This window comes from Ostrea edulis, chromosome 2 (genome assembly GCF_947568905.1).
Source record: "Ostrea edulis chromosome 2, xbOstEdul1.1, whole genome shotgun sequence".
Classification (NCBI taxonomy): Eukaryota; Metazoa; Mollusca; class Bivalvia; order Ostreida; family Ostreidae; genus Ostrea; species Ostrea edulis.
In genome coordinates this window covers 22,163,900-22,235,988 of record NC_079165.1, presented here as the reverse complement: position 1 = coordinate 22,235,988, position 72,089 = coordinate 22,163,900, and the positions used below count along the sequence as shown (strand labels likewise).

At 37.9% G+C, this 72,089-nt stretch overlaps 3 protein-coding genes across 6 annotated transcripts; 1 reads left to right on the top strand and 2 right to left on the bottom strand.

Annotated features, from left to right (window-relative positions):
• The first annotated feature begins 306 nt into the window (after window positions 1–306).
• LOC130051419 (uncharacterized) lies at window positions 307–837 on the top strand. The gene has a single exon (XM_056153335.1). The coding sequence runs from the start codon at window positions 307–309 to the stop codon at window positions 835–837; it is 531 nt and encodes a 176-aa protein (XP_056009310.1).
• A 2,760-nt stretch (window positions 838–3,597) lies between these two features.
• On the bottom strand, window positions 3,598–4,986 carry LOC125679786 (uncharacterized protein F54H12.2-like). The gene has a single exon (XM_048919251.2). It carries the CDS (start codon window positions 4,984–4,986, stop codon window positions 3,598–3,600), a length of 1,389 nt encoding a protein of 462 aa, XP_048775208.2.
• Window positions 4,987–22,312: 17,326 nt separating this feature from the next.
• Window positions 22,313–51,927, bottom strand: LOC125681167 (CD109 antigen-like). Of its 4 annotated transcripts, none has more exons than XM_048921121.2 (37): window positions 51,719–51,927; window positions 46,270–46,336; window positions 45,968–46,125; window positions 45,673–45,710; window positions 43,734–43,890; window positions 43,552–43,622; window positions 42,620–42,745; window positions 42,210–42,249; window positions 41,885–41,969; window positions 41,589–41,721; window positions 41,127–41,351; window positions 40,638–40,961; window positions 40,390–40,494; window positions 40,231–40,293; window positions 39,857–40,048; window positions 39,457–39,606; window positions 39,035–39,154; window positions 37,949–38,003; window positions 34,273–34,468; window positions 29,515–29,632; window positions 29,270–29,383; window positions 28,964–29,074; window positions 27,910–28,038; window positions 27,442–27,580; window positions 26,866–27,042; window positions 26,681–26,762; window positions 26,272–26,428; window positions 25,838–25,915; window positions 25,510–25,684; window positions 25,183–25,391; window positions 24,662–24,823; window positions 24,475–24,537; window positions 24,266–24,375; window positions 23,874–24,027; window positions 23,417–23,519; window positions 22,766–22,857; window positions 22,313–22,581 (listed from the first exon to the last, which is right to left on the bottom strand). In XM_048921121.2, exons 2-37 carry the CDS (start codon window positions 46,332–46,334, stop codon window positions 22,576–22,578), a joined length of 4,482 nt encoding a protein of 1,493 aa, XP_048777078.1. In that variant the 5' UTR covers window positions 46,335–46,336; window positions 51,719–51,927; the 3' UTR covers window positions 22,313–22,575. The 4 variants fall into 4 exon arrangements, with proteins under 4 accessions (XP_048777078.1, XP_048777079.1, XP_056012387.1 ...); XM_048921122.2 differs by lacking the exon at window positions 34,273–34,468 and adding an exon at window positions 36,841–37,027 and having other exon boundaries at window positions 51,719–51,889; XM_056156412.1 differs by lacking the exon at window positions 34,273–34,468 and adding an exon at window positions 31,684–31,819 and having other exon boundaries at window positions 51,719–51,889.
• Window positions 51,928–72,089: the final 20,162 nt, after the last annotated feature.

Here is a 72,089-nt window from a genome sequence, read left to right as displayed (position 1 = left end):
GTCCGCGCTTTCCTGATATATACCGGCGCTCTCGCCAGTTCGCTTCACTGGTGATCCAGCAAAGCTGTAGAAGATTTTTAAGAAAATGGGTGAAAGAAGAAGACAGCCATTTTTCAATTTCCAGACACTGCCTGGATTCCGCTACCGGCTGGTGGTGGTGGCAGAAGAACGGGTGGGGGAGAATTGGTCGTTCGTTCTCAGAACGACCTGAGCAGCCTCTCCCCTTTTGACCGCGATGGGGCCCATGAGATCGTCAACCGGGTGCGGCAGGAGTATGAAGGGATGTGACGCCACCACACAGCCCGGATGTCGACAGCGACGAGACCTCTCCGACAGGCCCCACAGCAACCATCACAACCGCCACCCTACTCCCCGGTGACGCCTGCATTACCACCAGCAGCGATGCCATCGGCATCACCGGAAGAATACAGCCCGGTGCCGATGAGCGAGTCGCCAGCGTCGCCGGTGGAGTATTCGCCAAAGTCACCGTTCCCGAAGTCACCTCCTAGCCCGACGCAGAGTCCATCGCTGTTGGTCTCGGACACGCTTCCACCATCACCACCACCATCATCGCCAAGACCAACAGCCCCTGCAAGACCCCCACCACCGACCATCCGGTCGGCAGGGAGGACTCCGCCACCGAGGCCAGCTCACGCACCTGTGGCAAGCCATCCCCCCAGGAACCACCCAATGACTGTCCCTGGCTGGGCAGTTAGGGCGGTTCATATCTGGTTTAAGTGCCCTGTCTGCTGGCAAGACAGGGTACACTCCGGAATCATGTGCGGGTGTGTGTGTGTTGGCAGTGCCCAGCTTGCTGCATGTGTGTGGAGAGGATAGAGGAGAGGACACAGACCCGGGGACGGTGCCCGTTATGCCGGTTTAGCGGATCTAGGCATTACACAGAAAAAAAGTCGGTCCTTTGGACCAAACGGCCCTTTTTAGGGCCACCCCAAATGTTACAAAAAGATACTTTTATGGCAATGATTGAGAAACGTACAAAATACACGAGAAGCACTTTATTACCAAATACAACAATATACACTTGTTTATCATACATATTACGAAAAGAAACTTTTATGCCAATGATTGAGAAACATACAAAATACATGTGAAGCACTTTATTACCAAATACATGTTTTAATGACAATATACATGTACACCTGTTTATCATACATAGAAGCAAACTCATGAATACATTGTTTATAATGAGTGGAATTTCCCAGTAACCCACAACTAATCTTAGAAGGAAACGCTAAAGTCTTGTACGACAATCTGCCCAAATTTCGTAAGCACTGTTGAAACCACAGTCCTCGTTGTTCATGAGAGTCTCGATACCGTGGAATACGTTTTCCGTAATCCCATTGTCCTAAAAAACAAATAACATCGGGGTGTGTAGAACGAGGTAAAATGTATAAACTTCCAGGAACTCCACGATCGAGAGTTGTTTTAGGAATTGGCAGTCTTTGCGTCAGGGCCAAATTATTCCGGCGAGCAATATTTCCATTTGCCAATAAATTATATTGTTGTACAATACCACCGACTTTCATAGTGAGTAAATCTCCCTGCACATAAGTCACACTCATGATGTGTTTGATGCGTGTCGATGCTACAGCTTTCGTTTTTATAAGTCACACTCAGAGGTGTGTTTGTTGAGTGTCAATCAAGGGGATTTCTTTGATAAGGGTTCACTACCCTATTCAAAGTGGCATCAAAATATGATGAAATATGTTTTTCTCTATCGATCTAACTATCATTGAGGTTTCTAACAGTTCATAGACGTGAGAAATTAATTTTTAAAGAGGTCGGGAAAGTGCGTGTGCCCTCGACTCGACCTCTTTGACCTTCGATTATTTATATACTATGCAACCTAGCAAAATAAAATTAAGTTTAATGAATTTGGTGTCCCAGAATCTATCAGATAAAATCCACAATGCACAGAAATTGAATATGTAGAAAAAGAAAATGAGAAAAAACACTCTTCTCCAAAGCACAAATCCGCCATTTTGACGGCCGCCATCTTGGCTTCGTCTCCGAAGCGAGTGATGTTTTCGAGGAGGTCCGTGCTCTTTCGTTATATACCAACGCTCTCTCCAGTTCGCTTCCCTGGTAATCCAGCATCAACTTTGTGAAGATTGTTTAAGAAGCAGATTTTAAGAAGCAGATTTTAAGCAGATTTTGAGATGAGCTACTCACTCCTAGCGAGGATACTGGCAAGGGTTAATCCGGTGGAGAGGACCGCCATGCCGCCCCCATCACCAACCACAACGTTGTTCCCCCACACCTTCGGGAAGATTGGGAGGCAGAACTGCGTCTGGTGGAGCGGCCCCCGGGGCGCATTGTATTCCGGGAGGACGGGGAGTGCGAGTGGCACTTCTTCTACGAAGGGGTGCCAGATGCCCCCAAGCAGCCATTAAAGAAGAGCCGCCGCCGAAACAAGAAGGCCGCCAGACAGTAAGGGGTAAACAATCCCTAGACAGTGTGGGGACTTTTAGTAGCCCCCCCCCGGCCCTTTTCAGGGCCACCCACATCTTTTGAAAAGATGCTGTTTATCACAATGATTGAGAGAAAAGTACAAAAACTAACACCAGATGCACTTTTATTTTTTATTAAGAAACTTATGATCGATAAAGTTACACAGTTTTTATGATTAATAACTTTCCGTGTTCTTCATATTCTCCCGTCATGTAACGTAGTCTTTCGGATGCGAGACTATTCTCACATACTTTCCAACAACGCAGAGGATGAACGAAATACATCATGCTACGCTTCGTTCTCCAGTGTTTCATTTGAATCAATCCTCTTAACGTTTGTTGATCTCGGGTCATGATCAAATACTGGTATTCACTCTGAAGGATTTTAGCGATATCCTCTGGTCCTGCGTTGTCTAAGATAAAAGTCCATGTTTCAGTTCTAGGAGTTTCTCTCACTCCTTTGACTCTACTATAAACTGACACGTATTCCATGTTTAAGTAGACTGATTTTTTTATTGTGGCAAACCTGTTTTATATAGGTACACACAACACATATTTTTTTCCCAATTTTATTTTGTAAACAGTCAATTAAACATTTGAACAATTAAACATTTTAACAATTACATCAGTGACAAGTTAATACCATGATGTTGACAAGTTTGTCCTTTATGGGTTCTAGGTTTACGAAATGTCTCTTTAAACCACTGGGCTACATAACGATCTCGTTGTAACGCCGTGTCTTTCCAGGGAAGTAACCAATCTTGAACCGTTTTTCTTTTACGATGGCGTTGATGTAGATAATACACACAATATTGTCCACAGACATCCGTGTTCAAAGCTTGATAACAATTCGTGTTATGAATCCAAGTGTCACCATGACGTCACATAAACTCTTTGATTTCTTGATACGCCGGGGGTAATCCGTAAGAATCAAAATATTCTATGATAGGACTGTTCAAATACAAACAGACCCAATGGGCTCCGGGGCGATGATGAGGGTCTGTATTAACCACGATCGCTTTTTGGTGGGGTAAGACCTCCGGTAATACATCTCTAAGATACACACCTCCAAACGCAGGGCCTAAATCTCGAGATAAGACGTCTCTCAAGTGATACGTGTCCATCTTCAGTAATCGATGCTGACTTCTCGTTGTTTGTTGATTTCTAGCAAATTATCAAAGACGGCATACACCACACAGTTTAAGGTCGTCGCTATGTTGACGGCAAATTGTACTTCTACTCTCAGGTTACCTGTTTGTATGAGATGAAATTTATCCGTCTGAGCTTCTTGATCTTTGGTGAAATCCATACACCATAGGGTGTAACCGTTTTTATATTCTTCCAGAGTAACGTCGGGAGCCCAATCTTGCCCTAATTTTCCCAATCCTTTGTACAGACTTAAATACGATCGCAGATACTGATCCTCCGTGAAATTAGGTTCCAGGGGACGAGTTTCCATCATGTCTCCATTGGTACTGACTTCTAATTTTTTTACTTTCTGATTTTGGAAATTAAACGGATTTTTATCTCCGTTAAAGGCGGCGTTCTCCACAAACCCCAAGAGGATGAGTTTGGGCATCTGGCCTTGGAATAGGTGATCGGTGATTTTCGATTGGGTCCCGGTGGGAATCGTGAACGTTTTCACTTCCACTCTTCTCAATGGATATTTAGCTGTTTGAGTACTCAGTTGTTGATTGATCAGATTGATGATCGTTGGAGTCGGTTTGACTTTTCTCACCCACAAGATCATACTTTGAATGACTACTTTCCCACTACTACCGACGTCGGTCATAATGTAGAATTGGGGTCTGGCACGATTGAATCGGTGACGTACGTCTAATCCGCTCGGCAGACATTTTTCTTGCTGAAACAAATCCAGATGTAAACGGTCCATCAAGACAATTTCCTTTATTTTGTGGTGACGTTTTCTCAACCCCACATTCTTAGAATCCTCGGGATATATTGGTGTCGGTAGCATTGCATTGATGGTGACTTTATTATCAGCTACGGCGAATTCCTTTGGAGGTTGAACCAGAGCAGAATACTCATGATCGTCCATTTGACCCGCGGTATCTTTTTCCCACAAGGTACAGGCTCTCATCTGAGTTTTCAGAGTTTTGAGGGCATAAGACAGTAATTTTTCCAAGTAGGCTTTGTACGGATAAGTATCCGTTCCTGGGGTAATGACTTTGCCATTGAGACTCACATCGATTTCATTGAATAAGGAATGTAAGATGTTATTGACCGGGGTGGAAGTAGAATTGGCTCCCGTGAGAGCCGTCCCGTCTGCTTTGGTGAATTTACAGACCATCTGGAGATACGATTGAGATAAATCCAGATATTCATCTTCTTGACCTTTGATTTCGAATTCAATCGGAGCCGTATCCGAATTTAACGTACTGGAAATCGGATGATATTCCATCCATTTAGAGTCTTCTAAAGTGACGTTTGTCGGGGGAACTTTAAACAGTTCCAAACTGTCTGTGTCACACGCGCAGGATTCTCTGTGCATCATTTTTGAACGATGTGTTACTAATCGTTGTTGGGAATCAAATGGGTTCACTCCTCCCTCATATCTCCTTTTTATAGGTTCAGTCGAAAATGTCGAGAGATCGTTTCTTCTCACCCCGGACCGGTGTATGGGACTTTCTTTTACGAGGTCCTCCTAAGAGACGTTGTTGAGAGGGGGTCTTGGACTGTCTCTTACGGTGTCCTCGTGCACTGGCCTGTCTTTTACGGGGTCCCCCTCTTGCTAAGAGACGATGTTTGGCTATACCTGCTGTATGCGGGTCTTAAGAGCGTCTTTGAGAGATCTCTTATTTTCTAAAACATCTAACCCCGTCTTTGCGGCGGACGTCAAAGCTTGTTTAGCTCCTGTTGTGAGTAAATCGGTAAAAAACCCTTTTCTTATCTGTTTTCTTCTTCTTCTTTTTTTCCTCCTCATAGTGGTTGCTAACGCCTGGCTTCCGTGAGTTCTGAGTGCTTGTTTGAGAGATCGTTTATTTTCTAAGACATCTAAACCCGTCCGGTACCCGTCTTTCATAGATTGTCGTGCTCCTCGTTTCACCATCCTGCTAAAACACTGTCACCCTGACGGGATCTTAATTTTTGTTGAATTCTCGGCATGGCCATACGGCCCGTATTTTTTATGGCTTGTACTCTGTGTGTCTTGATGGCATCTTTGAGAGACCGTTTATTTTCTAAGACATCTAACCCCGTTTTAGCGACTGCTGTTAAAGCACTTTTAGCCACCGATTTGAGCAAATCGGTGAATAAACCTCTTCCCCATTGCACCGGGTTAACTTTTTTCATGAAATCGATGAAACCTTTTCCCGCTTGTCATGGAGGTAATACATAGGGCACCGTGAGAAATCCTCCGATGAGTTTACCAACCGTGTTAACAAAGCCACGAGTAAAATTCCTTATGCTATCTCTTAATCCTTCTCCTGTTTGTGGTGCGGGGCTCTGTCCCAGTAACCCCCTACGACCTGATCGATCACGGGAGACGCTAGTTTACCGACTGTTTTTAAGAGAGCACCCCACCCGTGACCCCGTTGGTGTAATAAACCTAGATGATACTGCATCTTTGTCGAGACTGACCCCTTTCAGGGTCTTTCCCGCTTTTTATACTTTTCCCGACCCCTCTTTTTTCTTTTCATGCCTTTGCCTACTTGGACGGCTCCGACTATGGCACTAGCAATCAAAGGGAGGAGAATGGTGAATAATCCGTGTCCTTTCTGTCGTCTGACTCCGCGATGATACTTCATCGTCACACGACTTTTCTCTTCAATACACTTTTCGGAAATGAAGTTTCACGATCGTTCTTCCATTTAAAAAGGGCATGTCACTACCCAAAGAGGTCATGATGTGAATGTCGATGGTATCGAAATGTTTTTTACTCAGTTTCAAATATTCTGCTCTGATAGGTTCCCATTTGGCTTGTTGTCTATCATCTAGATGAAAGGTACAAGGAACTACTCTTAATAATTTCAAAGCATTGGAACCTACTACCTGAGGACCCACGACATCGCAATACACGTACATGGATTTAAGATGTTCGTACAAATCCATGGTATGGTTAGCTAAGTAAGTAACGTTCAACCAAGTAGTAATGTTTCATTGGGAATGATGAGTTTTTCACTCCCCATTCCGAGTTTGTAAGCTAAGGAAGTGGGAAAACTAACGGCTAAGGTTTTTTTTTTTTTTTTTTTTAAAGTAAACTACCATGAAACTGATACATGGCTGGATTATATTTCTCGAAATACACTAATTTCATAGAATTCTCTTCTCACAGATCACCGAGTGTTTCCCATATCTTTTTGAATGTTCTGTGCACGGCTTCATTGATTTCATCGATTAAAACCGTGGAATGAATGTAAGCCCCGGTTATAAAGTGAATTCGGTAAATATTCATCATACCATTGAGTGGAATGACATCACCCAATGCGTATGGGTCCAAGCAACCACTACAGCACAGCGGTTTAAATGGATCGAGTTGTTTTTGTTCAGTGTAAATCGCCCCCATTTAAACGTATCTGGTTTTTTAACATGTTTGGCGTAAGCTTTAGGGACAAGGATGTCAAAATAAGCCTCTTCCTCTGTAATGTTTTTCAAGGCATTGGTATACATCATTTCGGTTAACCCTACTTCCCATTCTCCGTCCGTTAAATCCAGGGTTTGTGGTAATAAGGTTTTGAATTGAGCACCCGTGTTATTTGGAAAAGCTTCCATAGAGCCGTCACTGAGGAGAGTCACGTAAAACCCTTCTCGTTGAGCCATGATGATTCAAATGATGGCAATGTCTCCGTTCCTTCTCTATTTATACTCACAACATGATGAACATTTTCATATTGTATTGAACATACAACATAATGTTAATACACAATTTTACATGTTATTCTTCTTGATCTAAACCCCCTCCTTTCGCCAAGGATTCTAACTGGAAACAATACAGGCTTCCTCTCTCTCTCCAATGGGTCGTCGCATTACCAGATAGTGTCGGGTTCCCCAACAATCAGCCACATCATACCCCTCCTGTAATCTGTCTTTGAAATGTCGCAAACCAAGGACTATCAATCAATGTCCATTCCGGTTCGTGTTGTCGTCCGAAACATCCCCAATGGGCTTTCACTTTCCAACGAAAATCTTGATACTTGGTCTTCATGATAAAGGCTGACCATCCATTAGGTATCAGTATACGTTTGTAAAAGTGCACAGGTTGATCTAACGATTTGTGATTTTTGGATGCTTACATTAAGTTCTCTCGTAGGATACGTTATGCCTAGTCCACAAATGACTTTAGCGAGCCCGAGTATAAAACAGGAACAATCTTCTTCAGATCCACCAGTTCACCATGGCTAGCACACAGTACGCATAGAAACAGGAGGGAAAGAAAACGGAATGGTTTTCGGATAAGAAGATGTGTTTGAGACATTGTAAAGAACACGATTGGAATCGCCTAAGGCTAACATCACGACCGAAGTAATAATGATTGTTAAACACATGAATAATTGTGCAAAATACACAATTTCTGCTCGAGGGACTTTTTCACCTAAGAATTTCCATTGGACTGTCATGGTAGAATGAGATCCGCTTGCGGAATCCATGAGTCAAAACTAGGGGGATATCCTTTCCAGCGCACTTTGACTTTTGAAATGACTTTTCTCCCCACACGACGCTTTTTATATCCTAAGATCTCCTCCACTTGGTAGACATCGTCTTTTTTAATTACTGCTTGTAATTCTTTATCGTAAAACGTTCCTTCTAATTCTTCTCCATGGTCGTCTTCAATTCGATATACGTTGCGTCCTGGAACTTTTCTGGAGATGGTAAACAATTCTGTAGTCCAATTAGGTAAATAGCCTTTTTCAAATGTACGTTTCACTTTACTGATCCGTACACGATCTCCCGCTTGTAATGAAGAGGTCAATGAAAGACTCTGTTTTCCGTACAAGGGTTTCCATACTTTCAAGACATTCTTGGCTTTGACTTGAGCAAGAGCTCTCTGAATACTGCGATGATACGTGTGATTGTAACCGTGTACCAGATCGGGTAAGACATCCACATACCGTCGTGTTTTATGACGTGTAAAATAACTTTAAGCGTGCGTTGAAAACGCTCCACGATACTGGCTTTGGTTTCGGCATTACGCGTAGTAAAGAAATGAATGGATTTGAAGGCTTGAAGAAATTCTTTATTTGTGAATTCTCTCCCTTGATCCGATTGAATGCGAACGGGGCGACGTCCGTCTCGAAATATCCATTTGAGGCCTCGTATCATTTCTTTCCCCGTTTTCTGTTTTAAAGGCACCACCCAAGCATATTTCGTCAATCGCACAAAATAAAAACGTATACCCTTCATTGTATTTTTTCAAGTTTGAGACGTCTTCTAAATCTAACTGCCATTGTTCGTCTATATCCGTCACTTGCGTCTGTTGTCATTTAAATTTCCGGCGTATGGGTTTATGTAGGGTATATGTATCCTGTTCTTTGAACCATTCTCGAATTTGAGCAAGAGTAATCTTATGACCTAATTTACGCACTTGACGGTATAAAGCTTGTACTCCTCCATACCCCGTCTTAGGATCGTAATAAAGCTGGTGCAAGATCTGATTCGTAGATTTTTTTCATGGTAGGGTTAACCATTTCCCAATTTCACGTGATGTCTTTTTACCGGCGTCCCTGATATTTTTAGGGGTCATCATTCGTTTGGGAGTTTCATAGAAAGATTGGTCAAAACCCGAGATTTCTTGAAATCCGCTCTCATTTTCATCTATAGGTTTAGGAGTACTGATTTTTCCGGGCCTGTCTATCGCTTTTATAACATCACGATTGGTCACATATCCTTTAGGGGCATTCGTTTCTTTTAAAGCTTGTGCAAATTGATGTAACCCTGCAGGTGGTTCACGATGTTTCAAAGGTTTTTGTCTCTGGGATTCGGTGATTAAATCCACGATATTGGAATCGGGAACCTTATGTCCTCTATAGCTGATTTCTTCTTCTTTACTCCAAGTTAAGACTTTGGATTTCTTGAGATGATCGAGTAATAAACCCGCTTTCTTTTGACCCGGTTTACTGACACTTCTGATAATCTGATCTTCTAATGCATTGATATCTGCGGCTGTGGCACCCCCGGAAGTTGGTATTCCCACAGGCGGTGTCGGTGGTAAAGGTTTAAACGGAGTCTGTTGTCGTACTTGTTGTAAATATTGTCGATACCGATGAAGTTGATGGCCATACAAAGCTACTTTTTCTTCTGCGGTTAAATCATCTCGATGTTCAATGTCATCTAATTCACTTCGTAAGCCTATGGTCGATTGAAATTCGGGTGGTTTGAGTAATTTTCCCTTCATCTCATTAATCATGGCTTCGGGTACTAATACCATTTTACGACTCATCTTCTATTGGGATATTTGCAAATTTTGTTAATTCCACAAACAAATGAAGCCAAGCCCCCTTTCTGATTGAGTAACGCTCGTCGTTTTTTCACGGGTTGCGGCTGCACCATGCGTCTTAAGATGTGTTTCTTAGGACCAAGTTGTCGTTGAGCGGGGGTGAGAGGAATCACCCCTTTTAATATATTGTACACGATCTCACAAATCTTTAGAATGCAGTCATTGGAACAATATTTGATCACCTCTTTCTTTAATTTGGATGAATAATGAGGAGCAGCTAAGGCTTGCAAGAGGGGTAAATGAGGTCTTAATCGAATTCACACTTCTTCGTATCAGCCATAGTGTAATAATGAGGGTATGTGCACATTCCTCCTGCTTTTTATAGTGTTACGCGCTCGGGTGCTGGGGATTGAAACGCCCGTGATGAACGGTCTCCTCGTGACGATCGCGACAACTTTTCAAATTGTATTGCAGAGGACAATATCGACATTTGTATTTCTGTTTAGGGGTCGATGTGCTTAAGGGAGTAAAATGTGCCATTCCCCCAAAGGCTTGACCAAAACTGGGTAAGGCTGTATCGGTGGTTCTGGAACTTCCTATGGGTCCTCGCATGACTCGTTCCATTTTCTTTTCAGCTAATCCTTGTTTCAGTTCTGCTAAAGTCTTAGTTTTCCTGGGCGGGGTGTTTTGAAGTGTCATATATTTCGAAAAAGGGATTTTCACGATGAGTTTAAGGGTCTTCTTCTTCGTAGGAAATTTAGCCAAGCGCAAGAGATAAGGAACCAGGACACTGGCTTTATGACCGGGGGTCTTCCGGTGAATGATGAGTTTCGGAACTTTCTTAGGAACGTTAGGAACTTTCTTTTTTCTTTTCTTAGCTAATGCTATGAGGGAAGGGGGTAACAGTCGTGTTTTCATTTGCTTCACGACTCTCACCACACTACGGGGACGTCTTTTACGTTTTTGTCCCGTTTCCCATTTGAACAAATGACGAATGATGGTCCCTCCTAAGAATCCAGCCCCACCCCGTTTCAAAATGGCTTTTTTACGATCTTCCTCATTCGCATTCTTATCGGCAATGACATTCAAGTCATGACGATGTGCTTGAATGAAACGCCCCGTGAGTTTATTCATGGGTAAGACACCTCGTAATAAATTTTTAGCTCCCATGGCAAACCAATTGAGTAATGCTTTACGCCCTAATTCAATGAGATGGGCTCGTTGAACGGGATCCCGTTCCCGCTGTAAACGTCGTAACGTTTTCACTAATTTATTCTTGGCTGTAGGTCTACCCATGATGAAAGTTGTTTGTGAAATGAAATGAATAGTCATTTATAATGATATTTATACTCTCGGTGGTATGTGCAACGCTAAGGCAGAAAAGAGTTGACTTCTTAATCTTAAATCCTCAGGTGTCCGAGGACTTAAATCTACCAGTAAATACCCGTGAGGAATACTGATGGCTTCATCATACGCGGGTAATAAATGAGGCTTCTGTAATTGGCGACTTAATACCCCGATCTGAGATTTATCTCTAGGATTTTTAAACAACACGAGGTAGTGAGCATTCAGACTAATAGTACGATGTTGCACGGCCCGATCAAACAGATTTTGCGTGATATATATAACACTGGTATTTCGATGATGCGCTTTGCGCGTAAACCAATCTACAATAGATTCTATGGCTTTACCGCCCGTCATATCATCAAAAATGAGTAAATGCCGGGTACTGAGATCAGCTACTAATTTCTCATCGTCTTGAGGAATGTTGTGAATGAATGTTACAGATTTTTGTAATGATTCGTAAGCCGGTTGCCATTCTCGATAACACCATACTATTTTTTCTGGCGGTGGTGATATCCACTGCGTATTTTGTACCAGTTGCTTCACAAATTCCGTTTTACCCGATTTAGAGGGACCCGTCACCACCATAGTAAATTTATGTTTCAATTGAAACTGAGCCAGTGTCTCGTAGGCATACATCTTGATAAATGACACAAGTTCAAGGGATCATACATATTTATTAACAATTAAAAATACGAACCGTTTCTACAAAAGAATATCTACAAATAGGACATTTTCTAAGTCCTGTAGCACACATAGCACAAGTACATAAATGACCACAAGGTAAAAAAGCAATTATCAAGTCTCGTTCTAAACAATTGTGACATTTCTGGGTACACATCGGATTCCCTGCCGCGTCTAAGGGTAAGTCTCCCAATCGCGATCACTGTTTTTAGCTCGGGCATAGGCATTGAAGGCTTGTCGTACCCATTTTACACTTTTATTGTACAACACGTAAGCACAATGAGGGTTCCAATAGGCATGTTCTATCCAAGGATCGTCCCCGGGTTCCCAATGTTTGAGAGACAATGTGCAATGAAAACAACGCACATTATCATCCATTCCTTTGTAAAAGAATCCGGCTTCCGCAATGCTGGGTAATAAGTTCAACAGAATATCGGGGGCATGGTGAAAAAATGTTAGACGAGTCGATAATTCACCATAGGAAGGCACTGAAGGATTCTGTAGTGATCCGCATTTACTCATTTTGCAGACTTATGCTTTTCTCAAGATGCGTTTCCTTTTTATACCTAATACCCACAAGGAAGCGTGTTATAATGATGAACCCGCTGACGTTTACCATACACCACGCAATATTTTTTCACTAAGAGGATGGTGCGAACATCGTGCTGGCGCGTTCTCTGAATGAAGTGAGGATAACGCACATTGACTTCTTCTTCTCCTTTTAAATTTTTTTAAGGTAGCGAGCGAGACGATCCTAGAGGCCCGATAATTCAGAGTCAAACCTTTGACTTTGCACACAGATTTGCCTCCTTCGGTCTCGTATGCATACTTTTTAGGCTCTCCCGACATGTACTTGATGATACGATCTCCACTCAATTCATCGGTCCAGCCGCCTAAACCGTTGACAATGGTGGGGCTAAAGTGGGTCTCGTCATGTTGATAGATAATACTATCCGTATCAAAATATAAGACGCGTTCCCCCAAAGGTTCTAACGTCTCGTACAAATGTAAACGAGCATGCGCTGTTGTAAAACAAGCTAGCACTGCGTTTCCAAAAGGACAGTCTTCCAGGAATTCTTCTTTCTCTTGATGACTGATTAGCATCATGTCAGTTTCCGGATGATCTCGATTTTCTAGGAGCTCGATTCCTTTGATTTCTAAAGTGGCGTCTTCTAATTTTTGCTGTAATTCTTCTTCTTCGGCCAGATACTGGGTTTTCGGTAATTGTAATCTTTGAGCAAATTTTCCCCACAGACAATTTAAAAAGAGCTTAGCTATGGTTTTTCGGACAGGGTTTTTCTCGATGTCTAAAAGATTCATAAAGATACCTTCTCGTCGTCGGATCTCATTGATGTAGTCTTGTTTCTGTTCGCTAGTTTGACAATGATCGGGGAATCCGGAAGCTTCTTGTTTAATTTTTTAAAAAGTATCGATGTAAGATCGAAACAAGTCCTTACTGGAGTTTTCAAAATGCCAGACTTCATAGATACGATCGAGATGATATCCTAGATCTAAGGCTTTGTGAAGTTCTGTAGTCACCCAGGTGCCAGTCAGACTGCGCTGTGAATCGATGTGTTGGCATCGCTCGTCAGGGTTTAAGTTGCGATGTTCGGCACAGGTTCGGCATAAGGGAAAGAGTAATTTTCCTCCCGTCTTATAGGGTAACACGGGATGATACAGGCCACGAGGTGGTAAGACGCGACAATGAATGAGGCCAAAGTACGCTCTCACATTCTTGAAATCGCTGGTGATGACTTGAGGATGTCCGGTGGGAAACGGTTTGTATTTCAGAACGTAAGGATACAAGGAACAAACATCTACGTATCGCATGTCTCCCTCATCGCAATACAGACGAGTAGCATTGGTACGACCTCCATATAAGGCTTCCCGAGGATTTAAAGGATCCTGAATATTGACCTCTTGTACAAACGTTTGTAATTCGGAGTTGTTTTGAACTTGCTGGTCAAACTTGTGTTCCCATATGCTCACGACTGTATACCTTTGTTCCTCTAAGGCTGTGGCTCGTTTCAATGTCTGCACCTGTAGGTCTTGATACGTATGCTGGACTCGATGAGGATGCATTTCCGTCAACAGATTCGGATAACAGATAGGACACCCATGCCAGTAACAGCCGTAGAATTCATAGACGATGCGCGATTCCTCATCGTACCCGTCCACTCTATAGGGGCCTAAAGTGACTTCACCCCCATTTTTAGCATGACGTATGGAATGGTGTTGACTTAAATTGTGCACAACACCGGCGCAAAATATCAACGTCCGAGATACAGTAAGCTAGAAATTCCTTCTGGAAATCAAACTCTTTTCCCTGCTGCTGATTGTACCAGGTATAGAAGGCCTCGCGAATAGATATCGACATGTCGTCAGGATTGTAGTAGTGCGCAGGTTCTGTTCCGTGTTGAAAAAGTGGGGGAAATAGCCTTTTTTCAGTTCCGTTAAACCAAAAGCAGAGGGCATCTTGGCAAGGGCAAAGGGTAGGAAATTGTAAGAATCGATGAATCTCAAGCTGAATACTCCCATGGATAAGATTTTACTCCCGTTGAGGATGACCACTGGTTTGATACAAGCTGTGTGAACCAGATAATTCAAGATAAACTGTCCATCTTATCCTTTGAAATTGTGCGCAATGATGGTAGTCTCATCGCGTTTGAGTGCAAAAGTACCCTTCTCGTCCGTCTCGGCCTGCAATAACCAATCCATTAACTGTTTTAAGGTGTCGGGTCCTTGAAATATGAAGCGGCGTTGCGCTCCAAATCCTTGACAGTGGTGACAGGGGGTGTCGATATCTAAACTGTCACAATGTTGACACACGCGTTCTGCTACACATAAAGTAGGGATGTGAATTCCGTTTTCCTGTGTATATTCGAAATCGTAATAAATGTACATTTTCAAATCCTTGTTGCGTTTCGGTTTAGGTTTCCTTTGAACAAAGCAGCGATGTTGCATGGTGACGAGTTTCTTGCAGATGTGGCATCGTGTTTGAACTCCGCAGGCGTGATGTTTTAATAATTGCTTGGACATCCATTTCTGACACTGGTCACAACGTCCCATTAAACTGCAGACGGTTGTCGTGGTATTGTTATTGTAGGGTTTCAAGTGGGCCTGGTAACACGTAGCATTTCTGAAAAAAACCCTTACAATGAGGGCAAATCGTATGGGTACCGTCCGGGGAACAGGGATTATCGGCTAAACAAAACGAACATCGGTGAGAACAAACGGTACGATGCTCTTCGATGTGGCTATATCCAACATCATAGTAATCACAATAATATGGATTTTCCGTCACACCCGGCATAGATGTAATAGCATCGTAATGTTCGTTATCCAGCAGAATGTCAAACAACCACCATGACCCTGTCCTTTGTATATGGGTTATAACTTTAAACGCTGTGTGTTCGTCTTAAATTGAAATATTTTCAATCGATAAATTGGGGCAAGTACCTGTTGTAAATTCTCCCACTCTTGAGGGCCACAAGGTTCGTTGATTGGACACCCGGCTTGTTCCATGAGAGCTAAAGCTTGTCGTTTCTGGTCGAGAGCTCGTACATCCCCAAACCTCATATGTTTCCATTTTTTCTCCCATTCAGGGTCCGGAACCTCAGGCTTTTGACTGTGTAACTGTGTCACAGCGATAGCTCGGGGTAGACACAGGGTATCCTCGGGGTTTTGAATTTGAACAATAGCTCTCTTGGAGGTCTTAAATTTATTTTTATCCACTTGTAGATGTTTTGTAGAATTTCCCCCGCTACCTTGCGGATATTTCACATGAAAAAAAAGCCAACTGTGTGGCTCCGTCTGTCATCAGGAACTCTTTCTTAGATTGCTGTACGGCTTCTATCTTATTCAAAATTTTATCCTCGTTGAGATTCTTGGACTGTGTGAATTCCACCCAAATCTCGGAATCCAAAGACGGGTGTCGAATATTTAGCCGTACATACTCATTGGGGTTGCACTGCATTTCCCGTTTCACATTTTTGAGCATATCTTTGAATAATCGCTGAATAAAGGAAGAATCTGGAAGCTCTTTGAAAGTAACGTTGTACACATTTTGTTTCACTTTAAATTTCCTGGAATGCCGGCCTCTGTCGAGCTTGATTTGATAATATTCCGACACTAACTGTCGTTTTTCTCTGTCTATCCCCCCTCCCCGCTGTAAAAATCTCACTCGTCGCCAGTTTTCTCTGCGGAGTTCTAATTCACGCTCTCGCTGTATGAGGAGTTGTCGCTCTAAAAATCTCAATCGCTGTTCAACATAATTGCATGGGAGTCCATTTCTGTTATTCCGTAAGTCGTTGTGTATTCGCTCAGACATGCTGATGAAAGTGACAACGCGAATTGTGTATTGCATTTATATACTTATTGTGACGTCATAGAAAAGCAGGTTTTTCCATAACGTCATATAGAATGTTCCACAACGTCAATAACCTGAACTCTCAATTAATTAGATTATAACATTTGCTTTAATAAACAGTCATTTAATCATGCGTTTTTTTAAAAATATTAATAACACTCTGGATTTTAAAGGATTCAAACACTGAGAATTAAAACACGGTTTAAATCATGCGGTTTTTTTTATATTAATAACACTGTGGATTTAAAAGGATCGACCGATAAAACACGGCTCAGGCCTCGTCGTCATAGCGATCTCGACTTTAGTTAGTGTTATCGATTTTTTCTTCCCATTGTTGCGTCATAGCTCCGCACGCGCTCCTATCTCATAGCGCTCTCCCAAGTTCATACCGTCCTACCTCGGCACAACCCGGCACGCACCAATCTCTCACCAGAGGGCGTTACGCTACGCTCCACAACACCTCTGCTATCGTCTGATTTACAAGAATTTTGTAAAACAGAGCGTCATTGAAAATAAAATAAATCTGCATCATTTTCATAAATAAAACAAATTTATGAGTTAAAAACACATTGGTAGGTATCGAAACGCTATATTACGTTAGTGCAACCTCCATATTTATGGAACTATTTGTCTTGTCATATGTATTAATTTCACTTTCACTTCGTAACTATGGACTCTACATTTGAAAAACTAGCGAGATTATATGATGAAAATCTGACAATATACAAAGAACAGAAACGTGTCTTTCTGTTGGAGTCAAAAACGCCATTTTGTCCGTGCGAGATCATGTGGTTAGTCTACCACTATTTATCAGACGATAACAGAGGTGAAAGTGAAGCTTGCGTAGCGCGCCCTCTGGTGAGAGAATGGGCACGCACAGGCCTAGCACGCCCACCCCTACCTCGGCACGCGCAGCCCTAGATCGGCGCACTCCTACCCCGCTCTCGAATGCACTCTAAAACGTACTTGACCTTTTGACCTCAAAAGTGCACTCAGTTGAACCGGCTATCGAGACGGGTTATACTACTAGTGAATTTGATGCATTGTCAACTATGACGTCACAACCTACTGCACTACGTTACATACGTCATAGCTAGCAATGCATCAAATTCACTCATGGATGCCATCGTGTTACATCCGAGATCTACAGCCAACTGCCAAAAGTTTATAGACAAATGGCGGACGTCAACGTCTAAACGTCAACGTAATACGGATTTTCAGTGGCTATGAAATTACAAAGAGAATAAATCTTACCTCAGTATTTTGTTATATATCCCTTTGATCTGATCATTTTCAACATTCTGGAAGGTAGGGATCGATAGAGGTTCCGTATGTAAGTAACGGGTATGTTAATCCAGATGTCATTTATATTTCTCTCCAAGTCAGTGACATTGTTTATATTAGAAAGTCTGCTTTTAAGTTTATTTTTCAACAGAAACCAAATGTTTTCAATTATATTTGCATCAGGTGACTGTGCTGGCCAAAACATACCTGGAATTCTGTTTATTTGTTTATATTCTTGTACAATTCGGGCACGGTGAACCGGGGCATTGTCATCTTGAAATATGTAATCGTTAGTAGGAAATTTTTTCACTACAACCGGCCACAATTGTTCTTCAAGGATATCAATATATTTATTTGCATTAATGTTGCCATTAACCACCGTTAGTGTGCCAACTCCATTCCAGGTAATGCATCCCCACAACATTAAACTCATAGCAGGTTTCGGTGGTGCGCCGGGGCTGATGCACGCTGGTAACCATTCTTCTCCTGCCTTTCTCCAAATATAAACTCGATTGTTTTGTCCCAAAACAACTTTACATTCATCAGAGAAGATCACTTTTGACCAGTTATAGTCAACAGTCCACCGTCGTTTATCTCTCGCCCATGCCACACGGTTTTTCCTATTTTGTTCCCGAATCCTAATTTTCTTCCTGCATACACGTCGATGGTACTTATTTTTTGACAAATAACGATGAATTGATCTTTCAGACACGGGAACTTGCCTACCTTGATTAAATTGTCCTGTTATGTCTTTTAATGGAGTGGTACGGTTAAATTTTACAAGCCGCAATAGTTGGCGCTCGTCTCTAACGTCCATTTTTCTGGGGCGTCCCGATTTTTTAGCATTTCCCGAACTTCCTCGAATTTCACACCGTTTTACAACAGCATACACGGTTTTCCGGTCCATTTTCAATACCCTAGCAGTTTCAGAATAATTTCGCGTTTGTCTGTAACTGTCAACGACAATTTGTTTCACAGCTGGCGATAAATTCTTAGACTTTCCCATAGCTACATTCAGAAGCTTGTATCAGACGATCATCAAATAAATACCAACATATGACGTCACATATGACGACACAAAACCCTGTACTTATATGTGGTATGCATACAGAATCCCCGTTATCTATATATAGAATTTACAAAAGAAAAAACAAGCCACTTCCGTGAAGTTGGAATTTAGATCCTCCATTTTGTCTATAAACTTTTGGCAGGTGGCTGTATGTCGAGTGCGCGAGACATTCGAGGAATTCCGATTGACACCCAACCACAAAGTAGCACGTATGTATTAAAGTCAAGCTCGCCAACGTTGGAACTTAGCCTCTTGGAGGAAAGTTCATTCGAGCAAAATTCTCCTTTTGCCACCTATCACAAATGGACGAATGCGAGTACAGCGGCAGCCTAGAACTACAGACTGTGGACAAAAGTATTCGCACGGGCGATGGCGGCCATTTTGTTTATCGAAAACGCTTGACGGTAAACAAACATATTTTTGGAGTGTCTGAACAGAACAAATAACTTGTAAATGCAAAAATGATGTAAATAAACAATTTGTTTCTATCAATAATCAATAAAAATAAATAAAAGAATGTCAAGTACCTTAATACTTTCGTGATATACCTTCGGGCCCTTTGAACTTGGCGCACTCGTTGTGGAAGGGTGCATGGAGATTTTGTATAATTTACTCTAAATGAAGTCCAGATTTCCAGAATTTTGTGATACAGTTCATCACCAGAATTTGATGTACAAATTTCTTTTAATTACCAGCCATATGTTTTCTACGGGGCAAAAATCAGGTAATTGTGTGGGCCACTTCAGTGCTGGAATTTGTTTGTCAGTTTTGTAATTGGTTGAAAGACAAGATCAATGAACAGGTGTATGATCATCCATAAACAGATAATTGTCATCTTGAAAGAGTTTTGCTGTACATGCCACAAGTTATCTACGTTTTTTCAGAGTTATTCATGTTGCTATATGTATTGACTCTGCAAAGAATAATAACGCCATGACACGTAATGCATCCCCAAATATTTTACCAGTTTCGGGGGGTGGGGGGGGGGGGATACAGTCCGACAGTCAAGATTTAAATAACTTCTTCTCCATATATATACTCGACAGTATTTTACAAAGACAATCTGGCACTTGTCACAAGAAATTACCATTTTCCTTTCATTTTCCACGGTCCAGTTCATTTTACCCGCACACCATTGCACACGTTTTACACGATTGACAACTCGGACCGTATTTTCTTGTTATAAACACATATTTAGTATCCATTTCTGTCTTAAACATCGCCAAATAGTTTTCTTTGAAATATTTGCATTGTTATTTTCATTACATTTTTGTAACGTCCGACAGTGGTCTTTTTCTATCCAACTGTGTCTATCTAACAAGTCTCCGTTGTGCACGTGCACTCATTAATTTCTTTCGTCCACTTCTTTGTTAATTTTCTGTTGTACCTCGCACTCGAAACTTATTCCAAGCACTATACACAGTTGATATAGGAATTCTTAATAATTTTCCAACTTCCCCGGAATTTTTACAGCCCTGAACTAATGCTACGATGTTTTCTTAGCAGCCTATACCGAGTTCCGATGTTTACAACCCATGTTTTCTAATCACTACCTTGCATGTATAAACAGAGTTGCAGACGAACACAAACATCATTACGTCACATAATTGACCTTCAACTATTGGTGAAAGGATAACTCATGTCTGTTCAAAGAGAGATAACCCGCAATGTATGACACTCGATAAACACGTTTGAAAAATGACGCGATCGTGCGAATACTTTTGTCCACAGTCTGTGCTGAACGAAATATTGTGGAGACGATTTCGTATGATGGTGGATCAGTCATGATGTTGGGGCTGTGTTTCCTACGTCTGTAAGCTAGATCTAAATACAGTTAGGGATAAACTTAATGCACAAAATAAACAAAGGGACATGCGTGCTGCAAGTGACAATTACCCTCCTCAACTAAGGTCAGCGTTCATGGATGACAATGTCAGACCACATTACCATGGCCTGCTCGAAGTCCAGATTTGAACTCTATTGAGCACATTTGGGACATCATTGGTCACCGAGTTTGTCAAAGAAGACTGTCAATTCAAACATAATATGAACCGACACAAACACTGAGTCAGGAGTGGCAAGTTCTACAGCACCAAAGTCAACGTCTGATGAAAGGCTTAAAAATACGCCTAGAGTCCGTCATTCGTGTGAACGGAAGTTACCCTAGATACTGAAAATATCCGTTTTTATTGAAGTTTGCAACATGTTAACCTCATCTAATTTTATTTCATTCAAAACAAGACATTTTAATTGATAAATAGTGGTAAAGACTATAGAACTATAGTGTTATTTTGCAAAGAAAGCAAGGTGTGTTATCAAAATAACGCCAAACTGGAAAACTATTATTCATCTGGTCGACTGAAATTAATCATCATACTTATGTTAAGAGAAACAAGAGACCCACAGGCCTTATTGGTCACCTGAGTATTAGTTAAAAGTATCACTAGACCAAAGGCCTATAAAATCTATAAAAAATCCTGTTCTTCATATCTAAGCTAAATTTTAATATTCAGCAACAGTATAAAATGTGTTCTTAAAGCTTAAATGCCCCCGAAAGTGCCTATACTGATGAAAGACTTTTCATAATAGTATGATATATGTAACATTAACACGATAAGTTATGACTAATTTGGACCCGTCCTAGAGTTCCGAAATTCACGATTTTAGTACATCCTTATCTGCTTTTCTTAGATATGCATTTGGTTTTTATACCATATCTGATCAGCAAACTTAGTCTTTCAAATGATAAAGACAATAATCACTAATACTTTTGGTCCCACCCTTATCCCTAGGATCATGACATTTACAGTTTTGGTAAAGGACTGCCTACTCCTTCTATATTTAGTTTCAATCTATAACATCAATAGAATTAAAGAAGATATTATCTAAATGTTTTATACAAATACATTATTTATGCCAAGTTTTGCACCGTCCTGGAGTCAGAACCTCTACTTTGGGGATCATGAAATTTACAATTTGAGTAACGGCCTCCCTGCTCTACACGAAAGTGCATTTAATTTTTCTTACATATGTGCACTTGCAGAGAAGATTTTTAAATATTGGTCAATGTTTGGCAGTATTTTACCCCTTCCCCTAAGGCCACGGGGGTGTAGAATCCCTGAAATTTACAACTTATGTCACCCTTGTCCCAAAGATGCTTCATACCAAATAGAAAAAAAAAAGGAATGGTTATTATCAAGAAAAAGTAAATGTTCAACAAATTTAATCACTGACCACTTTAGTCCTACCCTGATACCTAAACCCCTAATCCGGCGATCATGAAATTAATCAATTTTTGGAAGATTTTGCCCCACCCCTGAGGCGCCAGGAGTCCTAAAATTTACAACTGATATTCCCTTTGTCACAAAGATGCTTCACACCAAATATCAAGAAGTTTAATCATCAACACATTTAATCACTTGATCAACCTGTTACCAAAACCCTGCACCTGGAATCATGAAATTTACAATTTCCCGTGCCTGAGGCCCCAGGAGTCCTGAAATTTACAATGTATGTCTCCCTTGTCTAAAAGATGTTTCATATTATTTTAAAAATATATTGGAATGTTAGTTATAAACGCACGACGATGGGCTACCTAAAACTTGGTGTTGCGATATTTTTTCCAGCGAAAACGCTTCGAAATTACCTCTTTAATCCTTTTTTAATAACCGATTCTAACAAGAAGAAAAACACAACGCTACAAAAATATTTATTTTATTCATAGTTTGAATTCATAAAGATATGTTACATGTGAAGGACAACACAGTGCAGTATTTCAAAAGAACTATATGATAGTTTGTAGAGTGATGATTTTCATCTCTTTGTGATGGCTAAATTTAATCCTTCCACCACTGAGAGAGAAAAACTAAGAAAGAAAAACACATAATATAATAAAGATGCCGAATCTAACGTGGTAGCACCAATATTTCAACAGGAATGTACCAAGAACTCCTCTACACTGTTAAGGCTGAAATAAAAAAAAATGTATAAACTTTATCAAAACTTCAAAACTGAAATGCAAAAGTCAGGAAAATGATTAAATGGTCTGAAAGTTAGTTGACTTGTATTACGATGCTAGCGTTTGCTTCTTAACAATTTTCATTGATGGGTTTCCCAAACAGAACACCCGAGTCTTTTAGTGAATTATATACCTTAGCTGCGCAGAAGCACTCTGTGCCACACACATCACAGACTCCTGAATCCGCCAAAACTTTGGAAGTGTAAAATGTGGTAGCTTGGTTTTCTGCACAAAAGAAATACAGAGTTAATTTCAAAAGAAATAAAATGTTTACCTATAACCTGTAGGTTACTAGATTTCACAGTTTTCGACATTTTTTAAAGTTTGAAATTAACATGCATACAATTTTCCTTGTACATATCACATGGTGAAGGAGCTTAAAGGTAAATGTCGTGTCTCTCATGATCATACACACCTACACATTATTTCAGACCGAGATGTTTTCAGTTATAAGTCGCACACAGACTAGCACAAAGAGCCTTTGTCATATCTCGCGGACCATTTTCAGCTCTACATGGCATCAAAGTATTAGACATTTTTAGGTGATGCTTACTCCTCCTAGGCACCTGATCCCACCTCTGGTGTGTCCAGGGGTCCGTGTTTGCCCAACTATCTATTTTGTATTGCTTGTAGGAGTTATGAGATTGATCACTGTTCGTTATCTTCACCTTACATTTTTAGTTTCAGAAGTTTTCAACCACGTATCTGAGTCTCAGACAGATCTCGCAGACATTTTCAACTATTGATGTCGTACTTTCAATGACACAGCCCCGCGGGTACTTACTGGGTTCATAGTAGTCGTAGAGCCGGATGACTGAAGGTTGTTTCTCTGCTACCTTGTCTGTGTTGGCCATGTATATTGAGGCACACTGAGCCTGGCCGTCAAACTAGAAAAAAAGACCATTCTCATCAAGAGTTTTGGAATTATTAGATTTCATGGGGGTTCAATCGTGGAGTGAATGTTGACTGCGTCCCTCCAATGGTGGATTTAGAGGGGAAGGGGGGGGGGGGGGGGGGGTTAAACCCCAGCAATTTACCTAAAGCTGGTTATGTCTCCATATAGGTGAACAAGTTTGGAAGGGACGTAAAACAAATAACAAGCGAATTTACATTCCAAAGAAACTGTAAAACGATTCCATAGCATCGTATTTTTGTTGGATATTTTATTATTCAAAAATATGAATTATGGAATTATGATAATGATACTGTAGTGATGTAATTTAAACTCATACAGCACATACCTCATCAAAGTATAAAGATATTTTTCTATATCCTGATTCAATCCGTTTATACATGGGAGCTTTAGACGTATCCAGCGAATCTTTATCAGGGGTCATTCCCGAGGGTACTCCGATATCCATCATTGCCATACCAGAGTTTCCTTTCTTTAGCCATCTGGAAAGACAGACAAAGGTGTTTCTCCGTTAAAATTTACATCAACTAAAGATTTGACAATAAAAAGCCTTTACTAATCTAATACATCCTTATATGGATTCCCGTACGTTTGAACTGAGGGCTGTTAACCCAATGCAGGGTAGATGTATATATATACGTCTAGGTGTTATGTGAAAGGTAAAAAACAAGAATAAAATTATTTGGAATTGACAGAAATATTGTGAATGAATTGACCCACCTTCCGCAGACTTTGACGGTGAATCCTTTCGTTGTTTCATCAGCGAGGGTCACATTAACATCAAACGATTGGACTTCTATTTCTTCATCAGTATTGAAGTAAGTAGAGATCTGCAAAATCACACAGAGAAATGCATTCTTTGGCAATCGAGTTTAATTTACGTTTATATTCAATATTTTTTAGTGATCTTTTTTTTTTTTTTTTTTTACCTCTGCTAAAGCAATTCCCGATCCTTCGGCTGTGACACCTAGTCTATCAATCTCCAAGGGAATCTGGAAAAGTCAGTAGTGAAAAATAACAAATCAAAGAAAACAACAGGTCTTGCAACACCACCGTCTGATCAAAGCCCTTGAAACTGTTTTATTTCTGTAGAGAAAATGTTGATAGTGTACGTACGTCTACTGTTTGGAGGACGAGTGCGTTGTTCTGGTTCACGGTAAATTCATGTTGGTATGGTACGCCTGGTGTCTTACTGGTCAACCGTACTCTCATGTTAAAGGTTGGACTGAACACCATGGAGGCGAACTCTGACAAAGCTTGAAGTGCAATTATGGTGTCCTACAACAGAATACGCCATTGAGTTCAAGTTCACCTAGAATTTAATTACCACATGTTCACACGATATACATGTAAGATTACTAGACAAGTTCACGTCAGATAAGATTACCAGACAAGTTCACGCGAGATAAGATTAACACACAAGTTCACGTGATATAAGATTACTAGACAAGTTCACGCGAGATAAGATTATGTACTAGACAAGTTCACGTGGGATAAGATTACCAGATAAGTTCACGTCATGAGCTAGCAATAAATGATACAAAAATACATGACTTGGATATTTTTAAAATTTTGAAATTATGAGAAAGTAAGAAGGAATATAAGACAAACATGCATGTATCTAACAGGGACAATACCTGTGTTGAAGAGAAGCCGCCCTCGGGGTTACGCTGGGAGGTAATCCACTTGAGAACAGGTAACCCTCCTTCCAGGTCCTTGTTGACCCCTAAATTTAGGAGAGCATAGGCCGTGGTCTCTATGTCCACAGCCTTGGATTGATCCTTGGGGGGAGCCCATCCCTTCCACTGGATGCCTGTCGCTGGCTTGGACCAGAATTTAAGTCCATCTGATGTACGAAAGAGATAGGATAAGCTAATTTTACACGTACATGGAGTTTGAGACATATTTGGAAGTACTGATTTACATTTCTGATATGAACAGAAGAGCTGACGTATCACCCCCACCTTTGACTGTAGCTTTCGCGTTGAGTTTGTTGATCACCTCGCCAACTCTAGGACTTTCAGTTATCTGTAAGGCGTATGCGACGAGAGCTAATTCATACATGTCTTCCAGAAGGTGGATGTCCTCTTCCAGGTAGGTCCTTGCCTTTCGTATCGCTCGGCCGGTCAGTTCTGACACCTTCACATACAAACAGAATAACTGAATTCTCCAAACCCCGAACAGGTCGCGACATTCTTTTTTTACTCTCCTCAAAGATTACAGAGGAAAAATCAATGATAAATCAAATTAATGTCGAAATATTTCCTTTATTTAAAAAAACAAACCACTTACCCCTGGAATGGCCCCAGCTTCTTTAAGAGCAATTAAAACAAATGCCGTGAGAGCTCTTTCCCCTGAGGCTGAACTGCCCTGCCATACAAAAAATGCATCTGCTAAGAATTCTTATAATAGTTTTGCAAGTATATAGTGAGTAAAAAGTTCGCGGAGTGCTTCTTCTTATGAAGATTGTTCAATCTCTGGCGAAAAATACATTTTTAGATATGAAATACATGCAGGACATAAAAAGATAGTAGACTCAATAGAACAATTTTTGGCAAAGTGGAACAAGTCCTTAAGAAGCAATTTTCCATGTACCCAGTACCCTTATTTTCATACAGGTAATTACTCCTGTAATAATCAGGGATAGTGTCATTATTTAGTATTATTTTCATACAGGTAATTACTCCTGTAATAATAAGGGATATGGTCATTATTTAGTATTATACCTGCATTTCCTTATGTAGGACCCTGCCCGGCTCCCTGACAGTTCCATTGTTGTTTTGCTGAGAGACTAGCCAAGTGACGGCTTTCTTAACGACCTCCTCGTCAATGGTGATGAAGTCGTAAGCTTCAGAGAAAGACTTTACAACAAAAGCAGTCAGCCTGTAAAATGTATTCTCCAAATTAGACAAGAGCAGAGAGAAAGAGAGAGAGAGAGAGAGAGAGAGAGAGAGAGAGAGAGAGAGAGAGAGAGAGATAGAGAGAGACTTAGCATATATGTTGACATTGTGTCAAATTTGCAAAAGTCGAATAACAATGAATGGATCTGAACTTGAGACTTGCACATCAGTATACACAAGTACATATAATCTGGGTCTTAGCTGGAAAACCAGTAAACACATTCAAGAATCTTACCAGGTGGTGCCCGATTTGTCACTTTTACCAAAAGCACTGTAGGATCCATCATCATGTGAGTAGGTCAGTTCCCGCTGGTAACCTGAAAGAAATACGCCACGATTGAATACGGTGATCACATAGTGCGTGGAAGATGTCGAATCAATCCGCGTGCATTCAGGCCACGAGATAATGTACATGCTGACCTTTAATCATGTATTCTTTAGCTTTCTTTTCTAAGTCTGGAGTGAGATTGTTTGTGATGGTAAGGTATTTCTGAACAAAGATATTGGGAGCAAAGTTCAGCATATTTTGTTCTCCACATCCATATGGCATTTTGAGTAACGAGTCCAGTCCGCTGATAGATGGCCCCATCACATCACCTACAAATAAACCAATCAATGGTCAGACATATATTATCGCAGCTTAATGATTGTTTTTGTTGGTAGAATATAAGTGTTGATGAATAAACGGTATGTGTATATATGTTTGCATTGCGAACACTAGTTTTCCGTCATATATTGCTAGAGATTGTATTCAATCACAAGCTTTTACATTAGAAAAATACAGTTTACTTCGGATATATTAAAATTCAAGGAACCGGCCTAAATTGTTCAATATATCAAAAGTTCAATATATAAAAATAACTGGTGATTTATTTTTACTTCAGTCTAACAGATAGTCCAATATAAGCGACTTCAATATAAGTAGAGCAGACTGTACGTTCCATATAGAAACTGTCTCTTGTCTTTCACAGTTGGTTTGGGATATTTATTGCCTACCAATAACGGACGCCCTGATACGCTTAGAGCCGGCCACAGTGTTGGGTGGAAAAGACAACTGGACATCCTCTGAGAAAGTCCCCGTGTTCCCAGTGTTGATCAAAACAGGGTTGTTAAACTCCTTCTCAACTCCCTCAGGCTAAAAATAAAGTGATATTAATACAGAAAATAATGAATCCATAGTGAAAGGAATACCAATACTACCGCTACTACTAATTCTAATGACAAATTGCATCTAAAGTTGACTCATACACTAGTATTATGTAATGCAGATAGAATGTTTATTAATTGTATAATGTATAATATTTTATGTCACGATGACGATATATTGGCCATAATTCGGTGGTGGACTACTTTTTAACTTTGATATTCTTGGCGGTGGCCTGCAATGAACTTTGCCTTTTTCGAAGATCACAGACGGTCCACCAATCAAATTCTACATGCATGGACACTGTTAGATCTACTCACCTCGACTTTGAGATATCGAATAACTGCATCTCCAGGGCCCGTGGAAATAACGGTGATATTAATCTTAAGATCCCCTGTCTCTGTAGGAGTAATTGGGAAATACACAGGGTATATTTCACCAGCTGTCATCTAAAAAAAAAAAATGGTCAAGACTATGTTATAAACTCTGGTAATAAATACATATAAACATACGGGGATACTAGTCTTGATCTAGAACCCCTGCCTGCAATACTGTTTCATACGCATTCGGGATACAACACGATACGAGACATGCAGGGCATAAAACGTGATTTCAACATACTGGGGATATATGGTTTGATTGATTGATTGAATATTGTTTAACGTCCGCTCGAGAATATTTCACTCATATGAAGACGTCACTATTGCCGGTGAAGGAATAATTCCTAGTACTATATATACACGATGTGCATGTTGTATTTCTGACAGCCTAAAAGCCTTGGTTTACATACCGAGTGTAACTACTTGCTGATGAAAATACAAACTACTCTTCACATTTATAATGTTTTTGCGTTTGTTGTAATGATAGTCATTTCCTCATGAATGCAATACGGCTGTGAACAATATGCCTATCAATATTGAAGAATATGGTACTTCTATTTTAACGACGGGGAATTCCGAAAGAAGTGAAAGTAGAATGTAAATATAAAAAATATGATTACATTTTATCATTTACGAAAATACGTGAAAGTATGACCTGCAACGGGTTACACCAGTATAGCTTTCATTAAGCGCCAGTGTGCTTTATGAAGAATGTTGGCGTGAGTTGTTGCAGTTCATACACTCATGTAATTTCAAAAATGAAATTTATGTCCGAGGTATCTGCATCTGTGTTGTGAACAAGATTAGAAAAGACACAGGTAATGAGTTGAGGATTAGCAATGTTGTTCTCGGTGTAACTGCCATATATTGGACAATAGTAACAGTGCTAATGTACACGGTTCTTGGACAACTCAGTTGCAGTTTTCCTCTATAGAGTTAAATACATTGTGTGATACACATAGACAACATGAAATATATCAGGAGAGAAGCTTACATTGAATGTACGTCCCACGCGGGCCGAGAATCTCCCCTTCTTCACTTGATTGTCTTGTATGTAGGTCACAAGATTTTTGAAGCCTTCGTTTTTATCGATGATTACTAAAACCTGAAAATACCCACAGTATTTAAATATAGATGTACAGGCATGAAACTATTTCTAAAATGAAATACGAAATATGATAAAATAAAATTATGACTGAAATTCTAGAAAAAGAAAAATCCAAATTTAACCATATATCTCGTTTCAAAAACCGTTTTCAGAAAGATAACTGCCGTGTAGATTTAATCACGTGATCCGTACCCTGACGTCATGATTCAAATAGTTGAATACGTTGGCTTGCAGAACCACCAGTTCTCCACGAGTCACGGAATAAGGCATAGTCAAACTCACAAAGAAAGGCTGGAAGACTTTAACCTGCAAACAAGTTACATTCATCAATGAAGTTAGGTCTGAATTAAACCGTGTTTATATTACGGTATGTAAGAGTTTCGAGTAAAAGTAAGTTTTGTTGAAATGTGTTTTGTTGCTCTGGAGACATGACTTACATTAGCGGGACTCGGGGTCAAACCCAAACCAGAATTAGGGTTGACAGCAAATGCAGTAGCCACCCACGTAGTAATGGTGTCCGGAACAGGGATGCTGAGTGACGTCACACCGTCGGGTCTAAAAAGAAACAACATAGTGTTAGTCCGAATTCGAAGGAGAAAGAAAAACAAAACATTTTCAGACTTTTTATGAAATATGAGAGTCAAATATTGAGTTATCAATCACGAAAACGAAAACAAAGAATACTTAGAATACTAATATCTTTCATTTGAATTAAAATAAATCCTTCCTTAATATCGTGAATATATATATGGGATGGGCGAGCCCCTATAATTGTTGATCGCACACATGTTGTTGGCAAGAAAACTTAAAATCATGTGCTAAAATTGAATGTTAATTATAGACTTCTACAAAGAAACATAAGCTGTATCCGGTTAATACAGTCTGTAGACTAAGAGAATGTCCATGACCTTGATCACGATACGGGGAAGGTCAATAAATGTTTCATTTGTCTTACCGCTGACTATATCACCACCGTATCTCACAGTACGTTAAACCAGTATACGCTGTAAGTTTCAAATCTTTATTTCATAAATAAACCAATCAAAATGACTTTTGGAGCATAACTTGATCAATACATTTGGAAATAATTACCGTTAAAATTCATTACGGATGCTTAATTAAGGAGATGTTTCATGTTAAAAACGGCATTTTCTAAAATATTAAAGTGATTTAATCAAGGTCACAATGCATATGGGTGGACAATTCTTGTACGGAATGATAAAAATTTCAATTTTGATTTCTGATTCAGTATTGTATTGTATTGTATTCTTTATTGACCAAGAACCATACAGTTCATAGTCAGTAAGGTTCTATTATTTTTCACGAAAGGTTTTCTAAACAGCAAAGTTACAGCTGAACTTACATTGAATTATACATGACAGACAACTGACGTCATAGATAAATGAGTGTTATTCTAAATTTTGAAACAAAGTATACAATATGGAACACCAGGATTGTGTAAACGTCATATTGCTGACTATATCTACAACTGACTGACCGTGGAAAATACAACCAGCAATCACGTGATCTTTCCATGCTGATCCTTGTTCGAGGTAAAATAAATTACATAGAACCAGAGGGTGTCGCTGCTTTTAAAATGGTGAAAAGGTCAAGATAACGAACAGTGATAAATCTCATAATCTTTATAAGAGTGGTATATCAACCATTAATCATGCAGGATAACATACCCTGTTGTTCTATTAAACCAAAGCCAGGTTTCTGGAAATAGCTTTCGAACACGTATTTTTGGCTCTGCTGGCGATACTGCCCCACCAGCTTTTGCTGATTCGGCAAATGTCGACACCATGAAAGCAACTGGCGCGTCACTGTCTTTCATTACCATATCATAATAATACGGCCCTATATCTGAAACACACTTGGACTGTTTACCAGGTGCACGATTCTGCACATGAAACCTTCATGCAACACCCAGACATTCCACAGGAAATCATGCTGACAGAACACACCCAATCAGATCCATATAATCACTAATTGTTAGTGTTATAGCATACAACTTATCTGAAGAGTTATAATGGTTTTTAAAGGTGGTATACTTTTAAGTGAGAAATATCAACAAAATGAGCGTTAAGAATATTATTCCTATACTTTTTATTCTGATTTCTTGATAGGGAAAGTTTTGATACGTAGATGTCGGCCTTGGATTTGTCTCAGGCAACAGGTAAGCAAACACATCAATTTCTTCTGAGATCGTCAGTCTTGCTTTTGAATATAGATGTTCAGAGACTATCAGAAATTGGAAGAGAGATGGAACATTTCTGAGAAAGCAGTCAGGAAAGATGACAAAGACGAAGAGGTGAATCAGATCAAGTTCAGAAACATATACAAAATCATGGGGCGGGACATCGAAAACCAATAATTCTGTCATCTTCCTATTCACAACAGTTCACAAGAACATATCTTTACCAAACTGAAACTAGGTACATTATGGTCGATTGATTGGGGTTTTACGCTGTTTTGGCAATATTTCAGCCATTTTATGGCGGTGAATGGGAGATGTACAACAAACAACCTAGGGCGACCCTCGTAAAATTAGAACTTACACAGTGATGTTCAATGAGGAACACATATTCCTCTGCGTCACATACCCTATTTTGATAGCGTTCCATAACCACGTTTCCGGGAAGAATTTACGAACTCTGTGGACAGGATTTCCCGACTGTGAAACCAAGCGCAAGTCCCCGATGTCCATCAGCATTTCAAACTTGTCGAATTCGTCCACCCCTTACACAGGGAGTGAATGTGTTACAAGTCTCTTCAGGATTATGCTTATACAGTGCTTGATATTTCAACATGCAGTGGTAATGCATTACTGAAGCTTGTGGATAATATTGAAGGCGCGCGCGCACACACAGACACAAGTTAGTAAATATCACCCTGACTGGCGGTTTGAATAACTCCGATATTTATGATATTTCTCTGCTTCTTTGTACCAAGTACTTGGTGTCTGTGTAAAACCAAATTCCTTAAGATTTGTACGGTAGATACCGGTAACAAGATATCAACAGAGCTCGCCTAACACACCCTGCTGTTACGAGGGCATCAAGGAAAGGTGAAGATAGCGAACGGAAATCAAGCTCATAAATCCAATAAAGAATACAAAAGCTGGGTAAACACGGAACCCTGGACATTCAGGGATCAGGTGCCTAAGAGGAGTAAGCACCTCCTATCAACCAGTCACACCCGCCGTGAGCACTATATCTTGATTAGGTAAACAGAGTAATCCATAGTCAAAATAAGAGTGCAAAGAACGACCTCAATAGGTATGAATCAAGCACATCCATAGTAGCCTTGTGTTTTCCAATACTGTTTTCAACAAACATGTATATATATATATATATATATTGCATCGGCAGACTGTTACCTTGTTGATGTTTGCGCATTTTAAAACATATTCTATTTCGGACTCACCCTAGTCCGAGAGACCATTCTCCAAACAAACTTGAATCCTGACTACAAATTGGTAATATTGTCGATATTTGACGAATACTAGTATTCTTTCTTGATATGCCCAGTCGTGTGAGCCTTTTCAATTTACTATAATACAAACCCCTACTTTTGTTCTTCCAGAACTAGGTCTCTGAGAATAGCTTTCTCACTGTTGGAGTAGACGATAAGTCGAGGGCTACAGACCGGCTGCTCCGTGTTCGCATTGCTAAGAGACATTGTCTACTACTTCGTAAGAACATGCCCCCTTAAAGCAGATTTCTCAAGTGCCTCCCCATTGTCACGTGATCTAACGTATCGTAACCAACACTACACGTATCTTAAGAAAGCAGAAGAGTTTCAAACACTAGCAATCTATTGAGTAGGTACTGTGCTTTGCTCAGAGGCACTTGAGAATATTTTAGCCAGGCAGGATCAAACCTTGAGAACTCTTTCAGATCATTGTCTTACGTAAGACTTTTGATACAGATAAAGAAGAAAGGGGATAGCTGCCCCCGTGAATATGTCGCTAAATCGGCTTATTCCGAAAGGGAAAACTGTCGTTTTAGGTAGAATGTAACTACGTCATCGAAGATAATCATACAGGAAAAGACCTTTTCTTTCGTAAAACGCATATTTCACCATCTATACTAGTGGTATATATCGCACTCCATCTTGGAAGAAAAATCATTGGAATAGCGAATTTAATGTACTATTCTCTTGACCGGTAAGGTCAATACTCTCAGTATGATTGTTGAATGCAGTCTATGAAGGTTATAGATTTAGGGTGGTGGATCCAGACTTTTGTTGACATTTCCTAATAAATTTTGCTTAATTTTCTTTTGTAATTTTATAACGAATACCTCAACAAATCTACTTTGACACTGGTTACCATGATAATTGGGCAGGTTTGGAAGAGTGAAATAAAAATAGATATAACTAAAAAATTCCTTTCAAATTAATAGGCCCATACGAGCGTCATGCACATTTCAAATTTGTGGCACCTCACCTACAGATGGTGCCGTCTCCATATGAGTTCAAATAGTCGTAGGACATCAAACGCAAACATATCAGTTATTTCCCTTACTACTATAAACGTTGAATTCCTTAGTACTGGAATAGCCTTGGGACACAAAGCGCTAGCTTCGTGACCTGAGGTTGTAAATTCGGATCCCATTCGTGCCACGGTCACGTACAACATACGCAGTGATTACCCCTTCGCCATACGCTCCGCATTTAGAAGTGAGAATCACGGATATTTCGGATATGGCCTTAAAACGGAAGTCACGTGTCGCGGCAGGCATTGGCACGTTAAAGAACCCTCACTGCTACGGCCCAGGACTGTGCGTTAAGCATGGGTCTAAATCTGCGGTCCTTCACCTACGACTGGTCTTAATACGAAGGAAACTTTTTCAAATGGACGTAAAACAAACAAGCAAACTGATAGATGGCGAATCAATAACGGTCTGGAATTTCATCTATAATGTCAGAGAGATGGTGAAATCATTAACGGTCTGGAATTCCATCTATAATGTCAGATAGATGGTGAAATCAATAACGGTCTGGAATTCCATCTATAATGTCAGATAGATGGTGAAATCAATAACGGTCTGGAATTCCATCTATAATGTCAGTATGCTATCCTTGATGAATTGCAGCAAGATAAGAGTACGTATATTTGTCGACTTTTCAAACAAGATTCTGCTGTGCTTGGGAGATTGCAGTGAGATGAGATACTGAAGTCGACCTACCCTAAGCTAGCGTTACTCCATAACCAGGTCTCGGGAAATAGTTTTCTAACGCGTGGAGGGGATGCTTGGACCGGTCGTTCTGATCGTTCTGATTTAAACTGAACATTGTTGCGGGCTTGCATCCTCATCACACCATCTTGAACTCCCATTCCCCCTCCAAAGCCCATTCGAGCACGACGAAACATCGGTGGCCTCCCTTTAATAGAATTCTTTTCTTTAATTATTACTTAACGTCACAGTGCTAAATATTTACATGATCATTCCTTACTAGGGACTATTGATAAAAAGCATCACAAAAAGCGGCAAATGAAACACTGCTACCTTTGACCAAACATCTTTGACCCTCTCACGTAGTTGCAATGAATGAGTATTTCCAGAATAGATAGCCATGTTAACACATCATGCTGGCATAATTTGAACCTCAGCAGAAAGCGCAACTCGATCATAAATATTTATGTCTTCAGATGAATTATTTTGACGAAGAATGGAAATCTAGTTGACCCTCGCGGTAATTCATGACAAAATGTCAGGAAATTTCGTTTTCGGTTTAGGCAAACATAGGCTGCATCTACTGAGTGGAGCCGGCCATTATATTTCTCTATTGCTATGACAAACTACCAAATTGACTATCTCTCAATAAGGAATACATAATACAGTTTTCCTGAAGGCATCGATATTGAAGCATTTTATCTACATATTGTCTGTACATACTGATGTATGGTCCATCCAACGCACACATTTCACAAACAGCAACTGACGCAAAATCAGAAGAAAACCAATCGAAAGTATCTCCACAATTTCTCATGGACTTGTTAGAGAAACAAGGTGGGCATCTCGCATAACTGAAGTCACGGTGACTCAATAAACCAAGTCATACAAGACTTATAAGTTAGTTTTCAGTCACGGTGACTCAATGAACCAAGTCATACAACACTTATAAGTTAGTGTACAGTCACAGAGACTCAATAAACCAAGTCATACAACACCTATAAGTTAGTGTAGTCACGGTGACTCAATGAACCAAGTCATACAACACTTATAAGTTAGTGTACAGTCACAGAGACTCAATAAACCAAGTCATACAACACCTATAAGTTAGTGTAGTCACGGTGACTCAATGAACCAAGTCATACAACACTTATAAGTTAGTGTACAGTCACAGTGACTCAACAAACCAAGTCATACAACACCTATAAGTTAGTGTAGTCACAGTGACTCAATAAACCAAGTCATACAACACTTATAAGTTAGTGTACAGTCACGGTGACTCAACAAACCAAGTCAAACAACATCTATAAGTTAGTGTAGTCACGGTGACTCAATAAACCAAGTCATACAACACTTATAAGTTAGTGTTCATTCTCTTTGTTGATGACTGCCTATCAGATTCTGTAACACACCAGAGAAATTTGATATGAATGAAAAGCGGAGGATATGTTCAATGATAATTTTGAAATTGAAAACTTTCAAACTTACTTTATTTAAAAAAAAAATGTAATTTTATTAGAAATTACTCTAAAAATATTTTAAACCCTTGCTAGACTCGAACCCGCGACCTACAGATCTGCAGTCCACACGTTAACCCAGCAAGCTACTCAGCTCAAAATTAAAATGAATATGCAAATATTGCTGATATTCATGTTTCCATTGATGTTTTAAAGGAAGCCAGCCATTATGCCGATATAGTATACCCCTTTAACGTCACATGTATACAAATTGTACGTGTACAATACGTATATCAGTCTATTTCAACTAATAGGTGCACCCGATGTTTCGGATACTCCATTAACAATTTTCTAGGAAAACTGTGGTTTCTGCAACTCGAAAACTACCAAAGCTATTCAGTGTATTTCCGTTCTGGATTGTGACGACAAACTATCAACATGACACTTATATATCTTACTGCGGTACATGTAAATAAGTTTTCCCGATGAAATCGAAATTGAAGAGGTCCGATTAAATAAGGGCATCAAATACACATATGTAATATTTTTTTAAATCTGAACAATGAACTAAACATATTTTCTAATCTTAAAGTTCAGCTGTTGTGTTATTGTAACAATTTCCCTCATTCCGCATTTTTATGTTGACGGAGAGCGAAGCAAAATTTGAAGAGTAAAGCAGAGTACCATTTTATTATCAACGAACATTATTCAAAATACATGTACTTGCTTCCCCAGAGAAAAACCACAAATGTTCCTTACACAACCACACCAGACGGTGAAGATTTGGTACACAACCACACCAGACGGTGAAGATTTAATACACAACCACACCAGACGGTGAAGATTTAATACACAACCACACCAGACGGTGAAGATTTGGTACACAACCACACCAGACGGTGAAGATTTGGTACACAACCACACCAGACGGTGAAGATTTAATATACAACCACACCAGACGGTGAAGATTTGAAGTATAAGTCTGCCAATGTCTGCATGCTTACAGTACAATGCGACTAGTTGTTATTTCCAGGTCAAACCATAATTAATATTTAGGAAAAACTTCAGATAAAGCTACACCACAAGACCCATCTAAACATGCAAAGGCTGTTGTGTGACCTACCCAGTACTTGAATTGCTCCAAAGCCATGTTTCTGGGAAAAGTTTTCTCACGCGTGGGGGTGACTTCGAGGAAGGGGGTCCAGAACCGGCAGCCATACCAACAGAATTATCAGCAAATGCCATGGGCTGAGCAGCCATAGCCATAACGGGTCCGCCCATTCTACGTAACATCGGCATGGGTTGCAGCCCTTGAATATATTACTTCATCATGTATTGACGTCATGTGACGACCGACATGGTCATTGGTTACGTGGGACTTGTCTCGTGGAGAACTCGTCATCAGTGGGAGAAGCAGAGAGCCATTTATGTGCGCGTTTTTCGAAAACGATGCAAGTATTTCAAGGTACCGGTATGTATTGCCTTTTCTTACAATTTAAATCTACGAATTTGTTTTGTTCAAATTCTCCTGATTGTTAATATAAAGAGTAATTGCTAGCATATTTAGTGTTGCTCATACACATTCCAATATAGATTGCAGATATCAATATTTCACTTTAACAAGGAGGATCAAACGAAGCACTTGTTAATTGTAAACATGCGAACTGGTTTAGTGGAAAACCTCTCTTCAAAACATGCTTACACAAGACCAAATGAATTGTTTAAAAAAGTCAATATGCAAAATATAGAATTTAAAACAATAATGATAAAAACGTACCCAGAATATATAAAAAATATATATGTATATAGTCTTTTATAGTTTTTAATTCATAGCTCAAAGCCAAGCATGCACACCACACAGCAGATATGTCCCAGTACTGAATGCCATGTCGGAATGTCAAACATACGTAGTGATGCTGCTTCTAATTTAACTTTCGATAAACAAAGCGATTTAATTAATTTTATTTATAATACATTATCGTTGATATTTTTATTGAAAATAAAAAGGAAGTAGATTAAAAGACATTGAATCAAAAGTTAAACAAAAACACCACCACAACAACAATTATCATAAAGACAAAAAGAAATTACTAATAAATTGGTACAATAAAAAAAGGGACACTTTAATCTATAAATCAAACTTAAATCTTTTTTTTTTCTGTGAAAAGCAGAAAACTGGCAAAAAAGATAAATCTTTAAATCAGTGGAAAAATAAAGAAATGTACACTTACATGGTTCCTCGTAATTGTAAACTAGGGCGTCTGTGAGCACCACTATGCCGTTATTCTACAATAAATAATATACGTAATTGTAAACTAGGGCGTCTGTGAGCACCACCATGCCGTTAGTCTACAATAAATAATACATGTATATTGTATACTAGGGAGTCTGTGAGTACCACCATGCCGTTATTCTACAATAAATGATATACGTATATTGTAAACTAGGGCGTCTGTGAGCACCACCATGCCGTTATTCTACAATAAATAATACATGTATATTGTATACTAGGGCGTCTGTGAGCACCACAATGCCGTTATTCTACAATAAATAATATACGTATATTGTAAACTAGGGCGTCTGTGAGCACCACCATGCCGTTATTCTACAATAAATGATATATACACTAGTCCACGTAATCATTGTGCAAGTTTCATAATAAATATCATACATCCGCTGAAAAGAACGGAAAACAATGCTGCGCTATTTACAATTACTTGGACTGGAATGACGCTCCGTCATTGACTAAAACGCGTCCAGTGTTTGCCATCTCAACTTTAAAAACTTTAAACGGCGAGTCGCAAAATTTAGAAGGCGTCCGGACGAACGAATTGACTTTTATTTCAATCCTACTATTACTTACATACTAAATGTTTGGAACCTCTACAAAAACAAAACAGGCGTCATGGTGTTCGAATGAATGAATTGATTGGATTAAAAAAATTTAGAATTACTTGCATACTCAATGATTTGGTACTCAACAAAATAAAACAGTAGGATTGTTAATGGCTGGCCCAAGACAGTCACAAACTTAATAAGTAATGATGATAGTGGTCATTTGCATACAATGTTCAATCATAATGTCCTTTCACTTTATGTATCTGTACTATCTCAAGCTATTATCATAGTGGTCGGATGCATCGGCTGATACTTATATCGACTGTAAACTTAATGTCATGTTGGTTGATAATCATATTCCTTACAAACTTAATATCAATAATCATATTGACTGCAAACTTGATATCGATAATCATATTGACTGCAAACTTAATGTCGATAATCATATTGACTGCAAACTTAAGACTGATAAGACATACCCGAAACACATCGTCGGCATCCTCTCCGCCAGAGGGCATTGGCCACCATGATGATCGAGCAAAGGGTCCCCATCCGCCGCCGAAGTGTTCGTTATCATAGCTGTTTAACTCATCGTTTATCTGCATTGAATTAACAAGGAAGACAAGATGAGATATTAGTATCATAAAAATGAAAGGTGAAGATAACGAACAGTTATCAATCTCATAACTCCTATAAGCAATACAAAATAGATAGTTGGGCAAACACAGACCCCCTGGACACACCAGATATTAATTTTACGAGCATAGTATTTCTACAAGTAATAATAACAGAATAATCTTAAATCCGTTGTGAGTATTGATTGACGATTTAAGTGTATAGTGAGTAATAGAAGAGTATTGTTTGACGTGAGTAATGGAAGATTGACAAAACAAGTAGCTACCCTGCTTTCTTTGATATCGTTGTCACTACGTAAAATGAGAACACTTTTATCGACCGCCAACAAATGAACAGTAGAATCCGGATCCGCTTTAACGGATACAACCACTTCCTTTCCAGGACGAGCCTCCTTAACGTCAAAGTCAATATCCACCTGTTTGATAAAAGAAATTTCAATAATTATTCGCTGGATTTTTTTCAGTGAATTTTAAATGCAGTTGACTTCTGAATATAGCTATTGCCAAGATTTAATTCATGAGAACTTTGTCACTTCGTATATTTGAGAATAAAGCTATCGAGTTAGATTACATGTATGTAAGTTGTATTTCTATTACGAAGAAATATTATGAAAGGACTGCAAATCTGCGTGAGTTGATACCAATGCATATTAAACTGATATTCACTTTGTTTTTGAAGGTTCCCTTGATATTGAAGGTCAGAGCGTCTGTAACAATTTCTCCGTCATCTCTGACGTAATGAACAATCAGGCGAGCTTTGGGGGCCATATCTGTCGTTATAGGTAAAGTGAACGTCTTGACCTTTGAGGACTGCATGTCGATATCGCCTGTATGGACGACCTGACCTTTGGAAACGACCTGTAAATAGAAGATATTTAACAATCATGAAGCTGTTACGTGATTAACGTTTCATGAGCACAATTAAGATACAATTCAAATATCATATCATTATAATGATTCAATTACAATTAGTTTTATTTCGTTAATTTAGTTTAGTTACGCATAATTTAATCATTCTAAATAATTAAACGGTATCTCACCTGGTAATAAACTTTGGGAGTAGGTTCTGTAGTTTTGATTTCAAACGAAGAGACAGATCCAGTCTGGAAAAGAAAAGACATATATATGTTATAAGAGAGAGAGAGAGAGAGAGAGAGAGAGAGAGAGAGAGAGAGAGAGAGAGAGAAGAGAGTATTCACCGTTGGTTTGACATCTGGGTTCATCAGAGAGACTTGCATGTAACTTTCACTAGGTGATTTACTGGGGTTGAGTCCGAGGTAAGAAGAACTCTTCTCGTATTGGGCCTGGAATTAACAATTACATTTACAATTAATTCACTTACATTAATATGTAGAATCGAAGACGCACACACTCTTACAATGTGAAAGAATAATTGTAGATGCATGGGATATGCAAAGAAATTTGGATTGTTTTTAAGATTCCTTACATCCACAGATGCCCGCTTAACATTCGGGGGAATAGTCATTTCATATTTGAAGATGCCATCAACATCCACATCGAGAAAAACTGGTTCCATTTTCTCGTCTTTGGTGGTCGGCTGCCACATAGGACGTCGTCTGTTCACGATGAATGGTTCCTCTATACCTATAAGTCCAGGTCCCACTCCGGCCTCTGGAGGGGGAGGAGGGGTGGTGGTGGTGGTGGTAGAGGTGGTGGTTGACGGGAGAGGGAGGGTGTGGGTCACAGTCAACTTCACCCTAGAGGCAGTAGGAAGCGAAATCGGAGAATCGTCTTGTCGCATTACTCTACCCTATATTGAAACACAGGAAACCGTATCTGTTACATGAATGAAATACAACACAGTTGAAGAAATAAAACTGACTGAAGAAATATGTAAATGAACTGATGATGATGGGGAAGTATCGTTAATGAACACATTTTACACCGAAATATGCAACTACAGTATGCGTCTTACCAGGACTGTATATTTGAGGCCGGGTTTGAATGTTTTGGGAAGAGACTCGAGAAACTCCACTTTGTTTTCGTGGGGATAAAACCGGACGGTTCCAGATGCGTTCTGTCGAAGGCCTGTCAGAGCTTCTGTTACGTTCACCTCAAACAAGATCTCGCTGTAATCCAGCCATTTGTCCAGGCTTTTCAGTTTGGAAATTTCCACATCAAATTTATATTCCCCATTTATCTTTGAAAAGAAAGATGCAGTTTGATATAATTTATTATTCATAGCATAAATATCAAGATTAGCCATGAATCTTCTGTAAATAAGACTTCTTGTAGACAGAAAATGGTACATGTAATTACTGTCAATAACTGATTGGATTTGTCCAAGTTCTGAGTTTTCTCTTCGCTTCTTCCAAGGAAAATTGAATGTCTTCAAATTCTGATTTTGGAATATTATTTCCGGTTAACGCATACTTACCGGTGCACTATGGGAAATTTCATCCAGAAGACCCTGCTTCTTCCTATTCTCTATAGACCATGGACTTCTGCTGAGGTATGGAGGGCGAAGTCTGATGTCGACTGTTCCCTTCACAGGTTTTCCGAATGTGTATCTGAAATGTAAGCATAACATTACTTTTTTCTTTATCTAATGATAATTTTGCACTATACATAAAGAAATAATTAGCCTTTTTTAAATCAAATAATTTTTTTAAAAGGAACTCTTATAAAATAGGCATCCAGACTGCTGTATCAGTTTTTCCCTACTGAACCTACTTGGAAACGACTTTAATGCCGGTTAGATTCCTGTTGCTGAGTCCGTAGGGTGGGAGTTCCAAGTTAACATCAAACTTCGGCAAAACTGAAAATAAAATTTATCAACGGTAAAAAAGGATCCAATATTGGCATTTATCATGCTTGGAATCCAAATTGATTTATCGGCTGAATTTTTAATCTGGTTATAGAGTGTGAGTGCATGTGTATGTTTGGATATTTTTGAACTCTCTCTCTCTCTCTCTCTCTCTCTCTCTCTCTCTCTCTCTCTCTCTCTCTCTCTCTCTCTCTCTGTGTGTGTGTGTGTGTGGTTTTTTTTTTTTTTTACCATATTCATCCACAGTAACCGTCTTGGTGTAAGCTTCGTTCTGTAATCATGAAATAAAATCAGGGACTGAGATAAAGTACAACAGTACTAATGGAATAAGTGTGCAAGTAAATAAACTGATCAGGTTCGATGAATAGGTAGAAAGGTACTACTATACTTATGCATTACAAAAATAGTATGGCAGTGTACTAAGAAAAGCATTACATGTATTATGGTAATTAGACTTGAGGATAATAATCGTGGATCAATTATTTTTCTGATCATAAAATAAAAAATCCAATCTTTGTCGTAAACTACATTATTGAAAAGTCTTATAACCATAACCAGTGGTTCCACTGCATAAAGGGACTTAAAGGGGGTGGATAAACAGATGGAAGACAAACAACAAACACAGAATAAAGCTCTCCTACCCCTTGTACAGCTTTGATTTTCCATTCTCCAAGCACTGGGTGATCAGACATAACTAAGCTATCTGTATACACTCCATTGTCTGGTACTTTATTCTTCCACTGGGCGATTTTGTTTCCCAAAGGATCCTCAAAGAAAAATAAAATCACTCAAATTATTCGTCTTTCACTTTCTATACCATTTTCAGTCAAAACAAAAAAAACTCCAGAGACTCAGAGTTATTTCTCTTCTGACGTCAAGATCATTTATGTAAAGTACATGTAAACAGAAATAAATAACTATTAAACATACACAAAATAAAGTCAAGGAATTTATAAAACAGAAGAAAATGAAAAGCAATGAAAAAAAAATCACGGGTGAAGTTAAGGGACCAGGGAAGATGGCATGCATTTTGAATTTCATGAAGGAAGACGCTGAGGGACCGAAGTACAAATTGTAGATGGTAGTATATCAACAGTTTCGCGAGAGGAAGAGAAGAGCTAAGTTAAGTGAAGTTGCAAGAAATTTCGAAATTTGCAAAATGCGGCTAACATTCATACAGTGGGTAAATACAACATGTTAAGTCAGAGAAACTGTATCCCACACTCTAGAATGACAAAGAGGATTTGATTTATATACATGTATACAGTCACATTGGAAAACAACCGTATAAATGATCAAGGATAATAACCAGTAAACAACTGCATCAATGATCAAGGGGAATAACCGGTAAACAACCGTATAAATGATCAAGGATAATAACCAGAAAACAACTGCATCAATGATCAAGGGGAATAACCGGTAAACAACCGTATAAATGATCAAGGATAATAACCAGAAAACAACTGCATCTATGATCAAGGGGAATAATCGGTAAACAACCGTATTAAAGGTCTAGATGAATAATCGATTAACGATTATATCAATGGACAAGGGGAATAACTCATATACTTACATATATTTCGACATCAATGTTATCATTTACAATGGACAGATCTGGGTACATTCCGAACACTCGAAAATTAACTGAAATGGAAAGAATTAGAAGAGACTTAGAGATGAACCATGACTATAGAGGTGTGGTGTGTATAGATTACGGTATAAACATTTGAAGAGGTCAGAAGTGAAGATTCTTACTGGTTTGTCCAGGTTTATAAATGGCTTTGTCTGTCTGGATCATAATAGATGAGTATTTAGGATTGAACTGCACTTTTGTGTAATTGCTGAAGTTGGTCCCCCCTTCACCTTGCACCATGATGGCGTACTCCTCGCCGACGGTTAGGCTGGCTGGCATCTATAAATCAATAGAGAGTAACAATGTTATACACAGGTCAATACAGAGTTAACAATGTAATACACAGTTAGATATTGGGGGTCAATATTAATAAAAAACGGTATACACAGTTAGATATTGTGGGTCAATATTAATAAACAACGGTATACACAGTAAGATATTGGGGGTCAATATTAATAAATAACGTTATACATAGTTAGATATTGGGGGTCAATATTAATAAACAACGGTATACACAGTTAGATATTGGGGGCCAATAAAGAGTTAACAATATAATACACAGTTAGATATTGGGGGTCAATATTAATAAACAACGTTATACACAGTTAGATATTGGGGGTCAATATTTAACGGTATACACAGTTAGATATTGGGGGTCAATATTAATAAACAACGTTATACACAGTTAGATATTGGGGGTCAATATTAATAAACAACGGTATACACAGTTAGATATTGGGGGTCAATATTAATAAATAACGTTATACACAGTTAGACATTGGTGAGGGGAGGGGGGATAAGTTTCTATCCTATTCCCATCAGTGGTTATAAGAATGATAGCCGGCTACAGGTTGTGTTATGTATATGGCACCGGCAACAGTTAGGTTGTATTTTTGAACAATATAATGCCATCTTCAGGTTGTATTATGTGCCATACACCAACTACAGGTTGTGATGTGAACACTACACCGGCTACATGTCACGATTTGAACGCTACACCGACTATAGGTTATGATTTGAACACTACACCGGCTATAGGTTGTGATTTGAACACTACACCGACTACAGGTTATGATTTGAACACTACACCGGCTACAGGTTATGATTTGAACACTACACCGACTATAGGTTGTGATTTGAACACTACACCGGCTATAGGTTATGATTTGAACACTACACCGACTATAGGTTGTGATTTGAACACTACACCGGCTATAGGTTATGATTTGAACACTACACTGGCTACAGGTTATGATTTGAACACTACACCGGCTATAGGTTGTGATTTGAACACTACACCGGCTATAGGTTGTGATTTGAACACTACACCGGTTACAGGTTATGATTTGAACACTACACCGGCTATAGGTTATGATTTGAACACTACACTGGCTACAGGTTATGATTTGAACACTACACCGGCTATAGGTTATGATTTGAACACTACACCGGCTATAGGTTGTGATTTGAACACTACACCGGTTACAGGTTATGATTTGAACACTACACCGGCTACAGGTTATGATTTGAACACTACACCGACTATAGGTTGTGATTTGAACACTACACCGGCTATAGGTTATGATTTGAACACTACACTGGCTACAGGTTATGATTTGAACACTACACCGGCTATAGGTTGTGATTTGAACACTACACCGGCTATAGGTTGTGATTTGAACACTACACCGGTTACAGGTTATGATTTGAACACTACACCGGCTATAGGTTATGATTTGAACACTACACTGGCTACAGGTTATGATTTGAACACTACACCGGCTATAGGTTATGATTTGAACACTACACCGGCTATAGGTTGTGATTTGAACACTACACCGGTTACAGGTTATGATTTGAACACTACACCGGCTACAGGTTATGATTTGAACACTACACCGACTATAGGTTGTGATTTGAACACTACACCGGCTATAGGTTATGATTTGAACACTACACTGGCTACAGGTTATGATTTGAACACTACACCGGCTACAGGTCGTGATATGAACACTACACCGGTTACGGGTTGTGATTCGAACAATACATCGGTTAACTTACCTTTAGAGGAATTGACAGCCTTGTAGGATTTGCTGGATCTACAAATGAACAACCCTAGAATTAAGTACTATCAAGCATTGCGGCCTATGGGTCTCCATTTTAGTCATTATTTCCAGGAGAAAAAATTACAAGTAATTTAAAAAAAAAGCAACGAATAAGATGATATCGTCTAAGATGTATGGCAACATTTTCATAGTTAAGATTTTACTTTATGATGTAGAATTGAAAGCTTTGATGATGTAAGCGAAGCAGATCGAGCAAAATCGGACAAAAACGTTCATTTGTGTAGACGTACCTGTGGTTCCCATTTCGGACACAATGGTTTTATTATTTTTGTCCACTAGACTGACCACCACCGTGGTCCCAGCGGCACGACTGGCGTCCAGGAGCTGGACATTGACTTGTGTGTCCAGATTGGGACGTATTGTTTTTGGAAACATGACAACATAGGAACTGAAAGATGGGAATGTCAAAAGAAATAAATCCACAGTAGGTGGTTTTTGGTTCAATTTGTTGCTAAGACTATCAGAATTAAAACGTATTTGTTATGTTTAAAGGCAATGAAGTAGAAAGCAGTTCATACTGGCATGGACTTACTTCTTTGCGAGGGAACATGATATCACAGACAACAGGACGACTAGGGAAACTTTTAGTCCCTCCATATCTGCAAGAAAAAACTTCATAAACCAACATTTCTAGAAGGAACATGGAATACAAAATATATATGATACAGTTTTATATCATGTTCATCATTAATTTTTTTTTAATACAGTACAATATCTATTACTTTCCATTCACAACGATTCCAGGGTGTCTAAAACACGTCCAAACTTTAATTAATTAACACAGGACGAGAGGTTACGACGTCGACGCCTCCGGTGCGCGTTACCGGTGATAAGTTTAGAATTAATGAATACATATCTGTTAGTTTTACGGCCAACCCTGTATATAGCGATTCGCTCTAAATCAGCCATCATGTCAAAGAATGGGGGATATGCTAATTATCATTGGCTTTTTATCATATAAAGGCACCAATGATCTACACATTTCGTTGCATGAACTCCGGTTTAATGCTGCTTCCAAAACTTCGGTCATTTATCGACCTGGTACATGAATTGTATCTACATTGTTTGTTTCAGTAAAACAGAGTCGGGTCGGGTCTGAGTTGCTAACAAGATTATTTTGAGCATTGAACAATGTTCTTGCGATGAAATGACATTCCAAGAAAGGAAATATAACTACATAAATCCTATGAAATAAGAAACCGAGATATTCATGAGGCGGTGTGAGCAGACATTTCACATGTTGTATTAATCACCAAAGGTCTCTTTACAAGGTCAGTGCGCAATCTGCCCATAAAAAAGATCACAGGTCTTCGTTACGAATGAGCTTCAATGATCTCAAGTTCGCAAATCTGATCACGTAGGGACGTCTTCGCGGTTTCTTGACATAGTACCGATCACTTGTCTCAAACTTCTGAAACCGAAATGTTTGTATTTTTCTAATAGATGAAGAAACAAACAAAAAGCCACCAATTAATTCGTACATGGTGTGTGATAGTTGATGTGCCGGTTTCTTACATACGCTTTTATTTATTCATATTGATTCCTTACTCCCTTGTAGCAAGTTTAGATAACTTTCATGAAAATTTTGAAAATGAAAAGGACAACCTTGCTATTAGAAATAAAAAAATATTATAGTTGTTAACTGTGGGGAAAATCATGTTAACAAATTTCTGGAGATCCCAGCCATTCCGTGTGGTCCTGGTTCTTTAACAGAAATAAGCTTTTCTTTTTGGGAAACAAAGGCTCAAGCTCGGTCGCCGAACGCTCAGAAAAACGGAATTATATAGGGTTGTAATGTAACCAATGGTTTTATGAAGGATACGTAAAATGTACACACACTTCTGTAATAAGACACATTTTTTACAAGATCGGAAATATCTTGTGATAAAGTGCTGATTACGATTGATTGACTGATTGCATATTGTTTAACATCCTGCTCAAGAAGCTTTCACTCATAGAGAGACGTCACCATTGCCGGTAAAGGGCTGGGAAAATTAGGCCTATGCTTGGCGCTTACGGCCTTTGAGCAGGGAGGGGTCTTTATCGTGCTAATCTCATAATCCTATAAAGAATACAAATCCGAGAATAGGGCAAACATGGACCCCTGGAAACACTAGAGGTAAGATTAGGTGCATAGCAGAATAAAACATCCTCTGTAGACCGGTCACACCCGCCGTTGTCTTGATCAGGTAAACTGAGTAATCCGTAGTCAATATTAGTATGTGAAGAATGTATGTGTGGCCGTATCTATTTCGTAAGCCTCTAAATGTACTCTAGCTAGGAGTAAGTCTTTAGTAAGTTACGTAATGTATCGGGATGATACAGTAGTGCAAATTTTATAAATATCTAATTATTAAAAAAGTGTAAATACGACAGAAGCGTAAACCTGTTAATGACGAATCTTTTAGGTGACAACTCAGTGTAAATCATGTGACTTTTTCGTTAACGTTGGTGTTGGCCTGATTGTAGATGATACATTGATGATTGCAGCAAACTGCCACATTTGAACCGATAGATATATTTGATGAAATGAGATAACAAATGTGACTATCTGAAATAAAATACAGATTTTCTTTTCTAAACTTTTTTTTCAAATAAGAGGAAAGATAAGAAAATCTATTTTTTTTTTTAAATATTTCACTTTTCCCTTTTCATTTTTAATATTTCATTTTCTCAACAGTTATTCTACTTTTGTATGAAACAAGATTTTAAATATTATATTCACATTCACTAAGGTGTGATTCTGCTTCATTTCTATTGAAACCCAATGCTTCAATCTAGTTAAATCCGGTTTGAAGTGTCGTCTGCCCGCGTATGAATATATACATTCCACGAACTCCGCAACCTATTACGCGTCATTGTTGAAATCGTTTGAAAATATGTTTTCGGTTGTATTTTGTAACCTTTTATTTGAGTTTAGAACAATATAGAACATTTGCCTATACTATACGATGGTTTATGTTATGACTTTAGAGTTTGGCCCTTCTTGGACCATTTTCCTTTACCATCGTTCAATATGGAAATCATCACCAAATATAGAGGCAAGTCAAGGTCGGGTGATTTTTTAGTCATAAATATTTATATTTTACGTTCTTGAAAATACATGTATATATTAAAAATATAGAAGAATACAGACAGGAATCCTTGGTATGTCAAACGGGAGATGAAGGTCGCAAATATTAAACTTTTTTTCTGCGATGCTTGCGACATTCATATCTTGTTTAACAAACCAAAGAAATCATTTTATTATTTTAAATGATGACGTAATCTTCGTGTAAATTAAACGGGATGTATTGACAGATGTAAATGCACAAATTGAAAGGTTAAAGTGAAGAAAAGTAGCAAAGCAATTCGCTATATAAAGCTTAGATAACCGTACAGAATAAAGCAACTGTTACTGTAAAGCTTCAAGAACCAGCTGATAATGTAAAATGTACATAACCGCACAGAATGAATAAGCTGATAATGTAAAATTTATATAACCGCACAGAATGAATAAGCTGATAATGTAAAATTTATATAACCGCACAGAATGAATAAGATGATGTAAAATTTATATAACCCGTTATTAACCGCATAGAATGAATAAGCTGATAATGTAAAATTTATATAACCGCACAGAATGAATAAGCTGATGTAAAATTTATATAACCGCACAGAATGAATAAGCTGATAATGTAAAATGTATTTAACCGCACAGAATGAATAAGCTGATAATGTAAAATTTATATAACCGCACAGAATGAATAAATACATAATATACATAATGTAAAATGTATAAATGTACAGAATAAATCGATTGATTATGTAAAGCTTATATAAATTTCATTTTCACAGAATGTGTTTAAGTTACTATTGAGATGAAAAAAAAGGGGGAATTAGAACAGATGATTTTACCTTATTCTAATGATGCTTTCTTCAAGATTATCATGTTGTTTATGAAAATTTCATTTAATGTTCATGTTTCTTACATGTATGTTTCATACATTACTGGTTTCGTCGTAAACATGAAAATAATTCAAATTTCATTGTACGGGATAAGACATATATACCCTCTGTAGTCCGGTAACCCCGAGGTACGGGCCAATAATGAGTTAGCTAATTATCCCGGCCACGCTGGTCAGCGCACACAAGTAGGTCACGTGACCTCTGGCTAAAGTACGATGTCGTAGACAAGGTTTAAACTTTATTAGTGTCAAAAGTTAAAACCTTACACGACTTATCAAATAATGAATAGATACAGTCATTAAATCATCGTATTCACCAAATCAAAGTCATTATTGTAAATGTATGCATTGCGCATTCAAGATTTCGTTTGATTTGTCCGAAAGACGCACAACAGGTGTAAAGGTGGTTAGAAATGAGTAATACAAAAATGCAAGAGAAAACCCAAGTATATGTTAACACATTTTTGCTATGTGTAATACACACATAATGTATTATTTAATCATTGGTAATAATTTTTTCGTGACGGCAATAATTAGTCATGGTAACTCATACTAATGTTGGTCTGGTATCCCAAGTACAAATCCTGGTGTTAGGTTAACATCTCTCTCTCTCTCTCTCTCTCTCTCTCTCTCTCTCTCTCTCCTAGTAAATATGATTGAATATGAAGGGTATTAATTTTATGCAACAAAATATTATAAAATATCTTTTATTTCTCTGATATTAATTTTATTTACTGGAGAAGAAAATTGTAAAAGAAAAAACCCAGCACGTGTGTCGTTATGATTTCGTATCCTACACTGTATGATGATAAACTGTTCTATACCTATCGTTATACCGCTGGTGCTGATCCTTATTATGTTTACTGAATAAAATAATCAGGAATAACTTACTGGTTAAAATTTACATATGCAGTCATTGCAGTGCGTAGTCCATGTTTCAGGGTTTAATGCTTAATCTGACAAGTCAACTGCTCCAAGCTCCTAATAAAACTGTCAATCGAAAGGACCGCAATGAATTTTAAAAGCACTTTGCTTCGTTGAATTATAAAGAAACGTATCTTTAACTGCATTTATATTGAATTAATGATTTTTTGGCCTTTCATGGTGCAGATATTGGGGAGATGCACACTTGCTATTGATTATGTAAACATGTAGTTAGTGCATGTTCTGCTCTATATTCTACAGACAGTGGAAAAGAAAACCAATGCACGTGGAATTCCTTTGCGCTGCTAAATTCATAGAATCATGACGGTACAGTAGCAAAATTCATGGGATGTCAAACAGTTCTAGTACATCGCTTGATTTATAATAATAAACGCGTGGTTTACCTGTTAGACAATTATGCAAACATTTTATTCTTTGTTTCACACCCTTCAACTTTCGGCCTTTGTGCGATTTTTTGGGGTCCATACATCTTGTTGGCTTGTAATCTTTAACTTGATGAATTAGGTCTGTTAATTACCGCAGGCATGAGTGATTATTTATTTGTGTATGAGATGTCACTTCACTGCATAAACCGTCCTACCATTACAGGCCTCCACAAAAGGACAGTCCTTTCGAGTTCCAAGTACGAGTGTAAGACACAGGTCAGCATGTTAGGTCAATAATATATGAGATCACAGGGCGATATTTTTTTATTAAATCGAAGTTACATAGGATAATGATATAAATTTTAAAGAAATCAAACTCTTCTGCATACTATTTAATTAAAGTATCAAACATCAAAGTTAATAATTCGTTAGATCATGTTTTTCTAATTTGAAAGACTTATTAACTTAATAATACAATGGCATTTCGTCCTGCAACTTGTAAACAAATGCAGTATGTAAAATATCATAATATTGTTAAAATGTACAATTATTGTAAAGACACAAACTTGCACAATTAATTATATCGCTATCTAACTTGATCATTATACTTAATTAATGGAAAATCACGTAACAATCAAACATGCTGTGTACATGCATTTAGGTCACAAATGCATCACAAATTCAAAAGGTTTTTTTAAAAAATGATAAAAACGTCTACACTCACCTAAGTATTCGAGACTATATCCAATAAATTGTACAATATAAAGTTCACACAATAAGGTATTGAGAAGCTACATACATACACTGCCTTTACTTTTGCATGTTTGCACTATATATCGCGATGATGTTTTTTTTTTTTGCTAGACGAACCTAGGAAACAAGTATATATATACTGTTAGCAATGGGTCTGGTAAATCTCGTCACGCTTGGTTGAATTCGTTGATTAATAGGCAAAACCTCTAACCATACGTCACGTTGTCACGCTCGTCCCTAGAAGGGTCTTCCCAGGACTTGTATTCGGACTTTTGATTGGCTGAGAGGACACACTACGTCATTTTACGCTCTCCGCTGTTTACATGGAGCTTGTAAACAGAACGTAGAAGTTGTAGAGGTGTGCGGGCTATGTTTCATTAACACTATCACGAAATGTGAAACCCACAAGATGCAAGCGTGTGCAAAATGTTCCCGAACCGGAGCTGCATCAAAACATCAACTTGTATTTCGTAATGGTGAACGATTTTTTCAATTGGTATCTAAACCAACTACTTTTGATATGGTATTGTAAATATCAATGTTGAAGTTGCTTTTTCTATTAATACTATTTCTACCGATAACGAACTCAAATTTTTAAAAATTTATTTATCATCTAATTACTGTTGGCAAGAAACACGAAACACCTAAATACAGACTGTATATAGAGGCATGATAAATATATGCTTTTAATGTTTTCAAATTGAACCATGAATCAAATGCGAACGAACAGAAAGTCTTTCATCAAGATCTGCAAAATCTGGTTATAACTGAAAAACCCTCAGAACTTAGAGTAAGCTCAATTTAGTTTATTATGTTCATCATCTTTTAATTTTTTGAAATACCATTGCTAAATAAAAATAAGACCTATATCACACACTATGGGAATCTGATATTAAAGTTTGGAATCTGATATTGAGGTTTGGAATGAGAGATTTCAGGTTTTATAAAGCTGACAACCCGTATTACCAGGGTCATCTTCATCAACAGTTCTACACGTACCCTGTTTGCTTTGTTGATTTGATTTGAATATATTTCATTGCCAGTTAGACGAAAGGATTGGATGCAAGTTCCAAAACTTAGATAATCCTCTCCCTTAGATAATATACAATAATATGCCATATGATAAATAAATGATTATTTAAATATTTATAAGTGTGAAAAATAAAGATAGAGAAAGCATGATGATGTCATAATGTCTATCACTTACATTGTTACAATTTAATGCTTTGTACATAATGGAGATTATTTGAATACAATGTCAAATAATCCAGCTTAATTGTAATTCCTAGTGTATTTTACTGTATTGCCCTGGTATTAGCAGTAGGGTGCATTATCAAAGCACCCGTGGTACGAGCTATCATCAGCTATCGATTTCCTCTTCCGCTTTCACCTACAAGACACAGCAGACGTAACTTTACCCACCCACCCACCCTCCCCATACTTTTTATTAATTAAAAAAAGATGACAAAATAATCGTCACTTGTTCTATGAAAGGTGAAGATAACGAACAGTGATCAATCTCATAACTCCTACAAGCAATACAAAATAGATAATTGGGCAAACACGGACCCCTGGACACACCAGAGGTGGGATCAAGTGCCTAGGAGGAGTAAGCATCCCCTGTCGACCGGTCACACCCGCCGTGGGCCCTATATCCTGATCAGGTAAACGGAGTTATCCGCAGTTAAAATCAGTGTGCCAGGAATGTAATCTGCTGCCAGTTTATACTTTTAGAATTGCTGCCAGAGTTGAGACCTTTTTTCCACTGAAACAGAGGACAAGACCAGGCTCTAAACTTGGATTTGAACCAGGCAAATAATGTGCAATTCCTGGACTCTAATCAGGCAAATACTATACAACTCATTTGGGTCATCCGTGTACTACATATCTAATGCATAGTACCTTCATGTTTCCATCCATTTCGCATTGTTACTTCATAGGGACAGGTCTGGGGGTATAAAATTCAGTAGAGTGTCCATCCGATCTGGCTTGTTGTTCCAACCCTATATGTCATACAAATACAAACACAGAGGGCTGTATATTACACGTGTGTAGTGGTTCATATACAAAAGTATTAATATTAATAAAAGCTAATTGGGGCGCACAAGACTGGTGTCATTTCCACCTCTTTAACTTGGAAAAGAGACCCCGATCTCGCAAGGGGGGGGGGGGGGTCTTGCTGGAGCACCAAATGGTGTGGTGTAGCAGTCTGGTCACACGAGGCCACCAGTTTGTCCTAATAAAGTCGGTACTCCAGATATTCCCCTGGACCTGCAACTTTTTATCCTTTGTACATGTATGTAACATGCGACCAGAACTGCCAATTCACCCTACAAAATGTAAGTGTGCATGTGCATACATGTCCATTTCGCCACTACTATACATCATGTTTATGGAACTTGTTGATTCAAATAAATACTGTCCTTTATTCAAATAACAAAGGCAATATATGCTAGGCGATGGCACCACAGTTTGTCCAGTGTGGGTTACCATTAACAAGAAAGCTTCACATTTCCCTCTTCTGAAAGAGATTCACCAACCCCACAATAATAAATGAACATTAATAAGACGAATGTTGTTCACAATTGATAAATTATTCATCATGGAAAATCTTGCATTCATATATTTATTACAAATAAAAATGAAATGATAGGTTTCCTCTTGCAAATCACATTCACAGTTTGGACTAGGAATAATATTGTATCTATATAAGTCGTAATTCAAAATACAATTATGCATTAAGTTCGTATGAATTATATTTAAAAGACACTTTCCATCAGCAAAGTAATTTGTGTCTTTCGTCTACAATTTTTGAAACTGCTAATTGATGTTGTTTCCTAATTATAATACTTATCGAGTTCCTACTCGGAACGATTTTTTAAAATAGAAAAATACTTCTTATCCACAAAAAATTAGAGTGTAATCTGAAGAGTCACGTTAGTAATAATAAGAATAGCATTTCTGATAGCTGAGTCTAGATATAATTTTCAGACTGGAACTTGTGAATCTCGTACAACATCACATCTTTTATCAAGTGGTGTGTACCGTTCATCTTCATATTCTAATTAAGGTCTTATTAATGCTGGTATAAAATTTCGAAAGTGTTTTCTGCATGCGAAACAGAAAACTTGCGCTTTTTGAGAATTCCTGTTTTCTTACAGACTTTGTTTACAACTTCGTTTTGTTTTGTTATTCAAGGACTGCTTTTCACGGGGGATTCCCTACATGTGTGCTGTTTGTAAACTCAGCTTCTGGAGCCCAGCTAATTTTGATCGGCGTGGATTTCACGATGTTTACAAACACATTCCTCTCCTCGAAAATGATCTTCTATTTTCGTCCCCTTTTGATTTTCAAGCATTTTTTACTGTTTAAAATGTCTTATGACTCGGATCATTTTCAACCTTAGGACTGTGTGAAGATTAAAAAAAAGAACAAAAATTTTGACATGATATTGACAACATAGCTGAACAATTGTAAATGTTCCTGATTTATAACAGACTTGTATTATCATGATCTATTAAAAGGTGCAGTCAACATTTCTATTACCGACATTAATTAATCTAATGAAGACCAGTCGTTTCTAGGTGTGTGTGTGTAAACATCGGGGACGGCTGCAATCCTTGAGTTGGTGTTTTGTTATCAATCTAGAATTCGAATTTCAGAGGATGCCCCTCCTATTACGTTGTGCGATATAGATATTTTTCACGGGGATTCCCTCCGCTTGCTGACCCACTTTATGTTGTTTATAAGCAACTTCAGCATCTGCACGGCTGATTTATCAGGTATGGCAAAGATTAGGTTTTAGAGTGCCTTCTTTCTTTTTCGTCACATGAATGAGGTCATTTCAGAAGAATTAAACTCGTAACTTATTTTACCATTGTAGCAAAGAAAAGAAAAATCAAGTTTTGAAATTTAAAATGACAACAGCCTGTTCAAAGAAAATGTACTGTTACAGGAGAGCTAGAACATTTACTGAACACGAGTGCGATTTTAGAAGATAAAGAATCCATTTTTAAGTTTTAGATACGGGAAAAGATATATGTATTGAACAGTTACAAACTTCATAATCTTCCTCATACAGTTTATCATTAATTAACGCCACGCCAACACCAATATTGATCAATGTATGAATGCTGATAATGAAAGAAAAAGTCTGTACATTATAGCAGGACCACTCACCGAATCAATTCACAGTTGAAGTGTACTTTTCACTCATGTCAGTGATGTGTTTTATCGTATTATACAATGTATATTGTATATGTAGTAAAGACAAGGGGGTGGGGAGAGTTTCTATATGAAACCTTTGTACATGTAACAACGCTGTTTTCTGCAATCGAAAATTTTTCAATTTCGTGATGAAAAGTGTCTTGCCACTATACAAAATTTGCCGATTTGTAATGGAAAACGTGCGATTTTGATACTACATTTATCCTTTCAAAATTTGAAAACATGGTCCTTTGGCAATGATTGTGTGACACGCATGCCTTATAAAATGTTTTACATTAGTTTAATTAGTCTAAGATCCTGGAAATAAAGGGTTTGATAAAGGGTTTTCTGTAAAATGTCCTATAGGCCTAGTCGTTGTTGTGAGAGGAAACGACAAACATTCACATATTTACAAACAGCTGATGATTGTTCTTTAACACACAGAGTTCAATTTACTGCATATATCCAATTACGTTGTAGAGATTTTCAATTTTCTTACTGTACATAATGTGAGCAGAATATTTGACAATTGTTGAATAAAACTGGCAGCCTGCAGGCTGATCCTTATTAGGTTATACAAAAAATACTATCCATCCTGAAAAAATTGGTAAAAGAAATATATATAAGAAACTAATCTTGGAACATGTATTTTATATTTTCTATCAAGATTTTTCGAGATGAAATTGTATTCTTGATCCCGTTTTCACTCAAACTGGAGAAGCAGCTTATCGTCTAACTATTATTTGAGATGCGTTGTAGTAAAAATCATTTCCAATGATGAAATACATTAACGAAAACGACTAATAAATGGATAAAGCAAAATCTTGTAAGTAAATTTCTTACGGGGAATTTCATTTCTATGATTTTCCCGTATTTCTAATTCGAATGTTAAAACGCACTTGCCGCACATGATAAATGTGTGCATGTTCACATAACATATACTTTTGTTTTTTGCCTTGGAGATATTTTCTCCCAGGAACAAAACATCACAAACATGCTGAATATTTACATTGCATTCATTCTATCATCATGTTACTGGTTTGAGAATTTAAAGGTGTTCTTCAAATCTGTGACGAGTCCACAATTTGTTATAAACAAGTACTCATCACGAAAATCTGTGACGAGTCCACAATTTGTTATATACAAGTACTCATCACGGAAATCTGTGACGAGTCCACAATTTGTTATATACAAGTACTCATCACGGAAATCTGTGACGAGTCCACAATTTGTTATAAACAAGTACTCATCACGGAAATCTGTGACGAGTCCACAATTTGTTATATACAAGTACTCATCACGAATTGAATGTTTTCGAGATTTGATGTACAGCACCACTAAACGCGAGAGCAATAAACAATAGTAGTGTAACAAAAATTAGGAATTCCAAGTTATGATAATGATTGAAGCTTCACATATTCCAAGTTATGATAATGATTGAAGCTTCACATATTCCAAGTTATGATAATGATTGAAGCTTCACATATTCCAAGTTATGATAATGATTGAAGCTTCACATATTCCAAGTTATGATAATGATTGAAGCTTCACATATTCCAAGTTATGATAATGATTGAAGCTTCACATATTCCAAGTTATGATAATGATTGAAGCTTCACATATTCCAAGTTATGATAATGATTGAAGCTTCACATATTCCAAGTTATGATAATGATTGAAGCTTCACATATTCCAAGTTATGATAATGATTGAAGCTTCACATATTCCAAGTTATGATAATGATTGAAGCTTCAAATATTCCAAGTTATGATAATGATTGAAGCTTCAAATATTCCAAGTTATGATAATGATTGAAGCTTCAAATATTTTCCAATACGTTAACGGTTAGAATTTCATCTATTACATTGTACACAGGAATTTTTTTTTTAGATATGTTAATCAATATTAATTTCTATAGCAATTATGAAATGCAATAAATTCTAGACTCTTTGTCTAAAGCATCTTTGCAGTTTAACTAGACAACACATATATACATATTAGAGAATGTATGAAAAATTCAAAATAATAAAATCTTTTACACCACAGCCCACAATACACCCGTGAATTAAGAACCGTACATTAAATGTGTTGTTCAAGATTCTGATTTCAGTTTTATTGTCATACTTTTGTAAGTAAAAAATAAATAAATAAAAAATGGGCGCAACAACTCTTAAGCATACATGCACGGTCTTGTCTTATTTCATAATCTACCACGGCCTGTCGGTGTAGTACACGTGTCTACAATACATGTGTACCCCCTTGTCGTCAAAAACCCACTGAGCACTGCGTGCATGGGTTTATTGGATATTTTATACCATGACGTACAACGACTACACGTCTCCTGAATAGGTACTGCATACTTTGTATGTCACAAACATCACGCAGTAGAGTAGAAATAATTACAGTGTTGTCGAAACCGTTGCAAAAGAATACCAATCTCAAATGTTGTTTCGAAACGAAAACTTTGACCTTCGAGCCTGTTTCCCCCAAAACAAAATCTCTCGACCTCTGGAGTCCAACAAATATCTCCTACGAGGTCATTATTTCTTAATACAATGATCAACATAATAAATATTATATAGCACATGAAAAAAAAACCCCACTAAGACGATACCGTATACTGACATTGTTTACTAATATATTTACAATAAGTACAATCATTTTCGTTATTGGGAAGTCTGCCATGGCTGTTACTCAATTTAAGATTATTTCTTGCAGGCCTCTTAAAGAAGGGGTTTTCTTGTTAAACAATGCCAAAATCAGTTTTGCACGACAACATCCGTCAAAGGTCATTTGCTATTTCAAGATTAAGTCGAAAAAACAAGAAATAGATTTTTAAAAGTTTCTATATAAAATCCCCTTTTCAATTTACTACATGGATACGGAAAATTGGAGTGGTAATACCACACCTTTGATTTTAAACAGGCCTTGCCGATTCTAGGAGCCATTTGTCTTGTTTTGTACTTTTGTGATTGTTTGACCACGAGACGTAAACATTCCCGCGCGAGATTCCGTAATTGATAGGAACGACTAATTTATACAACACTTGACTGAAAATGCACTAAGAATTCATGACTGTTAGTTTTACCAAAAAATTAATTTACAAGTGGGGAAAAAGTATTTCCTCCCTCATCAGACAATCGTGATTTCTACATCAATATCACCTTTGTTTGATTATTTCTCTGCATGTCTTGTGACATAAAAGCCATATATTTTATACCAAACTATAGAATTCCTTTCATGATTAATACCTGGTGAAGAAAAAAAGAATGATGGTTTTGATATTCAAATGGCCTTTATACAGTATTCAATTATATTTCAAATACTTTATATATGATTCCCAGCATTCAGTTAATCAGCAGATAGGTAAATGAGGTATGAACTTTTCATTATCTGGAATTCGTTGTATCTTACATACATTTGTAATTTGCTTTTGACAGAAACTGTATCACTCTCCTTAACATCTAAATACATCCTTTGTACATTTAAAGCGCTAATTTGTTGTATTTGTAATTCAACATGTACAAATTTATTCCGAATTAGCATACATGTATTTCAAAATTAACGTATACAATGTATTTAACCTAAAGTGCCAGCAGCAAATGCACATCTGTATCTAAAAGTGTTCACGTTCAGTTTAAATGTATCTAAAAGTGTTCACGTTCAGTTTAAATGTATCTAAAAGTGTTCACGTTCAGTTTAAATGTATCTAATAGTGTTCACGTTCAGTTTAAATATATCTAATAGTGTTCACGTTCAGTTTAAATGTATCTAAAAGTGTTCACGTTCAGTTTAAATGTATCTAAAAGTGTTCACGTTCAGTTTAAATGTATCTAAAAGTGTTCACGTTCAGTTTAAATGTATCTAATAGTGTTCACGTTCAGTTTAAATATATCTAATAGTGTTCACGTTCAGTTTAAATGTATCTAAAAGTGTTCACGTTCAGTTTAAATGTATCTAAAAGTGTTCACGTTCAGTTTAAATGTATCTAATAGTGTTCACGTTCAGTTTAAATATATCTAATAGTGTTCACGTTCAGTTTAAATGTATCTAAAAGTGTTCACGTTCAGTTTAAATGTATCTAAAAGTGTTCACGTTCAGTTTAAATGTATCTAAAAGTGTTCACGTTCAGTTTAAATGTATCTAATAGTGTTCACGTTCAGTTTAAATGTATCTAATAGTGTTCACGTTCAGTTTAAATGTATCTAATAGTGTTCACGTTCAGTTTAAATGTATCCAAAAGTGTTCACGTTCAGTTTAAATGTATCCAAAAGTGTTCACGTTCAGTTTGATATACCATCAGCAAAAGACAACAGTAAACAATATCTATTAACGATATTTATTTTCATACATATATGGATTCAATATATCCCATTTAACTCGAAATGAAAGACTTTACAAAGTCTTCCACACTTTCTTCGTATTTGTGTGTTTTACTGAACACACACGTTAACGACAAAGTAACAACTCAACTTTATGACAAACGGGATGACTTCTGCTCCTTCAACTTCCCAAATTTAAAGCAATATTTGATCACCATCTGCATATGTGGTTTTATGATTCTAAACTGATTCGATAGACAAGAACATGTTTTGCGTTTGATCAATTTTGATACCGAGGCAGGCTACTGACAAAGTAGTTGACGTTACAGGGGTTTCAACAGTCAAGGTCACCGTCAGGTATACAAGAACTAAGTGTTGGCAACTACATGTAAGTGTGTATTTATGATATGCACATGTAGTTATACCGTGCACGATTATGGAAGGATCTGTCTGCTGCCTAATCCTACCATGACATATACATAATAAAACATGCGACCGAACATTCTCGTTTAAATTCAACATCTTGCAAATTCTATGGTCGTTATAATGATTTTACTCACAGATACAACCTGCCACTAGGCCGAATGCTGTATGACATGTTTCATATCAATCGGTAGACATTCTTTATACATGTACCCTGGTTTTGACTACGATTTACCCCGTTTACCTGATCAAGATATAGGGATCACGGCTGGTTTGACTGGTCAACAGGGGATACCTACTCCTCTTAGGCACCTGATCCCACCTCTGGTATATCCAGGGGTCGGGGTTTGCCCAGCTCTTAATTTTGTATTCTAAATATGATTTGAGATTGATTACTGTTCGTTATCTTCATTTTTTTCATGAACACAGTGCATCTAATCAAAAACTTAAATATGATATGATATTGATATTCAATTTGGGTTTTTTTTTTTCACACCAGCTTACAATTTATCATGTAAATCTATTAGAATAATGATAATCGATTTTAAACCACTTCTTTTTATACAGAACAAGATGATAGTAAAAAGAAATTAATATTGAATAAGCACTTTGTCAATGGAAGATAGGATCGACCCCTACCCTCAAAGCGTCGCGTGAAAGAGATATACATCTGTTATCAATACAGTAACCAAAATATAGGTTCACTAGCCGGTATCATGACACACTGCTAATAACTGTAAATCTGTGACGCGAGATTATCTACCGGTATCATGACGCACTGATAATGGCTGTAAATCCGTAATACAGGTGTTCATGACGCATTTCAAATGATCGTAAAACTGTGTACATCTTCAGAATTACACGTATATATGTAACTGTTTTCTAAATCTTTATCGAGGAGAAATCCTTGTTAAATCAAACAGAGCAAATAAAAGATTTCTCAAACACATAACTGAAGCAGTGAATTGATGATGTGCTGAAGCAGTGAATTGATGATGTGCTGAAGCAGTGAATTGATGATGTACAAGTACTTAAACGTAGGCGAGTCTAGAGACAGGAACAAAACTAAGAAACGGATTCCTACAATTGTTGACATTTGTACCGAATTCTGACATTTTACATTCGTATTTTATGTAAAATAAAACAAGAAATTTATGATCATAGCTATATAAAGGGACAATGCCTTCTGCTTTATCCTGTAGGTTAATGTCTGGGGGGAAAAGACGTGCTAAATGTGTACCATTCATGATATAAATTTCATTTTAGAAAGTACATGAAGGCATGAACTACGAGACGTTACGCCAGCCTACATGTACTTCAGGAAGCATGTTAGCGCTTTATGTCAGCATACTTCAGGAAGCATGTTAGCGTTTTATGTCAGCATACTTCAGGAAGCATGTTAGCGCTATATGTCAGCATACTTCAGGAAGCATGTTAGCACTATATGTCAGCATACTTCAGGAAGCATGTTAGCGCTTTATGGAAAATATGCGGGCGTGAAGCGTTGCTGTTCATACCCTCATGTATTTTCAAAAATCAAATTTATCTTTCATATCTATTTCTGTCGGAATTCCCGCTGAAATAGTGGTACTATATTTATCAATATTCCTACTTACACTGTTCATATCCGTGAGGAAATGGCTTCCAGTTCAATTGGTATAGATATCGAAGGAAAAAACTATATATCCTTAAATATGTTTAAGAGTGGGTTAAATCAAAGCTAACCTGAGCTAATGTTGTAGTCCAAAGAGAGAATGAAGGGCGAAGAATGTTGTCAGACGGAAATTAGAATAAGAGGAAGTTTATACCAGGATTATGAGCTAATGTTGATCAGTTTTCACTTTTCAGGGGAGGTAATTCTTCCATGCCCATGAACTCTTATATGATATGTGCATATTTAAATGGAAGGTTCCCTATACCGTGAATTTACCAAGAATGAGGAAAATCCATTGACAAATGATATTTCCATGTCACTGTCCTTCCTATCCTTAAACAAACTACCAAGCACTACATGTTTAGATTACCCGTATTTACACATTAGTTGCTGATAATAAGAGCATTATTCACTAGACCGCCCTTACTTATATTCCTGAAACCCCATGGTCCAATCGGTCATTGCCTCTGTCGGTCTCATTTTTTTGATAATAAAAGAAACAAATTCCCATTAAATGTAAAATTATTAGATTTATAAATGATATATATTTCGTCCGTCTTGGGAGAACAAAATCAGAAAAAAAACATGTTAATTCATCAACATTATCATACAATTAAGTATCACCGGAAAAACCAAGCACCCTAAGAACAATGTCATAATGAATGAATGAGCTTTACTTTGCCATGATAGGTAGATTTTCTCTCCGCGCGATCCCGGGGCCTGGTGTTATCAACTGGATATCCAATATTCTGAAGCTACTAGTCTGTGTTTCAGTAGGAGAGGCGTGGATCCCGTAGGTTACATACTACATGCATGTATTGCACAAACACTCATATGAAATAGACAAAACATTACTTGTATAAATCATTACATATTTTATTTTTTGAGATTGTACATGTAGGGTGGTATATTTAGGAAATACATAACATTTCTCTTTCGTGTGTTCAGCTTATTACATGTATCTCATGTACTTGACCTATTACTCGTATCTCATAAACTTGACTTTTTACGTGTATTTTATGTACGTGACTTATTACACGTATCTCATGCATCTGACTTATTACGTGTATCTCATGAGCTTGATTTATTACACGTATCGCATGAGCTTGACTTATAACATGTATCTTATGTACGTGACTTATTACACGTATCTAATGAGCTTGACTTATAACACGTATCTCATGAGCTTGACTTATAACATGTATCTTATGTACGTGACTTATTACACGTATCTAATGAGCTTGACTTATAACACGTATCTCATGAGCTTGACTTATAACATGTATCTCATGCGTTTGACTTATTACACGTATCTCATGAGCTTGACTTATAACATGTATCTCATGCGTTTGACTTATAACATGTATCTCATGCGTTTGACTTATTACACGTATCTCCTGCATCTGACTTATAACATGTATCTCATGAGCTTGACTTATAACATGTATCTCATGCGTTTGACTTATTACAGGTATCTCATGCGTTTGACTTATTACACGTATCTCATGAGCTTGACTTATTACGTGTATCTCATGAGCTTGACTTATAACATGTATCTCATGAGCTTGACTTATTACATATATCTCCTGCATCTGACTTATAACATGTATCTCATGAGTTTGACTTATAACATGTATCTCATGCGTTTGACTTATTACACGTATCTCCTGCATCTGACTTATAACATGTATCTCATGAGCTTGACTTATAACATGTATCTCATGAGCTTGACTTATTACACGCATCTCATGCGCTTGACTTATTACGTGTATTTTGTGCACTCGGCTCATTACGTGTATCTCAGGAGTTCGACATATCACAGGTACATGTATTTTATGTGAGATTCATCATCTCGACTTATATACGGCTCACGGCGGGTGTGACCGGTCGACAAGGGATGCTTACTCCTCCTAGGTACCTGATCCCACCTCTGGTGTGTCCAGGGGTCCGTGTTTGCCCAACTATCTATTTGTATTGCTTATAGGAGTTATGAGACTGATCACTGTTCATTATCTTCACCTTGCTTAGAATTCATTATTTCTTTAATCATAACATTTACTTGTACAATTCTTCAGATTAGTACTCACGATATGGGTTATAACTTTGTAAATAATTCTCTAGATTATGTGCCTATTAGACTCTGCAGAATAAACGACCTGTAAAATATATACATGACACGGGGCCAGTATGACGCTTTACATTGCGAAGATTTCTGTGATTCCACGCACTACTCTCTGGTCTACAGGCAAACAATGAATATCAACACGTACAGTCTGTACATCGGACTGTACACTCAAACGTTCCTCAAATGTCAATGATTAAAGAAATGTATTTGTCAGTAAGTAATGGACCTATCAGTCAAAAGCTGTGTACTTAGTTCTGAGGTAAAGCATCAGAGATTGCATAACAAATAATATACAGTTTACTCCACTTATATTGAAGTCGCTTATATTGAACTACCTATTATATTGAAGTAAAAATAAATCACAAGTAATGTTATTTATATAGTTCAACATCGGTTATTTTGAATATATGTTAACAGTAACATTATCTATATGGCTTAACATCGGTTATATTGAACTTTGGATACAATGAACAATCCAGGTCGGTCTCCTGAATTTCAGTATATCCGGAGTAGACTATATATACATTGACACACATGCACGAACTATGTCCCCTTCCAGGTTTGTTCAGAATAAAATATAAATACCTGCATTTATGTACAGGTTGTTAATTACAATCCTCAGGCTTTGAGACTGGAAACCGGAAGCTAACAATGTATGATGTAGAACAAAGTATATTTGACATTTTCCACCTATATGAACCATTCTTATCAATCAATCAATCTTATGAAGTCGTCTATATTTTTGTACATAGAATAGAAAATTATAAGTTTAGAAAATTTCAAAATTTTCGTAATTGTGCAGATTTCCTTTGCCATGCTTCGGGCGTGTATCCCTCATTTTAATAAAATGGCAAAACGTTAGATATACCACAGTACTCTACACAAAGTCATTAGCATGAAGATCAAGGTTACTATCTGAGGGTCTTTAGCACATAAGGGGTCGGTGACATATTTTGCTCGGTGACATTCTTACATGTATGTGTGCACCATGACCTCGTTTTCTTTATTACATGTGTGTGAAATTCAAGTCAGCTTATCCAGAAAATTGCTGGAAAATTTCATCAAAAAGTCTTTAAAACTTGTTTTCAAATGTTTTGCATGGACAAATCGCAAGAAATGGTAAATGAATTCTAAGCATGAAATCATCATAATTAAGCAGTTTATTGTAAAACAAATGTTAGTTTTAATGACTTGAGTTCTAAACATAGGTCGTCTAGACAACGTTTTCAAATAAATTCATACACAAATTTTCCTTCTATCTATTTTTTGACAAGTGACGTTTTCATTGAATTGTCACTTTAAAAACCCCAGACCCAGATTCAGAGGTTGTTACCCTCGTGCCTGCACAATAATATATAATTTTTCAGCAATTAAATTACACTGTAGCCCTTGAAGATTGTCTTTTTTAAAAATAGGTATGCCAAGGTTGAATTAAGATTTTAGGAACTAAAGGAATGTACGTAATAAATGGTGAGCCAAAATACTTAAATACAATTCGTCACATAAAATGATAAGTCAAGCGTACGAGATTAGATGTAAGGCACATGAAATAAAAAGTCTAGCGCACGAGATGATGCTACATGTAGTAAGTCACACGAGATGATGCTACATGTAGTAAGTCACACGAGATGATGCTACATGTAGTAAGTCACACGAGATGATGCTACATGTAGTAAGTCACACGAGATGATGCTACCTGTAGTAAGTCGCACGAGGTGATGTTACCTGTAGTAAGTCACACGAGATGATGCTACATGTAGTAAGTCGCACGAGATGATGCTACATGTAGTAAGTCACACGAGATGATGCTACATGTAGTAGTCGAGCGCACGAGATGATGCTACCTGTAGTAAGTCGAGCGCACGAGATAGTGTACAAGGTAAAAAAAAAAAAGTTGTATGTTCTAATTATACCATAGTAGAATTGTAAAAAAAGTTAAATTCTTGATAGATCAGTTATATTAGAGATGTGAAGAAAAACATGTATAAAACAAAGAGCAAAGTTGCTGTGTTCAGAACAAAATGGTTGAATTGGAAATGTTTATTTGAAGATACATGTATGTAATAATATATCAATAGTTTGTTGCCATATCTTCCAGCCATGATGTTCATGTGTATGTGAGTGATTATTTGTCTGCAATTGAATAAAAAAAAAAAGAACAGTCTCAATGCTACCATATTATAAAAGCAAAAGCGTTTCCCTCAATGTCTCAAACACAAACTGTACATGGGGAATAGGACCTCACCGTAAAACCCAGCATTACAATAGGATACCATTGTCCCAGTCTTAGCAAGCTGTTATATATAATGCATATGTAAATAGTTTCGCCAGACAACTTACTATTAAAGTAAAACCCCTGTAACTGTTTACAGCGCTAACATCGGATTAGTAGAAAATAGGCTCAGTCATCCCGCGAAATTTCCGGGAATCAGAGGATGCATAAAATAACGACCAACACCACAAAATACCATCTGCCATATCCCTACAAATCACTGCAAATAGGTAGGATGCGTTCATTGTATCTGTGCACTCATTTTTTTGTTAGATGTTCAGGAATGAATAAGAAGACCTCTGAAGGTGATACTGCTTTGCAATTTCTTGGACTACCCTTAATGCCGATCATAAAAATAAAATAATGTTACAAATTGCTTCAGCAGTTTCAGAGAAGTTGAAAATGCCCAAAAGTTTATGAATGACGGACGGAAACAAACTGCAGTAGTCAAGTCACCATAGTAATTCAAGTGTTCTACAAACTTATCCCATTTCGTGAACACCAAGTTTCGCTGAAATCAATGTACATGTAGCTGTGTGGGAGAAACAAGTAATGATAGAAACATTGACAAAATTGAGACAGACAGACAGACAGGCGGACAGACAGACAGACAGACAGACAGGCGGACAGACAGACAGACAGACAGACAGGCGGACAGACAGACAGACAGACGGACAGACAGACTTGGTCGGTTTAGATACGAGAGAATCTAACGCTCTCGTTCTGCAGTATTTTACGTATGAAATACATTATCCAAGTTTAATCACATGCCCTAAACAGAGGGTGACAGCTGCTTCAAATGAAGTGAGATGGGTTGCTGACATTTTTGACGGATAATCATTGTACTGCGTATGAAGTGTTCTGCAGCAATGCAGAATGAAAGAAATCTATTTTATATGAATAAATTATTTGAAACAATCTCACGTATTCAACAATATTTTCAAATAAGTAATTGATGGGGAGCAATCGATGACACAAACAGTATATCAATTCAATAACATACATGTGCATGCAACAAATCTATTTACAAAATATGAGAATCCTACCTTAAATATTTCAGAAGATATTAAATAGGTCAGGTTTTCTTAAAAGTAGGTCAGACTTTAAAGTCAAGCACCTTGTTATTTAAAAGTGAAAGAATCTATATATAAATATGCAGACTCTGAAAGTTCCGGAGATATTCAATACGTTAGGTTTTCTTAAATCAAAAGTAGGTCAAACTCTAAAGTATTAAATGAAAGATCTTGCTATTTATAAATAATTTATATACAAAATCTGAAAGCTAGATACCGGTAATCCAATGCGTTTTATTTTCTTAAAAGTAGGTCAAACTCCAAGGTCAATGTCACAGGGTTAGAAACTTTGATACTGAAAAAAGGTTTTGTCACAAGGAATGCATACATGAAATATGAGAGCCCTATCACTCACTATAATTATAAATATTCAAAAGTTATGCGTAAGTTAAAGTTTTGAAATTTGGGTCAAACTCTAAAGGTCAAGATCACAAGATCAAAGATCATGTATGAAATGTAAGGCCTCACCATTATGAATCTATATGCAAATCATGAACGTCCTGCCCTATATATTTAAGGAGATATTGAATATTAAGGTTAGGTTTTCTTAATAGTAGGTCAAACTCTAAGGTACTCCTGTGGTACCAATAAAGAGGCATTGTCACAAGAAATGTGCATGTGATATATGAGAACACTATCACTCACCATTCAAACGTTTTGAGCAAGTTAAAGTTTCGGACAGACAGAAAGGAAAAACGAATTTGCCCCCAACTTTAGCTGCGGGAACATAGAAAAACCAAACTTGAATCTACACAACTTGGGAACATTTGCAAATGATTTAAGCCTGCTAATTTGTTTGAATTTATTTTTTGTATATTCCCATATAAAACATTGATCTGATATATTGACCCCATCCAATCCCCGGGGCCTCTGAATTAAACAAATTTGAATTTCAACTACTTGAAGGTAATTGTATATCAATATGACTAATCTTGACCCTGCTGTTGTTGAGATGAAGATTTTAAAAGATGTTTCCCTATATATCCCCTTATGAAACTTTGATCCCCTATTATGACCCTATCCCACCTCAGGGGGTACATTTTGAACAAAGTTGAATCTGCACTACCTAGTAATGCTTGCATATGAACACGACTAACCGAGGGTCTGTTGTTGTTCAGAAGAATTTCTACATATTCGGAAGTAAAACTCTGACCCCCTGTTGTTGCCCTAACCCTGGAGGCCATGACTTGAACATGATTTTATTCGATGAACATGATTTAAACAAATCTAAAGCTACTCTATGTCATGGAGCTTTCATGTTTTGAACTTTTCTGGCCCATTGGTTCTCGAAAGTTTTTCTATATATTCGCATGCACAACTTAACTATGATCCTCTATTCTGGCCCCACCCTACCTCCAAGGACCATAATTTGAACAAATTTGAACTACTCTATGTCAGGAGTCGTTCATGTAAATTTAACTTTTCTGGCCCAGTGGTTCTTGAGAAGATTTCCCCTTATATATTCGCATGGGGGGGGGGGGGGGGGGGCATGATTTGAACAAACTTGAATCTGTACCATATCAGGAAGCTTTCATGTTAATTTGAACGTTTGTTTAGCCCAGTGGTTCTTGAGATTTTTAAATGATCCAACTAACCCTATTTTGCCTTTCCTTGATTATCTCCCCTTTGAAAGGAACACGATCTTCCATTTGAAGAAATTTGAATTCCCGTCACCCAAGGATGATTTGTTTCAAGTTTGACTGAAATTGCCCTACTGGTTACATGTATGTAGGAGAAAATGAAAATGTGAAAAGTTTACGGACAGACAGACAGACAAAAGGCGATCAGAAAAGCTTTCAACTCAGGTGAGCTAAAAACCTTGTCACAACACTTTTGATATTCTAAATTTGGCTACATCATCTGCATAATGGTTTTAATGAGACATAATTTTAAAAGACTCACGAAAAGCACATTAAACAGTTCCGTTATAAACAGTTCCGTTAACGGATACGTGGTTGACTTTGGCATTTTAGAATACGTGACTCCTGTCGATATTGACTGATTCAGCATTATCATGCAACATTCATATCGCGCATTATATAATTTTACAATTACTCAAAGCCTATTACACAATACTTACATAAAAATAATGGACAGATAAATTTCGAAGATATGCATAAGAAGTAAAAGAGAAAAGACAAATGATAAACATAAAATTGTTGTATCAAAGTGATAAAACGATTGAAATATTTTGAGTCCAAATGATAAAATAGTAATATCAATTAATGGACAAAATTTTATGAACAGCTATCGCATTTTGATGCGAATGAAAGAATGAAATTCAATAATGACAATAATAAAAAAGTTTATTCCGATATGCAAAGACTGCATCAGCGCGCTCCATTCACACAAAATAGCGGCTGAATTCAACCACATGCTCAGTAACAATAAAACAAATTTGACATATATACAATATACCGGTATAATGTACGAAATGTCGTCGAAATCTACATGTGCCACGATAATTGCCCGTGGCACGACTGAGGAATGAACATATACACACACCACAAACCCGCCACAATCCCACCACACATACATATCGCAATCCCACCACACATACACACTAATCCCACCACACATACACACTAATCCCACCACACATACACACTAATCCCACCACACATACACACCATAATCCCACGATACATACACACCATAATCCGACCATACATACACATTAATCCCACCATACATACACACCATAATCCGACCATACATACACATTAATTCCACCATACATACACACCATAATCCGACCATACATACACATTAATCCCACCATACATACACACCATAATCCGACCATACATACACATTAATCCCACCACACATACACACCATAATCCCACCACACATACACACTAATCCCACAACATATACACTAATTCCACCACACATACACACTAATCCCACCACACATACACACCATAATCCCACCATACATTCACACCATAATCCCACCATACATACACACCATAATCCCACCACACATACACACTAATCCCACTATACATACACACCATAATCCCACCATACATATACACCATAATCCCACCATACATACACATTAATCCCACCACACATACACATCATAATCCCACCATACATACACACCATAATCCCACCTCACATACACACTAATCCCACCACACATACACACTAATCCGACTATACATACACACCATAATCCCACCATACATACACACTAATCCCACCACACATACACACTAATCCCACCATACACACACACTAATCCCACCACACATACACACCATAATCCCACCATACATACACACCATAATCCCACCATACATACACACCATAATCCCACCACACATACACACCATAATCCCACTATACATATACACCATAATCCCACCATACATACACACCATAATCCCACCACACATACACACTAATCCCACCACACATACACACTAATCCCACCACACATACTCATTAATCCCACCATACATACACACCATAATCCGATCATACATATACATTAATCCCACCACACATACACACCATAATCCCACCACACATACACACCATAATCCCACCACACATACACACCATAATCCCACCATACATACACACTAATCCTACCACACATACACACCACAATCCCACCATACATACACACTAATCCTACCACACATACACACCACAATTCCACCATACATACACACTAATCCCATCACACATACACACTAATCCCACCACACATACACATTAATCCCACCATACATACACACCATAATCCGACCATACATATACATTAATCCCACCACACATACACACCATAATCCCACCACACATACACACCATAATCCCACCACACATACACACCATAATCCCACCACACATACACACCATAATCCCACCACACATACACACTAATCCCACAACATATACACTAATCCCACCACACATACACACTAATCCCACCACACATACACCATAATCCCACCATACATACACACCATAATCCCACCACACATACACACTAATCCCACCACACATACACACTAATCCTACCACACATACACACCACAATCCCACCATACATACACACCATAATCCCACCACACATACACACTAATCCCACCACACATACACACCATAATCCCACCACACATACACACTAATCCCACCACACATACACACCATAATCCCACCACACATACACACTAATCCCACCACACATACACATTAATCCCACCACACATACACACTAATCCCACCACACATATACACCACAATC

What these genes read in the sequence shown, in the direction of transcription:
- LOC130051419 (XM_056153335.1), top strand. Translation starts at nt 307, where the DNA reads ATGTCGACAGCGACGAGACCTCTCCGACAGGCCCCACAGCAACCATCA.
- LOC125679786 (XM_048919251.2), bottom strand. Translation starts at nt 4,986, where the DNA reads ATGATGCACAGAGAATCCTGCGCGTGTGACACAGACAGTTTGGAACTG.
- LOC125681167 (XM_048921121.2), bottom strand. Translation starts at nt 46,334, where the DNA reads ATGGAGGGACTAAAAGTTTCCCTAGTCGTCCTGTTGTCTGTGATATCA. An exon ending in GGCATTAAAGTCGTTTCCAA is followed by an intron (nt 41,722 to 41,884) that starts GTAGGTTCAGTA and finishes CTTACATTTCAG; the next exon opens with ATACACATTCGGAAAACCTG. An exon ending in CGCGAAAGCTACAGTCAAAG is followed by an intron (nt 25,392 to 25,509) that starts GTGGGGGTGATA and finishes TTCGTACATCAG; the next exon opens with ATGGACTTAAATTCTGGTCC.